Below are 72,089 nucleotides of genomic sequence, written 5' to 3'. Positions count from 1 at the left end.
CCTGTGTCATAAATAAAGAGCCGGCTGGCTTGACCATTAAAGGGTGCTGTAACCCCCAAAGTACACTCCAGTCCAAACCAAAAAAAAAATTATTTTCTGTGTTTGTGAATTGTGTGCGCAGTAGCCGCACGTGCATCAACAAAGTAGTGCCAAGCGTGCACCTGTGTCATAAGTAAAGGGCCATCTGGCTAGACCGTTAAAGGTTACTGTAACCCCCAAAGTACACTCCAGTCCAAACCAAAAAAAATTTTTTTTCTGTGTTTGTGAATTGTGTGCGCAGTAGCCGCACGTGCATCAACAAAGTAGTGCCAAGCGTGCGCCTGTGTCATAAGTAAAGGGCCGGCTGGCTTGACCGTTAAAGGGTGCTGTAACCCCCAAAGTACACTCCAGTCCAAACCAAAAAAAAGTTATTTTCTGTGTTTGTGAATTGTTTGCGCAGTAGCCGCACGTGCATCAACAAAGTAGTGCCAAGCTTGCGCCTGTGTCATAAGTAAAGGGCCGGCTGGCTTGACCGTTAAAGGGTGCTGTAACCCCCAAAGTGCACTCCAAACCAAAAAAATATATATTTTCTGTGTTTGTGAATTGTGTGCACAGTAGCCGCACGTGCATCAACAAAGTAGTGCCAAGCGTGCGCCTGTGTCATAAGTAAAGGGCTGGCTGGCTTGACCGTTAAAGGGTGCTGTAACCCCCATAGTACACTCCAAATCAAACCAAACAAAAAATTATTTTCAGTGTTTGTGAATTGTGTGCGCAGTAGCCGCACGTTCATCAACAAAGTAGTGCCAAGCGTGCGACCTGTGTCATAAGTAAAGAGCCAGCTGGCTTGACCGTTAAAGGGTGCTGTAACCCCCAAAGTACACTCCAGTCCAAACCAAAAAAAAAATATTTTCTGTGTTTGTGAATTGTGTGCGTAGTAGCCGCACGTGCATCAACAAAGTAGTGCCAAGCGTGCACCTGTGTGATAAGTAAAGGGCCGGCTGGCTTGACCGTTAAAGGGTGCTGTAACCCCTAAAGTGCACTCCAGTCCAAACCAAAAAAATTTTTTTTTCAGTGTTTGTGAATTGTGTGCGCAGTAGCCGCACGTGCATCAACAAAGTAGTGCCAAGCGTGCGCCTGTGTCATAAGTAAAGGGCCAGCTGGCTTGACCATTAAAGGGTGCTGTAACCCCCAAAGTACACTCCAGTCCAAACCAAAAAAAAAATTATTTTCTGTGTTTGTGAATTGTGTGCGCAGTAGCCGCACGTGCATCAACAAAGTAGTGCCAAGTGTGCGCCTGTGTCATCAGTAAAGGGCCGGCTGGCTTGACCGTTAAAGGGTGCTGTAACCCCCAAAGTACACTCCAGTCCAAACCAAAAAAAAAATTATTTTCTGTGTTTGTGAATTGTGTGCACAGTAGCCGCACGTGCATCAACAAAGTAGTGCCAAGCGTGCGCCTGTGTCATAAGTAAAGGGCCATCTGGCTTGACCGTTAAAGGGTGCTGTAACCCCAAAGTACACTCCAAACCAAAAAAATATATATTTTCTGTGTTTGTGAATTGTGTGCGCAGTAGCCGCACGTGCATCAACAAAGTAGTGCCAAACGTGCGCCTGTGTCATAAGTAAAGGGCCGGCTGGCTTGACCGTTAAAGGGTGCTGTAACCCCCAAAGTACACTCCAGTCCAAACCAAAAAAAAAATTATTTTCTGTGTTTGTGAATTGTGTGCGCAGTAGCCGCACGTGCATCAGCAAAGTAGTGCCAAGCGTGCGCCTGTGTCATAAGCAAAGGGCCGGCTGGCTTGACCGTTAAAGGGTGCTGTAACCCCCAAAGTAGACTCCAGTCCAAAGCAAAAAAAAAATTATTTTCTGTGTTTGTGAATTGTGTGCGCAGTAGCCGCACGTGCATCAACAAAGTAGTGCCAAGCGTGCTCCTGTGTCATAAGTAAAGGGCCGGCTGGCTTGACCGTTAAAGGGTGCTGTAACCCCCAAAGTACACTCCAGTCCAAACCAAAAAAATATTTTTTTGTGTGTTTGTGAATTGTGTGCGCAGTAGCCGCACGTGCATCAACAAAGTAGTGCCAAGCGTGCGCCTGTGTCATAAGTAAAGGGCCGGCTGGCTTGACCGTTAAAGGGTGCTATAACCCCCAAAGTACACTCCAAACCAAAAAAATATATATTTTCTGTGTTTGTGAATTGTGTGCGCAGTAGCCGCACGTGCATCAACAAAGTAGTGCCAAGCGTGCGCCTGTGTCATAAGTAAAGGGCCAGCTGGCTTGACCATTAAAGGGTGCTGTAACCCCCAAAGTACACTCCAAACCAAAAAAATATATATTTTCTGTGTTTGTGAATTGTGTGCGCAGTAGCCGCATGAGCATCAACAAAGTAGTGCCAAGCGTGCGCCTGTGTCATAAGTAAAGGGCCGGCTGGCTTGACCGTTAAAGGGTGCTGTAACCCCCAAGTACACTCCAAACCAAAAAAATATATATTTTCTGTGTTTGTGAATTGTGTGCGCAGTAGCCGCACGTGCATCAACAAAGTAGTGCCAAGCGTGCGCCTGTGTCATAAGTAAAGGGCCGGCTGGCTTGACCGTTAAAGAGTGCTGTAACCCCCAAAGTACACTCCAAACCAAAAAAATATATATTTTCTGTGTTTGTGAATTGTGTGCGCAGTAGCCGCACGTGCATCAACAAAGTAGTGCCAAGCGTGCGACTGTGTCATAAGTAAAGGGCCGGCTGGCTTGACCGTTAAAGGGTACTGTAACCCCCAAAGTACACTCCAAACCAAAAAAATATATATTTTCTGTGTTTGTGAATTGTGTGCGCAGTAGCCGCACGTGCATCAACAAAGTAGTGCCAAGCGTGCGCCTGTGTCATAAGTAAAGGGCCGGCTGGCTTGACCGTTAAAGGGTGCTGTAACCCCCAAAGTACACTCCAAACCCAAAAAATATATATTTTCTGTGTTTGTGAATTGTGTGCGCAGTAGCCGCACGTGCATCAGCAAAGTAGTGCCAAACGTGCACCTGTGTCATAAGTAAAGGGCCGGATGGCTTGACCGTTAATGGGTGCTGTAACCCCCAAAGTACACGCCAGTCCAAACCAAAAAAAAAATTATTTTCTGTGTTTGTGAATTGTGTGCGCAGTAGCTGCACGTGCATCAACAAAGTAGTGCCAAGCGTGCGCCTGTGTCATAAGTAAAGGGCTGGCTGGCTTGACCGTTAAAGGGTGCTGTAACCCCCAAAGTACACTCCAAACCAAAAAAATATATATTTTCTGTGTTTGTGAATTGTGTGCGCAGTAGCCGCACGTGCATCAACAAAGTAGTGCCAAGCGTGCACCTGTGTCATAAGTAAAGGGCCGGCTGGCTTGACCATTAAAGGGTGCTGTAACCCCCAAAGTACACTCCAAACCAAAAAAATATATATTTTCTGTGTTTGTGAATTGTGTGCGCAGTAGCCGCACGTGCATCAACAAAGTAGTGCCAAACGTGCGCCTGTGTCATAAGTAAAGGGCCGGCTGGATTGACCTTTAAAGGGTGCTGTAACCTCCAAAGTACACTCCAAACCAAACCAAAAAAAAAATTATTTTCTGTGTTTGTGAATTGTGTGCGCAGTAGCCGCACGTGCATCAACAAAGTAGTGCCAAGCGTGCACCTGTGTCATAAGTAAAGAGCCGGCTGGCTTGACCGTTAAAGGGTGCTGTAACCCCCAAAGTACACTCCAGTCCAAACCAAAAAAAAAATTATTTTCTGTGTTTGTGAATTGTGTGCGCAGTAGCCGCACGTGCATCAACAAAGTAGTGCCAAGCGTGCACCTGTGTCATAAGTAAAGGGCCATCTGGCTTGACCATTAAAGGGTACTGTAACCCCCAAAGTACACTCCAGTCCAAACCCAAAAAAAATTTTTTTCTGTGTTTGTGAATTGTGTGCGCAGTAGCCGCACGTGCATCAACAAAGTAGTGCCAAGCTTGCGCCTGTGTCATAAGTAAAGGGCCGGCTGGCTTGACCATTAAAGGGTGCTGTAACCCCCAAAGTGCACTCCAAACCAAAAAAATATATATTTTCTGTGTTTGTGAATTGTGTGCACAGTAGCAGCACGTGCATCAACAAAGTAGTGCCAAGCGTGCGCCTGTGTCATAAGTAAAGGGCTGGCTGGCTTGACCGTTAAAGGGTGCTGTAGCCCCCAAAGTACACTCCAAACCAAAAAAATATATATTTTCTGTGTTTGTGAATTGTGTGCGCAGTAGCCGCACGTGCATCAACAAAGTAGTGCCAAACGTGCGCCTGTGTCATAAGTAAAGGGCCGGCTGGCTTGACCGTTAAAGGGTGCTGTAACCCCAAAGTACACTCCAAACCAAAAAAATATATATTTTCTGTGTTTGTGAATTGTGTGCGCAGTAGCCGCACGTGCATCAACAAAGTAGTGCCAAACGTGCGCCTGTGTCATAAGTAAAGGGCCAGCTGGCTTGACCGTTAAAGGGTGCTGTAACCCCCAAAGTACACTCCAGTCCAAACCAAAAAAAAAATTATTTTCTGTGTTTGTGAATTGTGTGCGCAGTAGCCGCACGTGCATCAACAAAGTAGTGCCAAGCGTGCGCCTGTGTCATAAGCAAAGGGCCGGCTGGCTTGACCATTAAAGGGTGCTGTAACCCCCAAAGTGCACTCCAAACCAAAAAAATATATATTTTCTGTGTTTGTGAATTGTGTGCACAGTAGCAGCACGTGCATCAACAAAGTAGTGCCAAGCGTGCGCCTGTGTCATAAGTAAAGGGCTGGCTGGCTTGACCGTTAAAGGGTGCTGTAGCCCCCAAAGTACACTCCAAACCAAAAAAATATATATTTTCTGTGTTTGTGAATTGTGTGCGCAGTAGCCGCACGTGCATCAACAAAGTAGTGCCAAACGTGCGCCTGTGTCATAAGTAAAGGGCCGGCTGGCTTGACCGTTAAAGGGTGCTGTAACCCCAAAGTACACTCCAAACCAAAAAAATATATATTTTCTGTGTTTGTGAATTGTGTGCGCAGTAGCCGCACGTGCATCAACAAAGTAGTGCCAAGCGTGCGCCTGTGTCATAAGCAAAGGGCCGGCTGGCTTGACCATTAAAGGGTGCTGTAACCCCCAAAGTAGACTTCAGTCCAAACCAAAAAAAAAATTATTTTCTGTGTTTGTGAATTGTGTGCGCAGTAGCTGCACGTGCATCAACAAAGTAGTGCCAAGCGTGCACCTGTGTCATAAGTAAAGGGCCGGCTGTCTTGACCGTTAAAGGGTGCTGTAACCCCCAAAGTACACTCCAGTCCAAACCAAAAATATATATTTTTTTGTGTTTGTGAATTGTGTGCGCAGTAGCCGCACGTGCATCAACAAAGTAGTGCCAAGCGTGCGCCTGTGTCATAAGTAAAGGGCCGGCTGGCTTGACCGTTAAAGGGTGCTGTAACCCCCAAAGTATACTCCAGTCCAAACCAAAAAAGAAATTATTTTCTGTGTTTGTGAATTGTGTGCGCAGTAGCCGCACGTGCATCAACAAAGTAATGCCAAGCGTGCGCCTGTGTCATAAGTAAAGGGCCAGCTGGCTTGACCATTAAAGGGTGCTGTAACCCCCAAAGTACACTCCAAACCAAAAAAATATATATTTTCTGTGTTTGTGAATTGTGTGCGCAGTAGCCGCATGAGCATCAACAAAGTAGTGCCAAGTGTGCGCCTGTGTCATAAGTAAAGGGCCGGCTGGCTTGACCGTTAAAGGGTGCTGTAACCCCCAAAGTACACTCCAGTCCAAACCAAAAAAAAAATTATTTTCTGTGTTTGTGAATTGTGTGCGCAGTAGCCGCACGTGCATCAACAAAGTAGTGCCAAGCGTGCGCCTGTGTCATAAGCAACGGGCCGGCTGGCTTGACCATTAAAGGGTGCTGTAACCCCCAAAGTAGACTCCAGTCCAAACCCAAAAAAAAAATATTTTCTGTGTTTGTGAATTGCGTGCGCAGTAGCCGCACGTGCATCAACAAAGTAGTGCCAAGCGTGCACCTGTGTCATAAGTAAAGGGCCGGCTGGCTTGACCGTTAAAGGGTGCTGTAACCCCCAAAGTACACTCCAGTCCAAACCAAAAAAATATTTTTTTTTGTGTTTGTGAATTGTGTGCGCACTAGCCGCACGTGCATCAACAAAGTAGTGCCAAGCGTGCGCCTGTGTCATAAGTAAAGGGCCGGCTGGCTTGACCGTTAAAGGGTGCTGTAACCCCCAAAGTATACTCCAGTCCAAACCAAAAAAAAAATTATTTTCTGTGTTTGTGAATTGTGTGCGCAGTAGCCGCACGTGCATCAACAAAGTAGTGCCAAGCGTGCGCCTGTGTCATAAGTAAAGGGCCAGCTGGCTTGACTATTAAAGGGTGCTGTAACCCCCAAAGTACACTCCAAACCAAAAAAATATATATTTTCTGTGTTTGTGAATTGTGTGCGCAGTAGCCGCATGAGCATCAACAAAGTAGTGCCAAGCGTGCGCCTGTGTCATAAGTAAAGGGCCGGCTGGCTTGACCGTTAAAGGGTGCTGTAACCCCCAAGTTCACTCCAAACCAAAAAAATATATATTTTCAGTGTTTGTGAATTGTGTGCGCAGTAGCCGCACGTGCATCAACAAAGTAGTGCCAAGCGTGCGCCTGTGTCATAAGTAAAGGGCCGGCTGGCTTGACCATTAAAGGGTGCTGTAACCCCCAAAGTACACTCCAGTCCAAACCAAAAAAAAAATTATTTTCTGTGTTTGTGAATTGTGTGCGCAGTAGCCGCACGTGCATCAACAAAGTAGTGCCAAGTGTGCGCCTGTGTCATAAGTAAAGGGCCGGCTGGCTTGACCGTTAAAGGGTGCTGTAACCCCAAAGTACACTCCAAACCAAGAAAATATAAATTTTCTGTGTTTGTGAATTGTGTGCGCAGTAGCCGCACGTGCATCAACAATGTAGTGCCAAACGTGCGCCTGTGTCATAAGTAAAGGGCCGGCTGGCTTGACCGTTAAAGGGTGCTGTAACCCCCAAAGTACACTCCAGTCCAAACCAAAAAAAAATTATTTTCTGTGTTTGTGAATTGTGTGCGCAGTAGCCGCACGTGCATCAACAAAGTAGTGCCAAGCGTGCGCCTGTGTCATAAGCAAAGGGCCGGCTGGCTTGACCGTTAAAGGGTGCTGTAACCCCCAAAGTAGACTCCAGTCCAAACCAAAAAAAAAATTATTTTCTGTGTTTGTGAATTGTGTGCGCAGTAGCCGCACGTGCATCAACAAAGTAGTGCCAAGCGTGCACCTGTGTCATAAGTAAAGGGCCGGCTGGCTTGACCGTTAAAGGGTGCTGTAACCCCCAAAGTACACTCCAGTCCAAACCAAAAAAATATTTTTTTTTGTGTTTGTGAATTGTGTGCGCAGTAGCCGCACGTGCATCAACAAAGTAGTGCCAAGCGTGCGCCTGTGTCATAAGTAAAGGGCCGGCTGGCTTGATCGTTAAAGGGTGCTGTAACCCCCAAAGTATACTCCAGTCCAAACCAAAAAAAAAATTATTTTCTGTGTTTGTGAATTGTGTGCGCAGTAGCCGCACGTGCATCAACAAAGTAGTGCCAAGCGTGCGCCTGTGTCATAAGTAAAGGGCCAGCTGGCTTGACCATTAAAGGGTGCTGTAACCCCCAAAGTACACTCCAAACCAAAAAAATATATATTTTCTGTGTTTGTGAATTGTGTGCGCAGTAGCCGCATGAGCATCAACAAAGTAGTGCCAAGCGTGCGCCTGTGTCATAAGTAAAGGGCCGGCTGGCTTGACCGTTAAAGGGTGCTGTAACCCCCAAGTTCACTCCAAACCAAAAAAATATATATTTTCTGTGTTTGTGAATTGTGTACGCAGTAGCCGCACGTGCATCAACAAAGTAGTGCCAAGCGTGCGCCTGTGTCATAAGTAAAGGGCCGGCTGGCTTGACCGTTAAAGGGTGCTGTAACCCCCAAAGTACACTCCAAACCAAAAAAATATATATTTTCTGTGTTTGTGAATTGTGTGCGCAGTAGCCGCACGTGCATCAACAAAGTAGTGCCAAGCGTGCGCCTGTGTCATAAGTAAAGGGCCGGCTGGCTTGACCGTTAAAGGGTGCTGTAACCCCCAAAGTACACTCCAAACCCAAAAAATATATATTTTCTGTGTTTGTGAATTGTGTGCGCAGTAGCCGCACGTGCATCAACAAAGTAGTGCCAAGCGTGCGCCTGTGTCATAAGTAAAGGGCCGGCTGGCTTGACCGTTAAAGGGTGCTGTAACCCCCAAAGTACACTCCAAACCAAAAAAATATATATTTTCTGTGTTTGTGAATTGTGTGCGCAGTAGCCGCACGTGCATCAACAAAGTAGTGCCAAGCGTGCGCCTGTGTCATAAGTAAAGGGCCGGCTGGCTTGACCGTTAAAGGGTGCTGTAACCCTGAAAGTACACTCCAAACCAAAAAAAAAATATTTTCTGTGTTTGTGAATTGTGTGCGCAGTAGTCGCACGTGCATCAACAAAGTAGTGCCAAGCGTGCGCCTGTGTCATAAGTAAAGGGCCGGCTGGCTTGACCATAAAAGGGTGCTGTAACCCCCAAAGTACACTCCAAACCAAAAAAATATATATTTTCTGTGTTTGTGAATTGTGTGCGCAGTAGCCGCACGTGCATCAACAAAGTAGTGCCAAGCGTGCGCCTGTGTCCCATAAGTAAAGAGCCGGCTGGCTCATTTCTTAAAGGCTGGTGTAACCCACAAAGAGCACTACTCTCCAGCAAAAATAAAAAATATTTTCTGTGTTTGTGTGCGCCTTAGCCGCACGTATATATCAAATCGATATAACATAAATGGAGGACCAAACTTTCTCCGATAAAAATAAAATAGAGAAAGATCAAGAACCACTTCCTCCTAGTGCTGAAGCTGCTGCCACTAGTCATGACATAGACGATAACATGCCATCAACGTCGTCTGCCAAGGCCGATGCCCAATGTCATAATAGAGGGCACATACAATCCCAAATGACAAAGTTCAGGAAAATGACCTTGAATAAAACATTTAAATCAGCTGAAGAGAAACGTAATCTTGCCAATATGCCATTTACGACACGGAGTGGCAAGGAACGGCTAAGGTCGATCCCTAGTATGTTCATGACTAGTGGTTCAGCTTGACATGACGATGGAAGCCCTCCTCCCACTAAAAAAATCAAAAGAGTTAAGCTGGCAAAAGCACAGCGAAGAACTGTGCTTTCTAAGAAGATATCACAAATCCCCAAGGAGAGTCCAAGTGTGGTGGTGGTTGCGATGTCTGACCTTCCCAGCACTGGACGGGAAGAGGTGGCTCTTTCCACCATTTGCACGCCCCCTGCAAGTGCTGAAAGGAGCACCCACAGTCCACTTGCTGATATGCAAATTGAAGATGTCACTGTTGAAGTACAACAGGATGAGGATACTGGTGTAGCTGGCGCTGAGGTGGAAGTTGGCGAGGAGGATTCTGATGGTGATGTGGTTTGTTTAAATCAGGCTCCGGGGGAGACAGTTGTTGTCCGTGGGATGAAAAAGCCCATCACGGTCATGCCTGGGCAGAAGACCAAACATTCCACCTCTTTGGTCTGGCAATATTTCTATCCAAATCCAGACAACAACTGTCTTGCCATATGTACCATATGTAAAGGTGAAATAAGTAGGGGTAGGTACGTCAACCACCTAGGAACATCCTCCCTTATACGGCACCCAGCAGCAGCAACAGCAGCAGCAGTAGGCGTAGCAATGCAGGATCCTCCGGAGGAATCCCGGATAGGAGAGTCAGTCATGCCAGTGACATGGCCTGCAGGACTACTTCCGATCCTGACTAAGGAGGAAATTGACGAGGAGGGAGTTGACGGTGTGGTTTGCAGGCGCTTGGATACAACAGGACAACGGGATTTAGGTGTCCCTGGACTGCTTACGGTCTTAGCCAAAGTTTCTGAACTTGAAAGTAACTTTTTATGAACACGCTGCAGGTGCCGGTGGTGTAACCCACAAAGTGCACTAGTCTCCAACAAAAATAAAAAATTATTTTCTGCGTTTGTGTGCACCTTAGCCACATGTATATATCAATATAACATAAATGGAGGACCAAACTTTCTCCGATAAAAATAAAATAGGGAAAGATCAAGAACCACTTCCTCCTAGTGCTGTTGCTGCTGCTGGGAGTTGTTCATCATCCCAGAGAGGAAGTAGGAACACCACTACTTTTACTAAACAATTGACCCTCCAACAGTCCTTAGCGAGGAGGATGAAGTACGACAGCAGTCATCCTGAAGCAAAACGTATAACTGAGACCTTGACTGCTATGTTGGTGTTAGACGTGCGTCCGGTATCCACCATTAGTGCAGTGGGATTTAGACAATTGATGGAGGTAGTGTGTCCCCAGTTCCAATTCCCATCTAGATTCCACTTCACTAGGCAGGCGATACCGAGACTGTACAGAAACGTCAGAAAAAGTGTCCTCAGTGTCCTGAAAAATGCTGTTGTACACAATGTCCACTTAACCACGGACATGTGGACAAGTGGAACAGGGCAGACTAAGGACTATATGACTGTGACAGCCCACTGGGTAGATGTATCACCTTACGCAGCAACAGCAGCAGCGTCACCAGTAGCAGCATCTCAGAAACGCCAGCTCGTTCCAAGGCAGGCTACGCTGTGTATCACCGGTTTCAGTAAGAGGCACACCGCCGACAACCTCTTAGAGAAACTGAGGGAAATCATCGCCCAGTGGCTTACCCCACTTAGACTCTCCTGGGGATTTGTGATATCTGACAACGCCACCAATATTGTGCGGGCATTACATCTGGGCAAATTCCAGCATGTCCCATGTTTTGCTCACACAATAAACTTGGTGGTGCAGAATTTTCTGAAAAGCGACAGGGGCGTGCAGGAGACGCTTTGGGTGGCCCGAAAAATTTCTGGCCACTTTCGCCATTCAGCGACTGCGTGCCGAAGACTGGAGCACCAGCAAACACTCTTGAACCTGCCCCGCCATCACCTGAAGCAAGAGGTTGTGACGCGGTGGAACTCAACCCTCTATATGCTTCAGAGGATGGAGGAGCAGCAAAGGCCATACAAGCCTATACATCCACCTATGACATAGGCAAAGGAGGGGGTATGCACCTGACTCAAGCACAGTGGAGAATGATTTCCATGTTGTGCAAGGTTCTCCAGCCCTTCGAACTTGCCACACGTGAAGTCAGTTCAGACACTGCCAGCTTGAGTCAGGTCATTCCCCTCATCAGGCTTTTGCAGAAGCAGCTGGAGAAAGTGAAGGAGGAGCTAAGACGGAGCGATTCCGCTCGGCATGTGGGACTTGTGGATGAAGCCCTTCATTCGCTTTGCCAGGATTCCAGGGTGGTCAATCTGTTGAAATCAGACCACTACATTTTGGCCACCGTGCTCGATCCTAGGTTTAAAGCCTATGTGGTGTCTCTCTTTCCGGCCGACACAAGCCTGCAGAGGTGCAAAGACCTGCTGGTGAACACACTGTCAGCTGAAGCGGAACGTGACACGTCAACAGCTCCTTCTTCATTTTCTCCCACAACTGGGGCTGCCAGGAAAAAACTTAGGTATCCTAAGCAACCCGCTGGTGGTGATGCAGGGCAGGCAGGACCAAGTTTGGACATCTGGTCCGGACTGAAGGACCTGGCAACAATTTCTGACATGTCTACTGTCACTGCATATGATACTGTCACCATTGACAGAATGGTGGAGGATTACATCGGTGACAGCATCCAAGTAGGCATGTCAGACAGTCCATACCTGTACTGGCAGAAAAAAGAGGCAATTTGGAGGCCCCTGTACAAACTGGCTCTATTTTACCTGAGTTGCCCCCCCTCCAGTGTGTACTCCGAAAGAGTGTTTAGTGCAGCCGGGAACCTTGTCAGCGAAAGGCGTAGGAGGTTGCTTCCACAGAATGTGGAGAAGATGATGTTCATCAAAATGAATTATCAGCTCTTCCAGGGAGACCAGCCTCCAGAACGTACAGAGGGACCTGTGGTGGTGGATTCAAGTGGGGACGAGTTAATACTTTGTGAGGATGAGGATGTACACACTGAAGAGGGTGAGGAATCGGTGGATGAGGAGGATGAGGATGACATCTTGCCTCCGTAGAGCCAGTTTGTGCAGGGACACATTAATTGCCAGCTTGTTTTGTGGGGGCCCAAACGAACCAATCATTTCAGCCACAGTTGTGTGGCAGACCCTGGCGCTGAAATGATTGGTTTGTTAAAGTGTGCATGTCCTGTTTATACAACATAAGGGTGGGTGGGAGGGCCCAAGGACAATTCCATCTTGCACCTCTTTTTTTTCTTTGCATTATGTACAGTTTGGGGCCTAGTTTTTCAAACTGCCATCCTGTCTGCCACTGCAGTATCACGCCTAGATGGGTCACGTGTTTGTGCCGCCCACTCGTGTCGCTTAGCATAGTCATCCAGCTGCCTCGGTGCAACCTTTTGGACATAAAAACACTATTGTGAGGTGTGAGGTGTTCAGAATAGACTGGAAATGAGTGGAAATTAAGGTTATTGAGGTTAATAATAGTATAGGAGCAGAAAAACCTACAAATTCTGTGATTTTAGCTGTTTTTATGCTTTTTTTCAAAAAAATACAGATCCAAAACACAAAACCCAGAACCCAAAACACGGAAGGGTGGTTTTGGCAAAACCAATCCAGATCCAAAACACGAAGAAAGATCCAGATCCAAAACCAAAACACAAAACGTGGCTGGTGCACACCCCTAATCTATAGGTATCCCTCAGGATCCATCTGATGTTTCTATGCCCATTCTTTTTGATGGAGATATAACGCAGTAGTATTATGCCTTGGTGGATCATTTCATCGCTATTATGAAATCCTCACCATGGTCTGAAATCAAGCGACTAATGTAGTAAAATTTATAATTTCATCTTTCCGAGGTAAAGCTTGGGACTGGGTTGAGCCTATTTATGATTCAAAGGATCCGATGCTGTCAGATTTAGTAGCCTTTACTGCGGCAGTCATTAAAGAATTTGGTCCAACTTATCCTTACAGTTCTCTCGAGGATACTCATCTCAACAAAGTCTCAAGTTCTGGGGTACCACCCTCTGCTATTAAGCTCAGATGCATTTCTTTGAGTCCTTCTCAAAAAGATCCAGTACAAAAACAACCTGTCCAGAAGGATAAGACTCAAGGAGGCATAAGGATGATGAATTATAACACAGATTCTGACTAAGGGCCTGATTCAGAGCCGGACGCTCTGACCAGAGCGCTCGCTCTGAATCAGGGCCCTCCTCCATGAAAATGGAGCGGCCTCCTGGCCGCTCGCATAGCTGTGGCGACCACCCACAGCATATGCGAGCGGCCAAAAAGATGGTCGCGATGGTCTTGACCATCGGACTTGCAACGGAGACCCTGTGGTAGGGTCTCCCTGCCGCAAGCCCTGGAGTGATTTTGGCTCTATTAGTGGGGCCGGCTTCCCATGGGAACGCCTCCATCTGGCAGGCACGCCCCTGGCACGCCCACCAAAGTGGCATGCTGTCAATCAACATCGACAGCACGCCCACTTTGGTGTGAGACCCGGAGCGATGGGAAGACCGTCGCTCCCCAGGTCTCGTGCATGCGCACGACGGAGCTCCCTCCATCGTGCGCATGCACAGTGGGGAACATCGACCCACTTGTGAGCGTACTGCCACTCGCGAGTGGGTCTGAATGACCCCCTATGATCTTGAGTACAATGAAAAAACAATTTCGGTAGTTCCCATGAAAGACACTTTGCAACATAAGTCTTCTTCTTCTTCAAGTGGTTCGAAAAAGTCTCGGAAAAAGAAGAAGAATCGATGACTTCCTGGTGACCAACCTTTCTTGGACCAAGTTGACTATTTCTTCCAATTATTAGTCTCAGAATCCATCTGGTATTGGGAACCTTGGCCCTCATTCAGAGCCGTTCGCTATTTGCGGTCGTTCGTTCAAAAACAAGGGGTGGCTATTCAAATGATCCGTTCGCAAATTGCAGTCTGTTCACACCTCTAAGTCTGAACGAGCGTGCAAAACATACGCTCGTTTATTTGTTAAAAACGCCCCCTGGCCGCTCGCACCATACGTCATGTCTGCTATTTATTAGATTAATCGAGTACATCGACCAGCGTATGAACTGCTCGCTATTCTTGTGGTTGGTGTTTGCTACCACAAATTTGCGAGCAGTTCTGGCTATAAAATAACCCAGTGACGTGGTCAATGACGCTGCTGTATTAATTATGCACACCCATAATACGCCCGTTTTGACCTTTAAGCACGCCTGCGTTCGGATCTCCACTCCCCATTTTCAAGCACCTTCCCCTGTTACCACCCACATACGCCTCATTCTGTCACTCAAAATAGCAGGCACTCACTATATAGCGTACAAACGATTTTTGGCCGCACTGACTGGTTCGCGCATGCGTACTAAAAACCGTACGCATGCGCAGATGTGCAAACATCGCTCGGAACGAGCGTACTGCCGCTAACGAGCGGCTCTGAATGAGGGCCCTTGTTCTTCTAAATTTTCCAGTTCTTATTGTATCTTCAAGCAAGATTTTCCTCTTTTTTTCAAATATATTTTTTGTGTCTTTCTGAGGAGTTCCAGTTGAGCCTTTATGGGTGTTCGGTGCCCACCCTAAAAGGAGGGGGTACTGTCAGGGTTCAGCCTAAGGTCGGCCTCTCTCACCTCCTTGCCGGCTTCCCCTGACTTCCTTGCGGTCAGATGTCTGGTGCAGTGATGGATGTGGGGCTGAGTATTCTGCCTTAGGTGCTTTTTGTGAGCTTCCATGGTCAGCTGTATGTGCTGGGGATCGGAGTTCCCATCATGGGCGCCGCCATGACAGTTCCTCTCATGTGACAGTACTTCTAACCTATGGTAGCATGATTCAGTCAGCTGATGCTCCAGTAATCTGCTATCCTTGGGTATAAATCCGCCTCCAGAACTCCAGGAAGTTGCTGTTCAACTTCTTCTCTGTTCCAGTGATCCCAGCATTGCTCTGTGCTAATCTTTCAGAGAGTTACTTCAGCCTGTTCAGTTTTCCAGTTTCCAGTATTAGCTTCCAAGCTATTCTTAGTCTGAGAGTAGCTCTCTCCCAGTATCCAGACTGTTTTGTTTTCTATGTCTGTGTATCTTTGTATATGTGCTGCTAGTATTGCAGCTTCCTTGTGTCACTGAGGTGTCAGATTACCTGCTGGTATTAATTAGCTCACAGCTGGACTTCCCAGCACATATCTGTGTCAATCTGCCCTGTGTCTTGTCAGTGCAAATCTGCACTTGCATTTAGCACTCTCCTAGTGTATGCCTGACTTCTCTTTGTGTCTTGTCTCTGGTAATCAGCTCCAATCATTTCCAGCATTCCCATATATTCCCTGAGTCCACTCTGCTCTTGTCTGTGCAATCTCCAGTATATGTCTGTGTTCTTTGCTCAGTGTCTTGTCTCTGGTAATCAGCTCCAATCATTTCTAGCATTCCCATATATTCTCTGAGTCCACTCTGCTCTTGCTTTAGCTATCCCTAGTATATGTCTGTGTTTTTCTGCATACTTAACTGTTTCCAGTCCATGCCTGTGTTATAGCATTCAGTTCTATTTCCAGAGTTCATTCATTCAATTCACCTCCAGTGCTATTGCATTCTTTATAGTTTCTGGTCTTCTGCCATTCCCAGGTACCTGTCCAGAGGGCCACGACCTGCTTACTTGGTGCAGCTGAAAACCAAATCCCAATTGGAGGGGTCACTGAAGAAAACCACCAAGTGAGTTAGACTCCGTGCCTCTGGGCAGGTCTAGCCAAACCTGGGTTTGGCCGCAACTAGGAGACCTAGTCTAGTCACTCCCCTAGTCACCCGAACCCCTCGGCTCACCGTCCTCCACAGAGGAATTCTTGCACTGGATCGTGACATCTTCCATGCAAGCCATCCCATGTCCACCATATCCAGAGGCCAAAGGGAGCCCACTGGAGAGCCCTATGAACCGGAGGAACAAATGGCGGCTGTATGTGGAAAACTTTATGTGGAAAACTTTCTGAAAAAAGTCAGAATATCTGGAAAGAGCGCAATCTAATCTCTGGAAGAGAACAGACCAGGCTGAAACATGTACCTTCAAGGAAGGGAGCCGGGAGAGGCAGAATGTTAAAACCTGTGGCCAAACACCAATATAAGTATATCAGCCAAATGCGGAGATAAAGAGTAGCTGAAGAGGGCTTCTAGGCATTAAGCATGGTACAAATGGAAGGCTGCTGACAGTGCAGATGGAAACCGCTCTGCTCAGCGGAGAATGCAGATAACCTCCATCATGCCTCCTGAAAATCATGTGTCGCTCCCGGGCCCCAGAAAGGCAGGCAAGCCTCCCGCAGCCGCCTACCCCCCACTGGCCATGATAACATGATTTACGCTGAATCGCGTCATTGTGGCCCCGCTCCCTGCTTCACAATGCCGTTAATTTCAGCATTGTGAAGAGGGGGCGGGCCACATTGATGGTGTATTCTGGCTAGTGGCCGTGCTGAAGGTGTATTCTGGCTAGTGGCCATGCTGAATGACATGTACGGATCCGTCTTTGTACCAGGACTCCGAACCACTTTGTCCTCCTCAACTCACGCAATAATTTCCTGAAACTGCTCATACTTCGTCCAACATCTCAGAGTTTCTTTCCTCACTCTTTTCTTGCCCCTCACTTTAGTCCTGACCCATTTGATGTAGGTTTCCGGAGGATACGGGCCATCGCTAGGAAATACAAAATAAAATGGAGGAAGTATTGAATAAGAAGGATACAAGTAACATAAAACCCTGAAACAAAACTTCCATTCAAGAAATTACAAACAATCTCCCCCAATCTTATTTGGGTCGAGTCAATTTGATAAAGATGATTGTATCCTCTAAGTTATTACAGCCACTCCAGGTCTCGCCAATTTTATTTACCTCTGGGGCTATGGGTTTGCTGAACTGGGAATTCCATGTTTTATTTGACAGAACTAAGAGCAACATATAGCCCTGTTTAAGCTTTAGCAAAGTATGTCTGAGAGCGCTATACTTTTCTTAAACGTAAAGCTACAACTAATATCCCTCTCACACTGAGGCAAAGACCTGGGAAAATGATTCAACCCGGGTTATGTGACCCAGGTCTGCGACCGTGATTATGACCAGGGTTTTCCCGGCCCTAAGCCGGGAATGCTGTGGTAAGAAAGGGTGTATCCAGGTTTCCCTACTAAGCTCATTGGCGGATCAGAAATGCCCAGTGATGATGTTGTCTACAAGCTGCAGAAGAACAGAGATGGGGAGTTGGCAGAAGTCGGAAGTGAAAGCGCTTCTGTCTATTCCAGGGAAAGAAGAGATAAAAAGTTAGTTATAATGCTTTAGACATGAGCCGAGGCTATAACATGGCTCCAACCCGCGTTTTTGAACACGGCTTCAACCCGTGCCTCAGCTAGGGCTCCCCTTCCACACTAATGACTTTGATCAAGTATTGGTTCATCCCTTATGGGACAACAAGGCTATCTCCATTCACTGTAGACTTCTTAGGTGGGATTTGGATTTCTGGAAAGTCAGGGTGGGACTCTTTTGCTGGCTGAACATGTTCCCCAAATATAGTTGAAACTTTAGTTGAGCCATTGCAATACTCCTGTGCAATGTTTAAGGCACGTACATATACAGAAATGTTTCTGAATATATTTCACCGAGGGTATTTGTCTTTATATAATAGCAAGGGGTGAAGGTGCTCTGTGGGCCACAGATGGATGGGGGTCAACTGGTCATGTCAAATTTTAGCGCAACGTATATTTGTGGGGGGGTTTCACCCTTGGAACCCTTACAAAATCTTACTATGGCACCCGCAAATGTCTATTTACACGATACCATAGTGGGAAGAGGCATAGATTGTTGCGCCATTTATACATTATGTGTATGAGTCCCCTTTGCCATATAGAATAGTGCCAGCATCCTGAGTATCACATGACCTTACACAATACGGCAACTCACCCGCTCCCGGGAGTTCTCTCCATGTGTACCTTTCCTATCTCCTCGGGATCATTCGCTGATACGCTGCTCTTCCACATGGACCTAGCCTTGGGCCTCATTGCTGTTCCCGGCTGTAGAAATGGCACTGTCCTGCTCTCCTGGGCATCACTCCGTGATGCTCCACTCTCTCTCTTGAATTTATCCTTGGACATGGTCACAGTTCCGTGCTGGCGAAGCGGCAGCTGCTGCCCTGGTCCGCAGGTGATCAGTTTGTCCCCGGGATATAATAGTGCTGTTTATAGAGGCACAGACAATACGGATAGATTTACAGGCTGTGTTACAGTAGTACCTACATCTTACCATGCAGACAATCATATGGTTCCACGCTCACCTCCAGTGAGGCCTGATTAGTATAGTTCCATGCTCACCTCCAGTGAGGTCTGATTAGTATGGTTCCACGGTCACCTCCAGTGAGGTCTGATTAGTATGGTTCCATGGTCACCTCCAGTGAGGTCTGATTAAAATGGTTCCATGGTCACCTTCCAGTGAGGTCTGATTAGTACGGTTCCACGGTCACCTCCAGTGAGGTCTGATTAGTATGGTTCCATGGTCACCTCCAGTGAGGTCTGATTAAAATGGTTCCATGGTCACCTCCAGTGAGGTCTGATTAGTACGGTTCCATGCTCACCTCCAGTGAGGTCTGATTAGTATGGTTCCATACTCACCTCCAGTGAGGTCTGATTAGTATGGCTGCATGCTCACCTCCAGTGAGGTCTGATTAGTATGGTTCCACGCTCAACTCCAGTGAGGTCTGATTAGTATGGTTCCACGGTCACCTCCAGTGAAATCTGATTAGTATGGTTCCACGCTCACCACCAGTGAGGTCTGATTAGTATGGTTCCTCATTCACCTCCAGTGAGGTCTGATTAGAATGGTTCCACACTCACCTCCAGTGACGTCTGATTAGTATGGTTCCACGGTCACCTCCAGTGAGGTCTGATTAGTATGGTTCCACGGTCACCTCCAGTGAGGTCTGATTAGTATGGTCCCATGGTCACCTCCAGTGTGGTCCGATTAGTATGGTTCCACACTCACGTCCAATGAGGTCTGATTAGTATGATTCCACGCTCACCTCCAGGGAGGTCTGATTAGTATGGTACCACACTCACCTCCAGTGAGGTCTGATTATTATGATTGCACGCTCACCTCCAGTGAGGTCTGATTAGTATGATTCCATGCTCACCTCCAGTGAGGTCTGATTAGTATGGTTCCACACTCACCTCCAGTGAGGTCTGATTAGTATGGTTCCACACTCACCTCCAGTGAGGTCTGATTAGTATGGTTCCATGCTCACCACCAGTGAGGTCTGATTAGTATGATTCCCCTCTAACCTCCAGTGAGGTCTGATTAGCATGATTCCCCGCTCACCTCCAGTGAAGTCTGATTAGTATGATTCCCCTCTCACTTCCAGTGAGGTCTGATTAGCATGATTCCCCGCTCACCTCCAGTGAGGTCTGATTAGTATGGTTCCACACTCACCTCCAGTGAGCACTGATTAGTATGGTTCCACGCTCATCACCAGTGAAGTCTGATTAGTATGGTTCCATGCTCACCTCCAGTGAGGTCAGATTAGTATGGTTCCATGGTCACCTCCAGTGAGGTCTGATTAATACGGTTCCACGGTCACCTCCAGTGAGGTCTGATTAGTACGGTTCCACGCTCACCTCCAGTGAGGTCTGATTAGTATGGTTCCACGCTCTCCTCCAGTGAGGTCTGATTAGTATGGTTCCACGGTCACCTCCAGTGAAATCTGATTAGTATGGTTCCACACTCTCCTCCAGTGACGTCTGATTAGTATGGTTCCACGGTCACCTCCAGTGAGGTCTGATTAGTATGGTTCCACGGTCACCTCCAGTGAGGTCTGATTAGTATGGTCCCACGGTCACCTCCAGTGTGGTCTGATTAGTATGGTTCCACACTCATGTCCAATGAGGTCTGATTAGTATGATTCCACGCTCACCCCCAGTGAGGTCTGATTAGTATGGTACCACACTCACCTCCAGTGAGGTCTGATTAGTATGGTTCCGCACTCACCTCCAGTGAGGTCTGATTAGTATGATTTCACCCTCACCTCCAGTGAGGTCTGTTTAGTATGATTCAATGCTCACCCCCAGTGAGGTCTGATTAGTATGGTTACACACTCACCTCCAGTGAGATCTGATTAGTATGGTTCCACACTCACCACCAGTGAGGTCTGATTAGTATGATTCCCCTCTCACCTCCAGTGAGGTCTGATTAGCATGATTCCCCGCTCACCACCAGTGAAGTCTGATTAGTATGGTTCCGCGCTCACCTCCAGTGAGGTCTGATTAGTACGGTTCCACACTCACCTCCAGTGAGGTCTGATTATTAGATAGAGAAGAATTTCTACTTCTGAATTCTGAAAATCTGATCTAGAAACATTCCTATGTCTGCTAAGTGGTTCCTACTTGTGTTCCTGTGACTGCAATGAGGGGGGAATGAAATAACCAGCCCAGAGCCTGCACAGCATACAGGGGCCCCTAGGGCTGCTGGGATCTATTGCAGTTTGTGAAAATAATTTATTTGCTCTGGATAACACACGCTGTTATGTAATGGGTGGTGACTGGAGTACCGTGTAACCCTATAACATAACAGATGACCATGTATACTGGTGCACTTTCAAATTAATTTGAAAATATGAACAGTCTGGCTTTAACTCATAGTTAAATGGACTTGTAAAGTTATTTTTTGTCTCAATTTAATTATTTAAGTACATTGAGTGCTAGGTATGTTTGCATGGATAGTATAATATATTAGTATTTGATTAACTAAAATGGAAAAAGTGATTCCCTCCCATATTTACGTAGTACATTATATAGCTTTCCCAGTTATGTTACAAAATATAGTGTCCCTACTATATACATTTCATCCTCCCCCCAGCTCCAAACAGATCATCCCCTATAGAGCCACCTCTCACCCTTCCCTGTCTAAAGCGGTATCAGACCCTGGCACCAGGAATATCCCCAATTCAAGATGAACATCTCTAGAGCACAGATAATAAAATTGGTTCCTCACCTCGTTCCAGCAGCTTCTCAGTGAGAGGAACCTCATAGGCCTGGCACAGCCTCAGGATCTTGTAATACTGCTGTAGTTTCCAGAACTGTTCCACCAGCTCTGCTGTCTCCCCTCCCAGTGTAGAAGACATAGAATGGGCATCCATGGCAGCATTGCCGGTGTGCACCAAACGGCACTGCTCTAACCAGTCCAAAAGCCGAGTGTTACTCTGGGGAGGAATGGAGACAGTGTGAATACTGAATGATATATACCATGCTGTCACCAGGTTCCCTAAGCCTAACACTAAGGGCCTGATCCTGAATCGCGTACAGATTCGTAGGCGGCCGCATCTAGTGATTTTTCGAAGACCAGAAGAAATCCTGGGCAACCACCAGCACCCACAGCAAATTATTCCACATTGGACTTACTCCGAGTAGAACAATTGATCTCTACATTCCTGGATGAGAGAGCGGGATGCCGCCTATCTCATTCATACACATACAAACTCTGCCAACTGCATTTATTCTTAACAAGGGTCTCAATATAGTGCACCTAGTTTATATACCATCCACAGTGCATCACTGCCCCAACACATCAGTGGTACATTTGAATCGCATGATCATTGTTATTAACAATACAATTACAGTGGTTTGATGCATGTTTTTCATTATATGTTGAATGTGACAATTTTAAGCTCAGTAAAGACATTTGTTTTGTGAACATGAATATTTGCCATCATTAATGTTTTCATAATATTCCTCAGTAAAGACATGCAGCTGTAATCGATTGACACTTAGTAATTACTTCAAGATTATTTTGGAAGGTGTAGCGCTGTTATTATCTTGTATATTGGTTGTAACAGAAAGGGAAGGACACCCTTGTAAACAGCAGCTTACCACGAACATTAAACCATTAGCCCAGTACGCAATATTACTTCTTTTCACATTCAGCATAGTTTCATCTCGGATAATGTCATTGGAGCAGCTCCCGTGCGTTACATGCGCTGCAGCATAAAGACAGCGGTGGCATTGCGTATTTTTCAATTACAACATTTTGGCCCTGAGGTGATCGTGCTATTCAAGACATAATATCACACCCCTATGGCATTCCTAACAATAAATGGCTTTAATACTACATCACTTAGTCTACATAGGGGTACTCGTCAGGGCTGCCCCCTGTCCCCTTTATTATTTAATTTGGCTATAGACCCTCTTATTCGCACTTTTTTGTTATGTCAACAGTGGCAGGGAGTAAACGTCAGAGATGTCACATTGAAAGTCTCTGCATATGCAGACGACTTACTATTGTACTTTAGGAACCCACATTCTGCCATACCTAAACTTCTTCACATCTTGAAAAATTTCCACGTAATCTCCGGCTTTCTGATAAATTACAACAAAACGGAAGCCCTGGCCTTACATACAGATGCAACTAAAGATTGGAAGGATTCTTTTCCCTTTAAATGGGCTAGGACAAATTTGAAATACCTAGGTTTTAACATTCCGACACATCCCTCAAACCTGTATTCAGCCAATTTCCCTGCCCTGATACAACGCACACTTCTAGATTTTTAAAAATGGAAACACCTACCACTCTCATATCTCGGTAGATGTCAGTTAATCAAAATTATATCTTTTCCCGGGATTTTATATTTCTTCCTGATGCTTCCTCTGTTTCCCTTGGAATCTGATTTAAAATTGATTAACAGAGCGATCAGTAAGTTAATTTGAGCGGATAATAAACCCAGGATCTCAGTATTCAAACTTACTCAGCCACCCACTTTAGGAGGAACCAATCTTCCTTGCTTAAGATCCTATGCCATAGCGTCAAATTATCGCTAAGCATTGACTGGATCAAGGGAACAAATGGATTTGTTGACACTCAGGTGGAGCAATCTTTTAGCACTGATGTTCCATTAGTTAGACTATTACATTCACATCCCTCATCTTTCCCAACTCATGTAACACAAAACTTACTACTACATACTACTTGCATGGCTTGGCGACAAGCCAGAGTTCAAATGAAAGTCTCTCCTAGAGTCTCCCTATTCCTCCCCATTAGTCATAACCCGGGGTTTACTGCTGGGTTGTTAACGCAGGTTTTTTAATACCTGGAGCTTACAGTGACTTCGATATATATATATATCAATTAATAGATTTATCCACCATGAAGATTTATTCCCACAACCAATTACAGGAAAGATTCCCTCGTCTTCCAATCCCAATATTTATCTATTTCCAAGTACGTAGTTATATCACCGCTTTAATCCCTCGACTCCCCATTTCACCTGGGAAAAGCGATTTGGATGATGTGTTGTCTCACTGCCCTTCTATGTCATTCTCCACTTCCACACTATACACTTATATACGCCGGGAAATAAATTTGGAGGTGGAGACAGCTGGAGTTGCTAAATGGCGTTCTACATTTCCTTCCATATCTCTACCCACTATTTTTAAATCTTTTGTTAGACTTAATAAACAATTAATCTCGGCATCTTACGCTGAAATGCAATATAAGTTATTGCATCGCGCCTATTTCACCCCCAAATTAAGATTCCTTACAGGCGCTTCTACAGAATCTAACTGTTTCAAGTGCAAACAACCTGATCCAGATCTCATGCATTGTATGTGGTCATGTGCAGAGGTACAAAGGTTCTGCTCCCTAATACACACATACTGTATATATCCACCACGTTGGGAATTAGTTTCGTAGTAACACCTGAGTGGGCCATGTGGTATATTATGCCATCGTCTGGGTCATTCTGTCGTTCTAGAGGTGCCCATCTGCTACTAGCAAAAATTGCAGCAGCTGCAAAGAAAACCATATTATCCCAATGGATCTCTGCTGACACTCTAACACTCAATCTTCTACACCCTAGAATATTGTATCTATTCAATGTGGATTGGTTAGAATTATCTCTTAATAAAGAGCAGAGAAATTTTTTGACACCTGGCTACCGTATGTTCACACATTACTGCCTCAGGTCAAAGATACACTCCGTGCTGCAGTCCAACTTACAGCTTGGTGCAATGAAGAAACCCTGTCTACAGGTTCTACCCCCTTTTAGATTTTGTAACACTATGATCCTCATGGACTTAGATTGGTTTACTGCTGTGCACCTACTGATGTCTTGCTATTTATTGACCATTAAGTTGTAATGTTCATTGCAATCTTACAATAAAATATGTTTAAAAAAAAAAAAAAAGACAGCGGTGGCACAAGTTCTCCTACTTATTCTGCTATTTCCATGGATGACAGATCTCCGGAGCTTACACTAGGGCTGGTCCTGGAATGGAGAAATATGTAAGCGGCTGAACATGTCCAGGATCATTGTTTTAGCGGTTTTACTTCACAAACAAACATTAGACTGTAATTTGATCACAAACGCAAATTAGGTTCACAAAAAAAAAAATCACAAATTGCAACCACATACAAAGTGATGCTGATGACTATTTTAAGTGCAGGTCGGGGACAGGAACCTATGCGCCTAATTTACGCCAGGCACACGTCACAGACACTTACGTCTCACTTGCACCCATGTTATAGAACAAATTTTTAAAATGTAACAACTAAGGGCCTGATTCAGAGCTGTTCGCTATTTGCGGTAGTTCGTTCAAAAACAAGGGGTGGCTATTCAAATGATCCGTTCGCAAATTGCAGTCTGTTCACACCTCTAAGTCTGAACGAGCGAGCAAAATATACGCTCGTTTATTTGATAAAAACTCCCCCTGGCCGCACGCACCATACGTCATGTCCGCTATTTATTAGATTAATCGAGTACATCGTACAGCGTATGAACTGCTCGCTATTCTTGTGGTTGGTGTTTTCAACCGCTATTTTGTGAGCAGTTCTGAGTTAAAAAAACCAAGTGACGTGGTCAATGACGCTGATGTATTAATTATGCACTCCCTTAAAACGCCCGTTTTGACCTTTAAGCACGCCTGCGTTCGAATTCCACTCCCCCATTTTCAAGCACCTTCCCCTGTTACCACCCACATACGCCTCATTCTGTCACTCAAAAAAGCAGGCACTCGCTATATAGCGTACAAACGATTTTCAGCCGCACTGACTGGTTCGCGCATGCGTACTAAAAACCGTATGCATGCACAGATGTGCGAACATCGCTCGGAACGAGCGTACTGCCGCTAGCGAGCGGCTCTGAATGAGGGCCTAAATTCGCTATTACGCATCAATTAAATCCTGTCCATGACCGTTGCTACAGCATAGCCGCACGTGCACAGTGCTACTTTGATGCATGCGCAGTGGCAAAAAAAAATCATCCTACTGCGTCCAACATTAACATTGCGCGCAACTCTGGATTAAACCCAAGGAATTGTGTAACTGGCAGGTTATGCTGGAACTTGCAGTGCCACTACTGGCTGAGACCTGGACTAGATGGCAGATATAGACCACTCCTGAAAAAGACCTAATGAGAATAGACTCCAGCTGGACAGGATGGTACCATGCAGTAAGAAACCAGGGACAGATCCAGAAAATTGTACCCACTGTAAAAATCTGATATCAGGGCTGTCACACCTCATGCATTAGTGATGATATCAGGCTTCTATGCTATAATAACACAGGGCTAGGCAATGAGACGTACTCCAGGTCATGTGGTACTACACATCCCAGCATGCCCTGCCACAGGGTTATAAGGCTCTAAAACAGGGGTCTTCAATTTGGCCTTCCAGATTCTGTGGAACTACACATCCCAGCATGCACTGCCATAGTTTTAGAATGATGTTATATTAAAAAGGTAGCAGTGCATGCTGGGAGGTGTAGTTCCACAGCAGCTGGAGTGCCACACATTGCCTATCCCTGCTAAAAAACACTAGTGTATAAAATAAAGTACCCCTGGCATGAAGGAGCAGCTCCCCAGCAATACTATGTAGGTGCAGGGGGATGCAGGAGCCTTCCAGTACCTCTCACACATACCAGTGTTCTCACAGCCCTCCCTCCAGGCTTGTTGCTTTCAAGGTACCATGATGACGGCCCGACCCCAACTCTCTGATTGGCCTGGCTAAAACATGTCCCCAAATGTCAGACAGTGGTCTGGGGTTGTCTCCATTTTCTTGAAGACCGAAGCTGGTTGACGATAAGGATGTGGGCTTAAGGAAAATGTCTCCTGTACTGGAGACAAGTTAAGTAATTAAAATAATAATAAAACAAATGTCAGAAATCAGAATTCTGTGTTGCTACCAGTGAGTGTTTGGCTCTCTGCTGCCAGTAATATGCCTCACAAGCTAGCATCTGATTTCCTGTGGAAGCAGCAGAGCAAGTTTGTGTCAGAAGTTCCCTGGTGTGTACCCCAAATGGATGATACTACGTGCTCTCTCTCCAAAAACAAAGAATTCCGAGTTTGCATGGAATGATTTTTTTTTATTACTGTACTGTAGGTGTAGGGGTGTGTGTATAGAAAAAGTAGGATATAAGGAGATTGTTGGGTGATTTGAGGGTACTTTAAAAAAAAAAGATAAAAATGTATTATTTTTCAATAAAAAAATACTGTAATTACATTTGGGGTGATTAAACTAACAAGTTGATTTTGGGGTAATTTGAGGCCATTATTTAACCCCCAAAAATGACATGTAATTAGTGGACTAATTAAGCTCATTGGAAACTTCCAATTGCTTAATTAGTCATTAGGGAGGGGGGCAAGGGCTTCTGCAGGTTGTTCCAACATTGTATCCTTAAAATAAAGCTTTTCCCTACCACAGGTGGTATTCAATTAGTTTCATGTCCGCGATAAAGTTTTGCCTGCCCGACTTTCCACCTACATCGCGTGTTTTGGATGCGGAAACTTATAGTGCGCTCCCCCACTATTCACCCTATTTTTTCCAAATCACATGAAAACGGCAAGCCACGAAGTCGGAACAGGCGGAAAGTGCTGTCAGAAAAGGGGAAATCAGCCTGAACCCCCCAAAAAGATGCACTAACATTGGTGATCAATATAGATGTGCCTGAATAGCCCTAATAAATCTATTTGGGGTACTTAAGTTGTGTTAATAGCTTCTTATTAGCGTCTTTGCACAAGTGGTGAAGAATGGCATAAAGCAGTATTTTGGGGTGAAAATAAGTAGTCTTGACAAATTTCGGGTACCTGAAAATGGGTGCTAGCATATTTTAAAGTCTCTAAAGTGAAGGATTAAAAATCGTGAAAACCCTGCAATCCTATAAACACCTGACCTATCCTTGTAGACCTCAAAAAAGTCTATTTCACTAGTTTTTATGCTTGTCCCCCCACTTCTTACTTTTTTCATCCCCAAAAGGAATGTACTTTTTGGGGGTGTTTTTTTTTTTTTTTGGAATTTTTTGACACAGTTGTACTTTGGGGAGCTGTCCCAAGGGTTCTGAGTGGTTTCCCCACCTTTGCACCCCAAAATAAATAATTTGCACTTATTTTCTCCTACATTCAGAGGCGAATCTTTTTTGCCTATTACATTGCAGTGACTTTCCGTGTACGCGAAAAGCGGCTGGAATTGAATACGGAGATTAGTTTCCGCCGTGTGAAAAGCTGAGATCGGCGATACTTTTCCGTGGATCTCGGCTTTTCGCGTCTAATTGAATGCGGCCCCATGTCTCACCCTCAGGGAGGTGCGGATGGGAAAATTTGAGTTTACTCTGACTGGCTCAGTGCGATTTTCTAATTGGATTGCAACATGAATTTGGAATGTGAATTTGCAGAGAAAACGTCAACTTGCACCTCACAATTTGCACCTAATTGGATTCGTCCATGTCAGTAAGTGGTGTGTATTGCAGTGTCTGTGTCAGTAAGCAGTGTGAGTCATTGTCCGTGTCAGTAAGCGGTGTTTGGCTGTGTCCATGTCAGTAAGCAGTGACAGCATCAGTAAAGAGGGACACAGGAGGGACGTGGGCATAAAACAGGTTAGACAGGAATATATATGAAGTCACTGCTTTTGCTTTAGATAACTTGTTTTGTTTTCTTACATTACAGCCTCCAGCCTCAGAGAGTCCGTCTGGACCACAGCCGTATAGCGGTGAGGTCACACATCAGATGTAGCAGCAGCATCCTGCCTGCAGCACCACCTGAGATCCAACTTATCTGGACAAGTCAGTCAGAACCAGAGACTGCTCTGGTCACACAGGGGGCATGTGATAGAAATGGTAGCGGCAGGGGATGGCATGTGAGAACCTCGGGTTTGCAGTTGGTGACATGTGAAGGCCATGGGTAGGGCATGGGGCTCGCTGGAAGGATGAGGGTTACATTGGAGTGTTGTGTGTAGGGCACAGGGCACACTGGAAAGCTGTGGGTGTAGTGTGGGGCACTCTGTAGGACATGGGGCACACTGGAGTTTTGTTCATGGAGCAGATAGAAACAAACTTCAGCTTCCCATCAGAAGCACATAATTTCCCTTCTAGCCCCAACGGACAGCAGCAGCCGCACTGAGGAGAGGTCAGGGGGTGCGGTGTATATATGCGGCATAGCTAACCTGCGTCTCCTAACTCTATGGTGCGGATTCTGTACTACTACAGAGCAAACAAGCATTTGCTTTTGGGGAAGCAAAAAAAATAAACCCTATTGCTTTCATACTGTGCCTTTCTGGAAAAGTTTTTTTGTGGTACGCTGCCATTTTACTCATTTTATTTACTTTGTTTTGTATATGAAAATAAATTTACTGTACTTCACTATGGGAGTTCTCTTATTGTGATTTACTTGGAGGTGCAGCTGACACTGAAGGGGTCATTTATACTGGTGTGTTGAAGAAGATCTTTTACCATCCTGATTATTTACGTTGGAGAATGTATATTAAGAAGATTATTCCATCTAAAGAATCTATTAACTTTACTAACTTTTTAAAGATACTTTTCTAACTAATTTTAAATCACTGTGCACTATATTTCCATTAGTGTGAGAATTGACCTCAGAGGAGGAGTGCTCAAGTTTACTTTCCTGTTTTTGTAAGCATCTGCTCCAGGCCCAGGGTGCAGCCTTTTAGGGCGCACAAGAGATGCAGCCGGGTCATTGCTGCACCTTGCCAATTTAATAAGAAAAAGATTGGACCACTGACCTGGCTCCAGTTTTCCCGTGGGACCCTCCCCCTGCTGAGCCAACCTGTTTGCCACCTCGGAAGTCAGCAAATCTGGTACACAGGCTTATTGCAGAGTATGATGTGAATGTGCATTAATAGTGTACATGGGGCTACACTAAGTGGTAGTAACTTTAGGAAGAAAACTTTAAGTCCATGGACTTCCCCTGATTTATCTTTGCTTATTATTGCAGGGAGCTCACTATTGCCCCAGAATGACTCTCTTGAGAGAACTAATGACCCGGGCAGCAGGTACATGTGCGCAGAGAAATATGGGGCCCAGTACAGAGGAATTAGGCTGTGTTTCTGGCCACAGCGGGCCCCCAGGCAGTCCGGCCTCTGATGAAGCCCCTGCATGTGCATGATGGAGACCCTGCGTCAGATATCTGACCTATCATGGTTATGCAAATCAGTGATGTCACAGTGGCCAGTGATGTCATAACACAGGACAGCCAGTGAGGCTCACCCTCAGCAGAGACTTGCATTATAGTTACAGAATCCTAGCAAGTTGCATCGTTTTTATTATAAAGCGCATTTTTCTCTAATTCTACTACTGGAGAAGCATCTGGGAGGCTGTAAGACTAAATGTGAGGCGTAATGGCCTCGTCTAGGTAAGTGACTGGTTGTGTTGTGTTTTTAAAATTAGAGATTTCCTTGTTACAAATGTAATATTTATGATCAGATTTACAATTATGTGGAACACCATTTATAGCTAATTTATTTCACCAAGTACATAATACTGTGACTAATTACACAAACATTGATAGCATCCAAAATTGATTAACTTATAATTGTGCTTCAAATTCTTTGAAACAGAAACCGAGATACTTTAATGTTTCTCTGTTTGTTTGTTATTGTGGGGATTGTTATTATTATTATTTTTTTTAATAGTTTTTTTATTGAAACACCATAGAAAATTACAATTACAAAATTTGTTTAAAAAATAGAATATCACATCAATCCGTTTCATAATAGCATATAATAGAATTGTTTTTATTTTTATTTTCATATGAAACCACTTGAATTCTTTAAATATTACTAAACAAGCGTTCTCATCCTCTACACCCGGCCTGGACAACCTGTTGCTCCCCAGCTGCTGAGAAACTACAAGTCCCAGCATGCCCTGCAACAGTTTCACTATTAGGGAATGCTAAAACTGAACCAGGGCATGCTGGGACTTGTAGTTTCACAACAGCTGTAGAGCCACAGGTTGGCTCTACACAAACTTCTTTAATGTAGTTGTCTTTAAGATAAGTCTGGAAACGCAGCCCTCATCCTCCTCATTATATACCGTCCAATCCGCTTATAAAGATAAATTCAAAATGATCCAACGAAACAATTTCTTCTGTTTTGTTGTTGTCATTTTTGAATATTAGGAACAGTTTTATGCTCTATCAAAATTCTGTTCTTAGGGGCCAATGTAATTGTGCTCATTCTAGCACCCTGCACCTGTCACAGCCCGTGCAGTTCCTCTTTTCTGCCTGGGGTGTCGCTCTCTGCTCTGGTACTTCTAGCACACTCAACTGATGCAACACACTGCCGAGATACAGACCAGAGTGTGCTAGAATGAAGACTAATGTAATCTGACCTGCAGAAGTATATGCCTTATTACTGCAAACCCATTACCAATATCACTGTAATAATGCATATAGATAATAACAGAGTAGCATTACTGTAGTATTGGTATAAACAGGCTCGACGCATTCAGCCAATTGGACTCTGCTGCCGCCCGTTAAGGGGTGACACTGTGCGCTGACTGCAGACAGCATGGGGTGACGCTGTGCTCTGACTGCAGACGGCATGGGGTGATGCTGTGCACTGACTGCAGATGGCATGGGGTGACGCTGTGCTCTGACTGCAGATGGCATGGGGTGACTCTGTGTGCTGACTGCAGACGGCATGGGGTAGCGCTGACTGCAGACAGCATGGGGTGACGCTGTGCTCTGACTGCAGGTGGCATGGGGTGATGCTGTCCACTGACTGCAGACAGCATGGGGTGACACTGTGCGCTGACTGCAGATGGCATGGGGTGATGCTGTGCACTGACTGCAGATGGTATGGGGTGACGCTGTGCACTGACTGCAGACGGTATGGGGTTATGCTGTGTGCTGACTGTAGACGGCATGGGGTGATGCTATGCTCTGACTGCAGATGGCATGGGGTGACGCTGTGCTCTGACTGCAGACGGCATGGGGTGATGCTGTGCTTTGACTGCAGACGGCATGGGGTGATGCTGTGCTCTGACTGCAGACGGCATGGGGTGATGCTGTGTATTAACTGCAGACAGCATGGGGTGATGCAGTGCGCTGACTGCAGACGGCATGGGGTGATGCTTGTCACTCGGTTGACATTGGGCTCAGCTGCAGGGCCGCGGGCAGGGGAGGGACTTGTTTCCCCTTCATATATAACTGACTGAACTCAGTACCGCCGCGTTCCAGCTCACTTTAGCCCCTGCTTATCTGGTCCCATAAAGGTAATTTTTAGGGGTGTGCACCGGGTACTTTTCGTGTTTTGTGTTTTGGTTTTGGATCTGGATCTTTCTTCGTGTTTTGGATCTGTATTGGTTTTGCCAAAACCACCCTTCCATGTTTTGGGTTCTGGGTTTTGTGTTTTGGATCTGTATTTTTTTTAAAAAAAGTATAAAAACAGCTAAAATCACAGAATTTGTGGGTTTTTCTGCTCCTATGCTATTATTAACCTCAATAACCTTAATTTCCACTCATTTCCAGTCTATTCTGAACACCTCACACCTCACAATAGTGTTTTTATGTCCAAAAGGTTGCACCGAGGTAGTTGGATGACTATGCTAAGCGACACGAGTGGGCGGCACAAACACGTGGTCCATCTAGGAGTGACACTGCAGTGGCAGACAGGATGGCAGTTTGAAAAACTAGGCCCCAAACAGTACATAATGCAAAGAAAAAAAAGAGGTGTAAGATGGAATTGTCCTTGGGCCCTCCCACCCACCCTTATGTTGTATAAACAGGACATGCACACTTTAAAAAACCAATCATTTCAGCGCCAGGGTCTGCCACACAACTTTTTTTATTGTTTGTGGAGTGCACTTTGAGGGTTACACCACCCTTTAACAGACAGATGCACGCTTGTCGCTGCTGCTTTGAGGATGCAGGTGCAGCTACAGCCCACACAATTCATAAAGACAGAAAAAAAAAGAAGAATTTTTTTATTGTTTGTGGAGCGCACTTTGAGGATTACACCACCCTTTAACAGACAGATGCACGCTTGTCGCTGCTGCTTTAAGGATGCAGGTGTGGCTACAGCCCACACATTTCACAAAGACAGAAAAAAAGAATTTTTTATTTTGTTTGGAGTGCACTTTGGGGGTTACAGCACCCTTTAACGGACAAGCCAGCCGGCCCTTTACTTATGACACAGGCGCACGCAGTCGCTGAATGGCAAAAGTGGGCAGAAATTTTTCGGGCCACCCAAAGCATCTCCTGCACACGCCTGTCGCTTTTCAGACAATTCTGCACCACCAGGTTTATTGTGTGAGCAAAACATGGGATGTGCTGGAATTTGCCCAGATGTAATACCCGCACAATATTGGTGGCGTTGTCAGATATCACAAATCCCCAGGAGAGTCTAAGTGGGGTAAGCCACTTGGCGATGATTTCCCTCAGTTTCTCTAAAAGGTTGTCAGCGGTGTGCCTCATACTGAAACTGGTGATACACAGCGTAGCCTGCATTGGAACGAGCTGGCGTTTCTGAGATGCTGCTACTGGTGACGCTGCTGTTGTTGCTGCATAAGGTGATACATTTACCCATTTGGCTGTCACAGTCATATAGTCCTTAGTCTGCCCTGTTCCACTTGTCCACATGTCCGTGGTTAAGTGGACATTGGGTACAACTGCATTTTTCAGGACACTGAGGAAACTTTTTCTGACGCTTCTGTACAGTCTCGGTATCGCCTGCCTAGTGAAGTGGAATCTAGATGGGATTTGGAACTGGGGACACACTACCTCCATCAATTGTCTAAATCCCACTGCACTAATGGCGGATACCGGACGCACGTCTAACACCAACATAGCAGTCAAGGCATCAGTTATACGTTTTGCTTCAGGATGACTGCTGTCGTACTTCATCCTCCTCGCTAAGGACTGTTGGAGGGTCAACTGTTTAGTAAAAGTAGTGGTGTTCCTACTTCCTCTCTGGCATGATGAACAACTCCCAGCAGCAGCAACAGCACTAGGAGGAAGTGGTTCTTGATCTTTCCCTATTTTATTTTTATCGGAGAAAGTTTGGTCCTCCATTTATGTTATATTGATATATACGTGTGGCTAAGGTGCACACAAACACAGAAAATAATTTTTTATTTTTGTTGGAGACTAGTGCACTTTGTGGGTTACACCACCCTTTAAGAAATGAGCCAGCCGGCCCTTTACTTATGGGACACAGGCACACGCTTGGCGCTGCTCCTTTGTTGGTGCATGTGCAGCCACAGTGCACACAATTCACAAACACAGAAAATATTTTTTTATTTGGTTTGGAGTGCACTTTGGGGGTTACAGCACCCTTTAATGGTCAAGCCAGCCGGCCCTTTACTTATGACACAGGCGCACACTTGGCGCTACTTTGTTGATGCACGTGCAGCTACTGCGCACACAATTCACAAACACAAAAATATATATTTTTTTATTATTTTTGGAGTGCAATTTGGGGGTTACAGCACTCTTTAATGGACAAGCCAGCCGGCCCTTTACTTATTGGACACAGGCGCACGCTTGGCGCTGCTCCTTTGTTGATGCACGTGCAGCCACGGTGCACACAATTCACAAACACAGAAAATATTTTTTTATTTGGTTTGGAGTGCACTTTGGGGGTTACAGCACCCTTTAACAGTCAAGCCAGCCTGCCCTTTACTTATGACACAGGCGCACGCTTGGCGCTACTTTGTTGATGCACGTGCGGCTACTGCGCACACAATTCACAAACACAAAAATATATATTTTTTATTTTTTTTGGAGTGCAATTTGGGGTTTATAGCACCCTTTAACGGACAAGCCAGCCGGCCCTTTACTTATGGGACACAGGCGCACGCTTGGCGCTGCTCCTTTGTTGATGCACGTGCAGCCACAGTGCACACAATTCACAAACAGAAATTTTTTTCTTATTTGCTTTGGAGTGCACTTTGGGGGTTACAGCACCCTTTAACGGTCAAGCCAGCCGGCCCTTTACTTATGACACAGGCGCACGCTTGGCGCTACTTTGTTGATGCATGTGCGGCTACTGCGCACACAATTCACAAACACAGAAAAAAATATTTATTTTTTTTGCCCTTGGGGGGAGCACCCCTGTTGGACAGAGCACCCCCATGACAACATTACAGTACCCCTTTAGGACTGGGACACTGCACAGGACTTTGGAGTGGACACAGCCCCTATGGACAACTGACTGCACAGCACAACACAGCCAGCCCCTATGGACTTTGGAGGAGTGGACACAGCCCCTATGGACAACAGCAGCACAGCACAGCACAGCACAGCACAACACTACAGTGCACTACACAGCTCAACCAGCCCTAACTCCCACCCTCCCTCTTCACTGAACATAGCCGAGTGAGAAAATGGCGCCGACGTGGGTACCTTATATAGAATCTAAAACCTGCAAGACCCGGAAGGCGGGATGATGACGTTTTGCCTCGATTTCAGATCCGAGTCAGGCGGGAAAAGTCGAGCCAGACTCGGATCGGCCTCGGATCGGGGGGGCTCGGGGGGGTCGGATTTCAGAAATCCGAACCCGCTCACCCCTAGTAATTTTATACAGCAGCAGCACCTTGAGATCCACTTCTACTAAAGCACCAGCTCACAGAATACATTACATATGACATATACATAAAGGAGGATTATTATTTGCACTTATAATTTACAATTTTGTTTTTGCATCTCTATCTTTAGTAAGAGAAAGCGGAAGACGAATAGAGATTCGGCATCGAGCTCATCTCTAGAAGCCGATCCAGGTAAGACAGGAGCCAGAAGTCTTTATACACCTTCAGTAATATATCTGTAATTTTGACATAGAGTAAAGCTGGGTACACACCTGGTCGAGCATCGCTCTCTCTACCCTCTGTCTCACAACTACATTCCCTCACCTATCTTGCATGTACTTGTTCTGGTTTAATGTGTGATTTGTGTTTTGTATGAAGAACACACCATACATAATGTCTTGCCTTGCTTCCACAGCATGCATTTTCTGTGGTCGTGCAGAGAATGACGTGCCCAAGTATGGAGAGCTGCTGCGTAACGCCAAGGAGAAGCTGACCGTCCACCACTACTGCCTGGTAAGTATGGAAAGTGATGATGCATCAGTTATAGCAGCTGAAATCAGCCTGTTACACAGTAAGGTGCAGATTTAGCACAATCTGCCATATTTATGCAAATGTGATAATCATTTTGTCCTATGGGCCTGTTTCAGCTTGGAACGCAAGTCTGCGGACACACACGCACCCTGCTGTTGTTTGCGTTCTGCACATGCGTATGCATCGCAGTGCGTGAACTGGCCGCTTTGATCGGGAAGCGATCGCAGTGAGCACACAGTCCCATTGCACAGTGATTAACAAGAAGTAACCGTTTTTGGTGGGGGTGGAGAGAGGGGGGTGGTCAAAGGAACGCAGGCGTGCCAGTGCATTTGAACGCCGTTACAGGGGCCTGCATAATAAAGCCCCTGCGACGGCATACGCAGCCTGAGCTCTAGATACCAACAGGAAGTTTAGCAATTTCTGAGTCAGGTCAGCTCTACCACAACTGTGCGTCTGGGTCCGATGTTACTCTATGTTACTGATGTTTTCTCAGACTACTATAGGTATTGCGGATGTAAGTATTGGGAGGTGGGCGGCTTACTGAAGTGGGCGGCGTCTGAGTATAGTGCTGCGATCGCATTACGAATGCATTCATTAGCATATTTTCGTGACGGCCGGATGTGTGCGATTGCAGACTTGCGGTCCATCCTGAATCAGGCCCTATATTCGCAAGGTGATAATGTAAATGTTTACTCAAATGTATCAATCTCCTCTTCCCGGGAGGCCAGTGCCGATAAGAGCTCAGTCACGGTAAGCCTTTGAAGCAGAGAGATAGCTTGTGGGTGTTTTGGGCAGGGGTGTAGAGAATTGGGCCATGGGGAAAGGGTGTGGCCTAATTGTGGGAGGTGTGATAATGCCCCCTTAGGAGGGTGGTGCTGTGAGCCACTCAGCCTAGCGCAAAGCCACGGGAGGGTGCGATCAGTGTGATAGCTCCCCCCAAAGGCAACAAATTGTTCTACCAAATTAAACCATATATTTTCTGTTAATTAAAATGGTGGGAAAAAAAAACAAAAAACATTTTGTTTTGATTTTTAACTTTAGGCATTAAATATTATTGGAGTCCTCTCCTAAGGATATGTAGTTATCTGTGCAGTTTCATTAACATGCTAACATTATAAAACTGTATTGGAGCATATGTTAGAGATACAAGTGTTCCTAATTGTTATCTCCCCTCTTTCCTATCCAGTTACTATCCAGCGGTGTGCTGCAGAGGGGCAGTGACAGGCAAGGCTTCTATGGCTTCCTGTACCCAGACGTGCGGAAGGCAGCCAGCCATGCAGCAGAGCAGGTGAGGAGCTGATCATGCTGATACTTTCTCATGTCATGTGACCGGCGCTAAGGAAGTCACCGGAGAACTTAATGACATTGAGCCTAATTTGGAGTTTATTCTATTCCCTGATAATCCACAGAGAATAAAATAAACAGCTTTCTGACGCCACAGTGAGAACGGCTCCGTCTGGAGCCGCGGTGCAGAATGACTGTGGAACTGCAGTGACCAGGAAGGTCAGAATCCACTCAGCCAATCAGAAGTGTTTTCCCAAGGTGGCCGACAGATTCTGGGGAGTCTTATTTATATAACATGTTTGGGTCTATGGACCTAGGGCCTGATTCAGAGCCGAACGCTCTGACCAGAGCGCTCGCTCCGAATCAGGGCCCTCCTCCATGAAAATGGAGCGGCTTCCTGGCCGCTCGTATAGCTGTGGGTGACCACCCACAGCATATGCGAGTGGCCAAAAAGATGGTCGCGATGGTCTTGACCATCACGACCATCGGACTTGTGACGGAGACCCTGCGGTAGGGTCTGCCACAAGCTCTATCAGAGCCAAAATCACTCCCACTGACATCACTAGTGATGTCAGTGGGGCCGGCTTCAGACGGTAGGCATTCCCATGGGAATGCCTCCGTCTGGCAGGCACGCCCCCGGCACGCCCACCAAAGGGGGTGTGCTGTCAATCAACATCGACAGCACACCCCCTTTGGTGCAAGACCCAGAGTGATGGAAAGCCCGTCGCTCCCCGGGCCTCGCACATGCGCACGACGGAGCTCCCTCCGTCATGCACATGCGCAGTGGGGAACATCGATCCGCTTGTGAGCGTCCTGACGCTCACGAGCGGGTCTGAATGACCCCCCTAATTCAGAGGTGGATGCATTGCAGGTGTTGGCGCAGTTGGCCATTGTGTTTTTTTTACTGTTCATGTGTCCTGATGGTTTACCGACTGTGGTCGTAGTGAGTATTTGGATGCTGAGCAGACAGTGGGTGCTTGTGGAAAGAAACGGGGGAGGAGGTGGGGGTTGTAGCTAGTCTAACACAATTCCCCAAATAGTCTTTGGGAGTAGATAAGCGATGCCGCCTGTCAGCGGTAATGCAGATCTTTCTGCTTCCCCGTGCCAGTGTGCTGCTAAATTCACATGTGTGATCCAGCTTGTCGGTTCCTGCATGCACAGAGGACTGGAAGCTCAGCACTTGCACTTCACTAAAAGAAAAAAAAAAGAAAGAAAAAAGATTAAAGTCCCATAGGTCTCTCTGTAGGACGGCCGATCGGCCGCAGCAGCTATGATTGGAAGCCTTAGGGGAACTATTTTCTATCTCTTCCACTAAGGTGGTTAGCAGAGGACCTGGCTATACTTGAGTGTTATATACAGTGACTGTTCTATTATTAGGAAGTAAAGGAGTCTAGAACAAAGGTTATTTATAGTGGGGAACCTATTTACACATTTATGTCCATGTTTTGCTCAGTATTGTAATTAGTTAATCACGTTTTGCAGCCCTGCACAGTGTGCAAGAGGACGGGCGCCTCCATACGCTGCAGTAGGAAGGGCTGCGCTGAGACCGTGCACTTCCCCTGTGGCCAGGAAAAGGAATTTATATTCCAGTACTTCAAGGAGTTTCCGTGAGTAATCCATTTGCTTCTAGGTATATAGGGCTCGATTCAGACTCGCTAGCTAGATGCGTTTGCATGCAGCTGACGTATGCAAATCCGGCATAGGCATAGCGATCGCACGGCAAGGCATTAGCACCCCCAATATGTCTTGGTGTGCGATCGCGCTGTGTATGTATGTACCATTACAATGGGGTTTTTTGTTTGAACTTCTCACAATTTATTCTGTAATATTTGTTTCCCTGCAGATCATTTTGCCCAAGGCATCGGCCTGTTCAGAAGGCTGCGGTACAGGATGGAGTAAGTGCATGTACCATCTGCCTGGAGGATCTGACCCCCGCCCCTGCATATGATGTGATTAAGAGCCCCTGCTGCAAAAACACCTGGTTCCACAGGACTTGCCTGCAGGTGAGCTATGGCTTTACTATTTACTCCTCACTATCGAAGCCACCGGGAGGAGGACAACCAGGAGAGGGCCGAGGCATGACAGCCAATGGAGTGGAGGGTTTGAAGCTGATCCCGGTGTCCGCTCTCTGTATATGAAGGATTATGGCGAATGCAGCCTGACGTTAGCTGGTTGGCTTGTCCTTGCTCGTCAGCTCTTGTGCAGGATGTTTGCTTTATGACTGTAGACATATATTTGGTATTTCATGGGAACTTCTTACATTACAGATGCAGGCATTAAACGCAGGGAAGTATTTCCTGAAGTGCCCCATATGCCAGAACATGGAGAGTTTCCAGCAGGAGATGCTGCGAATGGGAATTTACATTCCCCACAGGTATATGTAACTATTGTATTTATCTATAACATAGAATCCAGCTCCATCACAGAGGCTTTGCCGGATCTCTCACTCGGTCGCATAGCTATATGCATGTGCCAACCAGGGGGCATTTTAAGACTGGAGGGGGCCCATGTGAGGATTTCTGTGAGCCCCCTCCCCCTGAAAAAAAGAAAATGGCACTGGCGCATGCGCAGAACATCACCAACAATCTGGAGTTTACCCAGAATCCCCTGTGCATGCACAGTAATCTGGCATTATATCCGTACATATGGTGCAGCTGCCATGTTTCTGGGGATTGCTTCTGAAAGATGGCGCTGGCTGCATTTTTGAAAGCTATCAACGGAATAATGGGGTGAACGGCATCAGTACGGCTCTGAGACAAGTCTGTTTCATCCGTCACTGTAACTACCAAAGTGCCTTCTCTTTGGAAGCTTACACACCATGCTCCAGCTTGCACACTTCTATCATAGCTGAAAGTCTTCTGGCTTCTTCCTACAGCCATAATTAATAGCCAGCCAGGTGTGCAATGGCCGTGAGGTTTTTATATAATCACAGTGCTGGACACTCTATGCCAGGCCCAGTTTCCTTGGCCAGGTCTGTAGATTTGGTGCCCGGGACACATTGAGAAAAATTTATGTGCAGAGGATACCAAGGACCTGGCACAATATCCAGATATAATGTGTTTTCTGGCATCTGTATTAGTCGGGGAGGCCCATGTAGATGCCAGTTTTTGCCTGATAATATTGCTGTGAGTCTGGCAAGGCTTGGAAAGGACTACATCAGTGGTTCCCAAATGTTCTTGGTTCAGAGCACCCTTTCTATCTCAGTATTATTTTTTGGCACCCCTAGGCCAAGGAATAGATTCAATTAGCACTGAGGTTCTTTTGGAAATTCTATTGCTAATGTAATAGTACCAAAAGCAAGTTAGGTTATGTCACAATAATAACCTCTTATGTGTGCATAAGACATACAGACATACATATATACATACTGGCAGGGTCACGCATAGACACATACATTATATACAGATAGGCGGGGTCATATATAGAGACATACATACATACATACAGACAGGCAGGGTCATATATAGAGACATACATTACATACAGACAGGCAGGGTCACATATAGACACATACATTACATACAGACAGGCAGGGTCATATATAGAGACATTCATTACATAAAGGCAGGCAGGGAGGGTCACGCGTAGACACATACATTACATACAGACAGGGAGGGTCACACTGAGGTACCTCTCACCTTGATGTGGAGCCATTAGCTCCTTCCTCCATGCTACCAGGACATGCCGCTGTAGTCGCGCCCTCTGCTGGGGTCAGAGAAGCATGTGCTGGGCTCCACCAATCACGGCTCAGCACAGGCTCCTCTGACCCCGGAGCCTCACCACAGAGCAGCAGGAACGAAGGACCAGAGCTGCTGCTTTGTATCTCCCACCACCATCTGGCCTTTCCCTAATGCGGTTCTCCCAAAATCAGGAGTACCACATGGTCCCAGGGACTAGCTGGGGAGAACGCCCTGCGGTAGGCAGGTCCGGGCCTGTGTGGCACTCCTGTAAGTGCACTGCATCTCATCAGGGAGCCATGGTACACAGTTTGGGAAATGCTGGACTAGATGAAACAGACAGAATAAAGCGTTGTAATTAATTACATCAGCGATATTAACTCACATTAACCTTTCAGAGATGCATCCTGGGAACTGGAGAACAACGCCTTTGGAGAATTGCTGCAGGTCCACCAACAGTGTGACATGGATCCCTGCCACTGTGAGCATGGAAGAACTCACAGCGAGAGCGGCAGGTAAAACTTTTTGCATTTTATTTAGTAGGGGCTGCCAGTGAGCTATGGACCAGCAGCAGCCCCTGGGAATGTTCACCTGCTCATTCCGCATGACACTTGATAAATAGGCCCCTATGTTTATTAGCTAAGGATCTACTGGGTGTTTGCGTAATATATTTGACGGTGTATTTACTAAGACGCTGATATCTTTCACATTTACTGTGTGCTTACTAAGAGGCCGACACTAAGAAACTGGCTACTATATATGTTATGGGATGGGTACAGGATGCGCCAGGATACTGAACGTATCCCATATTTTATTTGTGTTGTGAATCTATAGTGTATTCAATAAATTGTATCATTGGAATCTTTATCAGAGAGTTCCCAGTACCTTAGGTTTTCTTGACAGCGCTGCCCACTTTGTTATTGGTTTCACCCCACACTTACCTGCTTCTCCACCTCTATCTTCTTCCTCTGCCCTATAATTCCTTTCTTCTCTTTATCGTGCTTCACTGTGCTGGTTGGGCGGCTCGGAGGCTTCTCTTCCCGGCTGCTCTTCTATTTGGCACCAGAGACACATTATGATATCCCATGCCCACAATATAAAACAATGAGGGGAGCAGGGTGACATTTTATCTATTGTGCCGGGTGGCGTATCAACCATTGTGCCGGGTGGCGTATCAATCATTGTGCCGGGTGGCGTTTCAACCATTGTGCCAGGTGGTGTATCAACCATTGTGTGGGTGGTGTATCAGCCGTTACAGTGTCGCAGCCACTGGCACTGTAACATAGCATTTTGCATACGGATACACCCGCAGTCACACACAGAATATAGGCATGCCGCAAATCATTTTATTCAGCAGAAGCTTCTTGTGCATCCTACTCCCATCACTGTTTGATTAAGATGCATTTGAAGGTAAAAAAAATGCATGAAAATATGCTCAGCACTACAGAGTCGTGTCATGGCATGGTGCGACAAGAGGGGCATGCAAGGAGGCTAGATGTATTTGGACACAACTATATAATATAACTCCCCTACAAATTGGGAAATGTTTGCTGTAGAATTGCTGAAATGTATACATTCTTATAAGCTGCCAAATTGTTTAATCCTCTCTAGAGTACAATAAAACATTTAGTATCTTAGGGGCTATTTCTCCCTGTAGCGAAATGCTCCATCGCTGAGATTTATAGCTCCAGCTGTAGGGAAGAGATATATCCTCTGTGTTTCCTCTTTCAGTGAATGGTATATAATTCGATGTCACTGCTGTGGGTCAGCGGGAACCCACCTCGCCTGCTCAGCCCTGAGATCTGCTGAGAGCACATGGACCTGTGCAGAGTGTGCCTCCATTCTGGAGAAGCCGGAGGATGTTGATGGTAAGTACTTTCCCTGGTCATTTGTCACGTATTACTAGGTAGTACAGTATCTAACATCATAACTTATATTTCACTTACATAGTAGAATGAGACATTAGTGAAAACTATCATTAAGTTACCAATCTTGGGTTATTGCCACTGTAGTGTAATTGATGTGTGGCCCTTTTCATGTTACAGTAGCGTTAGCCAACCTGCGACTTGAAGGACACAGAGTATGTCCATCCACATAAACTTATCACTAACAATGTTGGATCTCTTTCTGATTGCAGAGTCATTGGCAGAGGCATCTGTGGTAATACCATCAACGAGCAGAGCAAATCCACCGCCTGCAGTAACACCAGGAGAGACCTGTGTCCGGACAAGGGGTCATCCTTTAGTAACATCTGGAGAGACTTGCGCCCGGGTGAGGGGGCATCATTCAGTAACACCAAGAGAGACTTGCGCCCGGGTGAGGGGTTACAAAATGATAACATCCAGGAGGACGAGAAAAACACCATTGTAGGGTGCTAAACCCAGAACCTGGGGGCCCACGTGGAGACAATAAGCCTCATGATCCACTCCCTGCCTGTCGTACACATCCTGCAGGAACAGAGAACTGTGTGGATCCGTGCAGTGTCTCTCACTCTCATCCCCATATACACATCCGTGGAATTAGAGCAATTAAATAACTTTTGCTTTCCAAACCAAGTAAAGAGAAAATTCATCTTTATATAATATTTTAGCAGGGGATTACATTCACATAGCTTCAGTGCATAACGGTGGGTTTTGTTCTGATCGAAGTGAATGGTTATACCACATAACCAATTGAGTGAGTACAAATTAACACACTTTAAGTACAAGTAACAAACATACAAAGTATACAATATACTTTTGTCTATGTGTTCAGATGACACCGGTGATTCATTATCTTCAACATAAGATCTAGTTCATGTTAATCTGGGGAGCCCTTGTTTCACAATACCCTGGTCTTTCAATATACATTGCAGACACTCTACTGCAGTCTCAGGTCCATGTACGAGCCGAAGAGCCTTTGTCTAGGTCTTGATATATAAACCATTGTTTATAAACAATGATGTAAGAAGAGGATGTAAGAAGGTCTGTCTTCCTAAAACAGTCATTAAGAGCCCTGTGTTCTGTTTGGAGACAGTGATCAAAGGAATGGATGGACCAGGGAGATACTCTGTTTAAGGAGGTGTGAATCTCCTCACCTAGTCACTGGGCATATTTATTGACCCAGGCCTGTTCCCAAACTTCAAATAGAGCTGCATGTGTAATCAAAGAACCCCTGCTCAGGTGGCCAGGAAACCCTGAGCTTCAGCCAGCTAAACAATCCACTTTGAGCTTAAAAGGGTAACATCATCCCCAGGGAGGGGGTGAGGGGGGTGCCTGGAAAAAGCAGGCATAAATATGTGAGTCAACCCTGACCCAATGGTTCATCCTGCACAAGGCTATCAAAGGATACAGATGATCCAGAGTTCTTCACTGGGAAGGCATCGTCCCAGAACCATTTAATCCTCTGTGACCCAAATAGTTTGTTTCCCCATCTTTTATTTTATTTTCTGGAAAGTGTGAGTAACTGTGATTTTTTTTTTTTAACATTATTATATTCTTTGTAAACTTTTGTACATAAGCTTTGAAAACATTCTTCAATTAAACATTAATTCTAATTCTGGATCTGTGTTTTTATGACCCAAGTCCTCATATGGCTCATGTTACCTATTTTTCCAAGTATTGATAAATGTGTGTGCAGGTAAGAGCAGAAGCTTACCTTATGCTTTAGAATTATATTCTGCTGGTTGCAGTTACCAAGTTTAGTTAACCACACGTGCTGAGGTAACCTGTAAAAGTCACAGGTGGTGATTCTCAGATTGGCATATCTGGAGGGTTGGCCCGCAGGACCGTGACAGATAGTGTAATATTATAGTTGAAAATCCTTTGATAATATGCGTACCAAGCATAACTGCAGGAGTTTAACTTTGCAGGTTTGGTACTCCTTGCAGAAGAGAATACTTCACTTATGAGAAGCCTCATATATCAATAAAAGATTTCTCCATAGTATAGTATGTACGTTTAAATAACAGGAACAATACATACAGCATACAAGCTATATCATACAGAATAAAATAGCTTATCTGTGAATGAAGATGTGAGGGCATGGATGTCTCCTTTTCAGAAGCAAAAGTTCAGAAGACGAGGTAGATTCTAAAAACAAGGTATATTCAGCCTGTCATCCCACCATTTATCACAATCTGAAATATCAATACTCACTAAAGAATTGATGTTTGCCCCCACACAGAAACAAAATAAATTTAAAATATTTATCGATTTGAACACATATGTCAGGAAATTAACACTCCTAAGGCATTGGGCAAAGAAGTAAATAGCCGTAATAACTCTAAATCAGGATACTCAGGCACTGGCCCCGATACTCCAAGAAAACGGGGCTGATGCCCTAACGTGCGTACCATGGCAATCTGGCAGCAGCTTAGGGGGCACTTAGCTTAAACTACTGGTACGAGATCTGTACATGCATAGTTTGTAACATGGACGTGTGTAGATCTCGCTCCATAGGAGTTGTACATAAACCCAATGAATTGGGTCCATAATATTCTATACAAGTTTGTCAGAAATATTTAATTTTTCTAGCAGTTTCTTCTGTTTACATAAAAAAAAATATTTATAGGATGTTTGTCTCCAGCTGTTCAGTTCTAAGTCACATTGTTCAGTATGGTAATAAATGTAATTAATTAAAGTAAGATAATCTTGCTCTACTCAGTTCTTCAAAAAAAAAAAAACCCCATACATCCATGCTATACTTATGTCTTAGAAAGAGCACTGTAATATGAATGTTCTGTCCTGACCTTGATATCAATCTCCCAGATAACAAGGTCAGTGATAGATGTATTAGCATGTTTCCTGCTGGACATTTGCACAGTGGTCCGTGTTTACCTACTAAAGCATGGCAGTAATATTAAAATGTATGGAATACTTCTGGATTTGTTTTTAAATATAAGGTGCAGCTTTGTGGAATTGCATTATCCAGAAAAAGGAGATTTATGTTCTTATCTGTTAAATCCTTTTCTTTGACTCCATAGGGGCCACAGGGATTACTCTAGCTATAGCCTGGAGAGAGGAGAGTCTGGGCACCAAATAGTTAACATTTATTTCCCAGCAGCCCAGGCTCCCTTTCCTTTGTACCCCGGCCTCAGCCACCGGTAGCCAGTTAAGTTAGCAGGCCTTGGCAAGGAACGAGGAGAAGGAAGACAGGCTGACACTCTGAATCACACACATAGGCAAGGTGAACAGAACCGATACTCAAGCAACTAAACCCCGTCAGCCAGGTGCGTCAGTGTGGGCGTCCAGTGCCCCCTATGGAGTCGAAGGAAAGGATTTAACTGGTAAGAATACAAAATCTCCTTTCTTCCTCCACTATGGGGCACAAGGATCACTCTAGGACGTTCCAAAGCTTGTCTACATATGGGAGGGGATGCTCCTGGGCTTTGTATGAAGGCTGCATCTGAAGTTGCAAAAGGTGTCATACATAGAAGCAAACAAAAGTTTGGGCGGGAGACCATGGAGCAGCCTTACAAAACTGTTCTGCAGAAGTGCTACATTGAGCCATCCAAGAGGCTCCCATGGGTGGAATGGGCAGTCACCATGGCAGGGGCAGGATGATCCGCCAAAGAGTAGGCCTGGCAGATAGTCAAATGGAGCCACCTAGCCAAGGACTGCTTAGGAGCGGCCAGTACTGCTTGTGAAATCATACAGGACAAACAGATCCCATTGTGCGGGTATCTCTGGTCCTGTTCATGTAAATCCGGAGAGCCTGCATAACATCCAAAGAGGTTTCCTCCTGCGAAGAACCTGCAATTCTGAAAAGTGGGACCACGATCTTCTGGTTATGTGAAAGCAAGACAACCCTGGCAAGGTAACCCAAGCGAGTCCGCAGAATGGACGGATCCGAGTGGAATACCAGAACGGTAATGAGGTGATCAACTCAGACATTTTTTGGGGGCTGATGCGTAGGCAAGCAGAAAATAGTCTTCCATGCAAGCCATTCCATGCCCACCATATCCAGAGCCCACTGGAGAGCCCTATGAACCAAGATAGGGTCAATGGAGCCACCGGAGGAACAAATGACAGCTGTATGTGGAAAACTTTCTGAAAAAAGTCAGAACATCTGGAAAGAGCGCAATCTACCCTCTGGAAGAGAACAGACCAGGCTGAAACCTGTACCTTCAAGGAAGGGAGACGGGAGAGGCAGAATGTTAAAAGCCTGTGGCCAAACACCAATATAAGTATGTCTGCCAAATGCAGAGATAAAGAGTAGCTGAAGAGGGCTTCTAGGCATTAAGCATGGAAAACTCCTTTCGTTGCATGACTGATGTCGTAAGAGCCACTCCATCAAATCAAGACAGTCCAGATCTGAATGGAAGCAGGGGCCCTGATACAGAAGATCCCATCACAGAGGAAGACGCAGCAGGTCGTCGAGGGAGAGGCCCAGAAGATCCACATATCATGCCTGCTGTGGCCACACTGGAGTCTCAAGGATCACTGTGCCTCCCTCCAGCCTTAACCTGCGAAAGACCTGCGGGATCTTTGAGATTGGAGAAAAGATGTATATTAGCAGAAACATCCATGGTACCTCCAGAGTGTCCACCAGGAGAGCTGCGGGCTTCCTAGTGTGGGAACTGCATCACTGCAACTGATGATTGTGTTGAGATGCCATCATATCTATATCTGGTAGGTCCCAACGGTGGACTTGTAGAGTCTTGATGTAGAGTCTACTCACACAAGTGAAAATGCTGGAGGCTTAGGGAGTCCGCATCCCAATTCTGGACTCCGGGGAGGAAGGCTGCTGACAGTGCAGATGAATACCGCTCTGCTCAGTGGAGAATGCAGCTGACTCCATCATGGCTTTGCAACTGTTAGTGCCACCCTGGTGGTTTATATAGGTTACATCGGTTGACCAGATGACCCAGGAGGAGAGACTGTGTTTGGCAAAATGCACTGTATACTGCGTGGAACTCCAGGACATTGATGGACAGTCTGCTATAATGAGTCGTCCATCGAGCCTGGAAGGTCTGAAAACACATCATCATCCCCCACCCCCAAAGACCTGCGTCGGTGGTGAGTAGGACCCAGTCCGGGATCTGAACAGGATGGTCCCTGTCCATGTGGGGCTGGTGGCTCAGAAATTTGCAAATCCTGGACTCCTGGGCTAAAATTTTGTCTGCAGGATGGAAGACCTGTCGAACCCTGGAATCCAGTAAAGACCCTAAGTGTAGCATCTACTGAGAAGGTGTCCAAATGGATTTCCTCCAATTGACTATCCACCCGAGTGACTGCAGAAGATTCACCATCAGACGGATGTGGTCCCTCAGGACATCAGATGACTCTGGCCTGGAGAAGGTCATACAAATAAGGTAGGATTCTGTGGCCTCTGTGAAGAAGGTGCACTGCTATGACCGCAATGACCTTTGTGAAAACACATGAAGCCATGGATGGTCGAAATGTGGAAACCTGAAACTTGTAGTGATCATCCTTCACCACAAACCTGAGGAAGCACTGGTGACTGACTCAGATGGGAATATGCCAAAAAATCCCCTGGTTCCATAGCTAGAATAATGGAGTGAAGAGACTCTATGTGGAATCTGGGTACCCGAAGGAACCTGTTCAGCACCTCAGAGTGAGGATGGTCCGAAAATAGCTTTTGGACCAGGAAGAAGGTGACGTAGAAACCCAAACCCCTCTGGAAAGGGGGGACCAGGATGATGACCCTGGAAGCCAGAAAGAACTGAATGGACCCGCCAAGAAAGCTTTTAGTTGATGTGCTGGATGTCCGATGGAAAAGAACCTGGCTGGAGGAAGCCTCTGAAAGGTCAGAGCATAGCCCTAATAAATTACACCTCTGGCCCAGGCGACTGTTGTGGTCTCCCTCCAAATGCAGGAAATAGCGGAAGCCTGCCTCCCATGCTGAGGTTCCCCAGGTGGAGGCCCGCCCCATGATGTGGCAGACTTGTCTGCGGACTTGGCTGCAGGTCATCTGGTGGAAAAAGGATGCTCACATCGGGACCTAGAGCCCTTGGAGGAAAAATTTGGATTTTGGAAAAGACTGACCCCTGGCCCCTCCCTGCGGTGAAAGGAACAGAAACTAGAGGCCCAAATGTAATATGGTCTGAGTTTTGTAAATGAGCGAGTATATCGCTATACATTTTTAGAACTCACCCTATTTAATAGGGTGTGAGAACATGCAAATTTGCATGTTTTCACACTCCTGCAACTCACACTGCCGAAACTCACATCCAGATGTTTTCCCATGGAAAGTATACAACTCGCCCATTTAATAGAGTGCCAGTTTTTAACTTGCACAATATTACTTAAAACTCTCAAAGAAACAGACCTGCTTCAGGCAAGTGAGTATAGCCTCAGCAGGTGCGAGTTACACAGAAGTAGGCAGGTGAGATCCGTGCATGCTCGTGTGAAAATACCTATAAACGTGTACAAAAAAAAAAAAAAAAATTGTGGGATTCCCCTCTAAAAGCACAACCAGCACTGGGCTTATCTGAGTCGATCCTGGTTGTAAAAATGCAGGGGGAAAAGACATAGGGGTCCCCGTATTTTCATCAACCAGCATCAGGCTCAGTGAGCTGGTCCTGCTTGTTGAAATATGGGGAACAAATTGAATAGGGGTCCCCTGTAGTAGCCACAACCAGCACTGGACTCTTTCTAGCATGGGTGTAATGCCACAGCTATGGGACCTGCTTCACGGGGGAACCTGGCAAGGATGGGATTCACTTGGGGTTCCCCCTCTCCAGGGCACCCCAGGCCTGGGCCATGGGTGCCAGGTTGATTGTGTAAAAATTGATAGAATAATATTGTCCTTTAGAGGATAACTAGAGGTCCCAGCAAGCCTCCCCTGCAAGCTGATACTTGGAGAAACAAAAGTACCAGCATGTGGGGCATTCAGGGTCCGCTGGTACATTTAGCTCACCTGCAAGAGAAATATAAAAAAAAAACACAGGACACAGACAACGGAAGCTTTAATATTTTACTCATCTATTCACTCACACTCACCTGCACCAGGGCCGGATTAAGGTCTGTGGGGGCCCCTGGGCAACAAACATGTGGGGGCCCCATATATATATATATATATATATATATACATATATATATATATATATATATATATATACACACACATTTATATATATATATATATATATATAGACACACACACATTCATAGTAGAACATAGTTACTGTGCTGGCTGCTGCTCCTGCACTTGTGCTGTCTCCCAGTCCCTTCTCTACATCCTCTCTGGCTGGGAGGTCAGAGGGTCACGTTGGGAACAAGCAGGGACAGTGTACAAATTACTTGCCACTATACAAGTGTAATCAACAGTGTCTGAAAACACTTGTAAACTGGCAAATGTTTTGCAGACTGTCCCTGCCTGTTCCCAGCGTCAAGATCTCTCAGGCAGGGAGAGAGCTGAAGAGAGGAGCAGAAGCTCAGCCATCCACCCCAGCGGCTTAGCCTCCTTCAGTTCAGGCTGATCGGTTTGTTAATCAGCCCCCCTGCCTCTAGCGCTCCCCCACCCCTATCCCCCATCATCTATGAAGAGCTCAGCAGTAGACTGCCGCTGCCTGTCTCAGTGTGACAGATGCAGCGGCAGCTGACAGAAGCAAGAACTGCAGGGAGAGAGCCTCTCCAGCCTGGCGTCTCCCTGCAGTGCAGGACTTGCAGAGCGGGTTGCGCCAGCCCTGGGGGCCGGAGACAGTGTGTGGGGGCCCCCTACGTGAGGGGGCCCCAGGACGATCGCCCCTATTGCCCTCCCTATAATCCGGCCCTGACCTGCACTCACACTACATACTTACATTGTCCCTGGTGCCGGTCTGTGTGTCTTGTCGAGTAGAATCCTGATAAGGACCTGTAAAAATAAAAACATATTCACCAACCCCTTGGTTCTGTCCTCTACGTTCCATGCAGGCATTCTTGGTCTTCTTAAAATAAAAGAATTGAAAAACCCAGACCCATGGACATGATACCGTCCTCTAAGGATGGTACTTCGCGAATGACGGCTTAACCTAGGGGGGGGGGAGGGGGGCTGGTGGGGGGTGGATGAGCAGCACTCAATTCAGTAGGTTTTATTCTACTACAATTTACAAAGTCTCACTTACTGTTCCAAAAATGACAGAGAAATTACACTCCTCAGTTCTGAGTGGCAGCTCCTAAAGTCTCCAGAAGAGGACTATTACTACATAGGTCCAAATATAAAGACTGTTCAGCAATTGTGAGGCATCAGCGCCATCTAGTGTACTGAGTCCAAAAGACCACCTGTGTTTTCTTCCAATATTAAGTTTCTTTCATTTAAAGCTCCAGAATTTTTTTTTCACAGCCATAAAAGTAAACAAAGAAATAAAGTGCATTAGTTGTGTACCAAAAAAATCTCTTTTTTTACATGCAATAACCGCCACCTCTGTAGGTGTAAACTCAATATTCGTTTTGTATGAGAATTGCTGAGCCCCTCATACACAATATAGATTATACCAATGCAAAAAAACACAGCAAAGTAAATAAAGTGCACAGTGTTATGTCACGCCCCCTACAAATATCTGAAAAACCAGTATGCATGGTACAGTCAGATCTAGGGGAGTGGGAGCGATCAGTACGATTCCTTCCCCACACACACCATGCAGGTGAAAGAGCCTCCACAGCCCAGCACACTACAGCTGGGCTGGGGAGAGAGGCTACTGCCAAAAACAGTTAAGCAGTGTTATGGGGGGAACCAGACCTCCAACAAGCCCAGGCCTGGGTAATTAATAACCCCCTCTCTCTGCACCCCTGGAAACATTCTCTTCTGCCTAAACAGCTGCTGTAATGTCTGTACACAGATTGCAGGTCTACATACTGCAGCAGAATATTTCAGTCGGAAAGGGATATTTGTAAAACAGGAAAATGTGTCTCCCTTTCTACGTCGGATCTATTTGTGCACATTTGCTCAATTTATTTGGTTTAAAGTAGGGGTGTGCACCGGCCACTTTTCATGTTTTGTGTTTTGGATCTGGATCTTTCTTCGTGTTTTGGATCTAGATTGGTTTTGCCAAAACCACCCTTCGGGTCCGGTTCCCTGAGAACCGGACCCACCCGAATTTCGGGGATCCAGGGTGATCTGAGCGCAACTCAGATCTCCCTGCCTGCCCCGGATCCCTGACCCAAGGCAAAACCTCGCAACCCCTCTGTCGAGCTGTGAGGTTTTGTTTTGAGCGGGCTTAACGCTGTTTGGCTGAGAGAGCCATCTGTCTCGGCTCTCAGCCAATCAGCGTTAAGCCCATTGAAAACACTACAAGAGAGGGAAAAAAGATGGTGCCCGCCATGCCCCACCTCTTGACACTGCCGGAACCCCCACTGGCAGCATCCCCAACTGCCGACACCACCGCTGCCAACACTCCTGCACTGCTGCCCAACGTACTGAGGACACTGTCAGTGACCCCCCAGACTGCCGACACTCCCACAGTGAGGACACCACCAGCACCCCTGCACTGCCAACACAGGCAGCAAACCAGCACTGAGGACATCGCTGGCACCCCCGCTCCGCTGACACCCTGCATTGAGAACACCCCTGCACTGCCGACACAGTCAGCAAACCTGCACTGAGGACATCGCTGGCAACCCTGCTCTGCCGACACCGCCGACACCCTGCATTGAGAACACCCCTGCACTGCCAACACAGTAAGCAAACCTGCAATGAGGATACCGCTGGCACCCCCGCACTGCCGACACAGCCAGCAAACCTGCACTAAAGACACCGCTGCCACCCCGCACTGCCAACACAGCCAGCAAACCTGCACTAAGGCACCACTGGCACCCCCACACTGCTGACACAGCCAGCAAACCTGCACTAAAGACACCACCGGCACCCCTGCACTGTCGACACAGCCAGCAAACCTGCACTAAAGACACCACTGGCACCCCTGCACTGCCGACACAGCCAGCAAACCTGCACTAAAGATACCACTGGCACCCCCGCACTGCCGACACAGCCAGCAAACCTGCACTAAAGACACCACTGCCACCTCCGCACTGCCAACACAGCCAGCAAACCTGCACTAAGACACCTCTGGCACCCCCGCACTGCCGACACAGCCAGCAAACCTGCACTATAGACACCGCTGGCACCCCCGCACTGCTGACATCACCGATACCCTTCACTGAGGACACTGCCAGTACTGCAGCACTGCCATTCCATGTACTGAGGACACCATCAGTAACCCCGCTCTGCCGATACTGCTGTCACAGTAAGTGCACTATTGGTGTATCCAATCCACACTGTATAACACACTGTTTCTGTGTTGGAAATTAGAAACTGAACTGACACATGTTAGTGCCGCCCACTGTGTCACTTAGCTTAGTCAGCCAGCTAGCTGGATGCAACCTTTTGGCCTTAACTAGATTAAGCAAATAATATTGTGAGGTGGTCAAAATTGATTGGAAATTACTGGAAATAAATGTTATTGAGGTTAATTATACTGTAGGAACAAAAACAGGCCCATTTTATGTGATTTTAGCTGTTTTTATGATTTTTTAAGAAAAAATCCAGATCCAAAAACAAAACACGAAAACAAAACACCAAGGCAAAAAATCCAAAACCATATTCAGATCCAAAACCAGGGGAGATCCAGATCCAAAACCGAAGCCAAAACACGAGGGTCGGCGCACATCTCTAATAGAAATCTAGAAACCCAGATGATTTGCGACATCTTGTTCCCCTCCTAGCCCTTTTCTATAGGCGCATGCACCCCAGAGTACCGTTCGCATGGCATTCTGGTGCGCCAGTGATGACGCGGTCTCTGATCGTTGCATCACTGCAGGGGGGTATGGGGAGTCAGAGGAGATCTGTTCTGCAGCTGTGCAGAACGGATCTCCTTTGCAGAAGCCCGGGGTATAGAGTGGCTGTTGGCATGCTCGCATGTGATGTGACCATGCCAGATGAAGCACTTCTGGCTCCAGTCGCATCACATGCGACCACGCTAGTTAAGTGGTTAAAGCTCAATCACATGGCACATAACAAATAGCTATTGTGCGTAAATCAAAAATTCTATAGATTATCTGGTTGGTTGATCCTATTCCCCACTCCAAAGGGCAATCTTTGGACTCCAATTTATGCATCCCTCTTGTTCTCCACAATTCAAAATATGAGATGTCAGGTCCTAAAAGGAGACCCTTCCCACCAAATGCACCCAAGAAACATGGCCCAAGGCCATTCATTGTGTAGTAAATCACCAGTTTAATACAGACATTAAAAACAACTCAAATACTCTTACATTAAAATTACATTTTGTACACTGATCACCAGACATTAGCGTATATGGGGAATCTACTTTGAAATAGGGGATTCCCTAGCTTTGTATGGGGGAGATATGAAACCTCCAGCCCTAATCACCCCATCCCCTGCATTATAGAATTTTTATTTCCTGTAGCCTAGTAGAGCATCCATTATGCTCATTGATGTGACGTGCGTTGGTGCAACAATGTCACCATTCTGCAGCCTCCTCAGTAAGTATTTTTCTTAACTTACACAATGAGTCGGACTTATCCTCTGCACATACATCAAAACTGCAGAGAATGAGTCCCATCATCACAACATCCTGCGTTCTTTGGCACATTAAGACACTGCAGTTTTCTATTCACACTGCAGAAACTCTGGGTAATATATTTTAAATATATTTTTAGATTTTTTATGGTACCGTATTTCTGTGGCTATTAAATTAATTATGGCATTGAGAATTTTGGCCTATAATTCCACACAAACAAGCTTAAAACATTTTCACTATTTCATTTGGAAGATTGTTTTGCTTTAATAGGATTGTGGGCTGCCCGTCTGACTAACTCAGTATCTTAATCACCCACAACTTATTGTAAGTGCTGCTCACTATTTTATTAATACTTCAACTTTAGCATGATCTGCAACTTTATTTGAAATAGTATTATAACAATGCTGGGTAATATAAGTATTGATGCTCGCTAATATAAGTATTTTTATTATTGAGTATAAAGAATATTTGTGTTTTTTAATGTTATATTACTATTGCAAGTTTATTAAATGTCTATGCTATAGTATTGAAGCCTCCTTGTTATCAATCTCAAGAAGTGAATCAATTTTTTTTTCCACATATATCAAATTATATATTTCTTATATCAACATAGTGATCAGAACTTTGATGTAATTTTTTTACATATTTTTTTTTCCAATTAGTTTGGTCTACTTCCTCAAAATGTTTACTGAGTCTCACTTTCCAAATACAGACACACCACTGTCTCTTAATGCAGAAACAACACTCTCTCCTGACTAATTATAGATATAAAACATTTTTTTTTATTGTTCTAGTAATATAGTCAATGAACCAACAAATATGAGGCTCAAATATTTTGGTGTAAACCTGGTCCCCATGGCTGTTCCTTGAATCTGTAGATAAAATTTCTCATACAATGTAAAATATATTTGATTGAGAATAAACATTATACTTTCAATGATAAAATCCTGTAAATATAATATGTCTGTTGTGCAGATGTGGCACTCTCTTGATTTAAACTCCCTAAGTACTTGTATTACTTGCATTGAGTCACTTAATTATTGAGACTCAGCACCAGTGTTTAGTATTTGTTATGTCTCCTTTGCCTTCTCCCTTGCTAATGTGTAGTCCTAGTCTTACAATATGTTTGCCTAATACATTGATCTTATTCCTTTGCTTTATCCTGACTATTGCTTCTCACCAGGGGGGAGATGCACTACGCCTTGGAGAGTGATAAAGTGGAGAGTAATAAAGTACAACCAATCGGCTCCTGTCATTTTTCAACGCAGACTGTAAACTGACTGTTAGGAACTAAATATAAAAATGTGAGCTCCCAACTGTCACTTCACAGGCTATGGGTCATATTCAATTAACTGCGAAAACTGAGGGGTTTTATTCGCTGTAGGCGAAAACTGACTTTTTCGCAAAAAAACCCTGCAAAATTTTCAACAAAAAACTGTTGAAAATGGCAACTTTATAAGGCGCTGCACAACACTTGTGGCGCCATATAAATAAATGATCCGACCCAGCTCATCTCTACTGAATACGGTCATTGTGAATGTTATTAAAATGATAAAAACATTTTGATAAAAGAAACGGCTAACACGCACACACCAAAAAAATGTTTTTATATTCACGCTGGTGTACACACAAATTTTTTTTTTTTTTTTTCACTGGTGGTGTGGCAGGCTAACACGCACACACCAAAAAAATGTTTTTATTTTCATACTGGTGGTGTGACTAATATGCAATTACGCACACACAAAAAATTGTCTTTATTTTTTCACTGGTGTGACTAGCATGCACACACAAATTTTTTTAGTTTTTTAACACTGGGGGTGAAGAAGAGCACCCCTGATAGACAGAGCATCCCCTGGACAAAACAGCAAAAAAAAGCTAACCAGCCCCTATGGACAGGACAACAGCTAGCCCCTATGGACTACAGCCAGCCAGCCCCTATGGCCAAGACAACCTCAAAACAGCCAGCCAGCCCCTACAAACAGGACAACAGCCAGCAACAGCTAGCCTCTATGGATAACAGCCAGCCAGCCCCTATGGATAGGACAACCTCAAAACAGCCAGCCCCTATGGACTACAGCCATCCAGCCCCTATGGACAGGACAACAGCCAGCAACAGCCAGCCAGCCCCTATGGATAATGTCAGGGCTCAGCCGGGGATCAGCGCCCGCTTACCACACCGCCGGCTTCCCCTTTCTTCCTGGGTGGTCGGTCGGCCTGCGCGACGGCGGGGGAGAAGCTGAGGATTCTCCCCGCTTGCTGTGGCTTCCTGGAGGGCTGGTGTCGGCATCTCTAACCCGGACATGGGCGCCGCCTTGACAGTCGGCCCATGTGACTGGATCCTCCCTCCTGATTGGTTCATTTCCAGCTGATGCTGTGCACCTGTCTAAGGGTTCCCCTGGGTATAAAACTGTCCCACAGGCTATGGGAAATTGCCTGAACAACGGTTGTCTCCTAGCGTGCCTTAGTGAGTTCCCGGTCCAGGTTCCTATTCATCGTACAGCAGCAGTGTTACTACCTTACCTGTGTGCCTTAACATCTCCGGTGAATACCCGTGCAGCAGTGATACCACCTTTTCCTGTGTGCCTTTACGTCTCTGGTGAATACCCATGCAGCAGTGATACCACCTTTACCTGTGTGCCTTAACATCTCCGGTGAATACCCGTGCAGCAGTGATACCACCTTTTCCTGTGTGCCTTTACATCTCTGGTGAATACCCGTGCAGCAGTGATACCACCTTTACCTGTGTGCCTTAACATCGCTGGTGAATACCCATGCAGCAGCGTGATCATCCCCACCTGTGTGCCTCACGTCTCCCGTGGACATCCGTGCTACAACATTTACCACCTCTACCCGTGTGCCTTCTATCTCTGGTGACGTCTCAAGTAACCGTGAGTCGCTTCCCACCTTAAAAGCCTTACTGACGTATTTGATCCTCGTGTCAAGTTGTTGTCTATACAGTATTTTTCAGGGACTGTGTTGTGCCTAACAGGCATATCTTCGCTGGGCCACGGGTGTAGTGTCTCTATCCCTGCAGGGCTTGGGTACCTGGTCAAAGGACCGCGACCTGCTCACGGGGTGCAGCTAAGCCCATATCCCAATTGGGGGGGTCACTGGCGAAAACCATCCTGTGGGTTAGACTCCGCACCTTTGCCCAGGTCTCGCCAACACTCAAGACCTGTGGATGAGGAGAACGTACATCCAGGCCCCTCATCTCCGTTTCTTTCCCCAACTGAGGCCCACCACGTCCTCTTCTCCAGTTTCAGTCGTGACAGATAACAGCCAGCCAACGCCCCTATGGACAGGACAACCTCAAAACAGCCAGCCCCTATGGACAACAGCCAGCCAGTCCCTGTGGACTACAGCCAGCCAGCCCCTATGGACAGGACAACAGCCAGCAATAACCAGCCAGCCCCTATGGACAGGACAACCTCAATTATGCAGCACAGCTCCCAGCACAACCTAGTAGTAGTCACATGTCACAATGCACAACAGCAGCCACACAGCAGTGCAGCACAGCTCCCAGCTCCCTCCCTCTTCACTCTCCACAGCCAGAATGAAATATGGCGGCGATCATGGGACCTTTATAGAATTGAAAACCCACGATAATCCGACAGCGGGATGATGACGTTTTGCCTCATTTTCAGATCCAAGTCAGGCGGAAAAACCTGAGCCGACTCGGATCTGATCCGGATCCCCTAAGTTCGGGTGGGTCGGATCTATTATCTACTGAATACGGTCATTGTGAATGGTATTAAAATGATAACAACTTATTTTGATAAAAGAAATGTGACTATGGGCCTCATTGAGAGATGTATTTATTATTTTTATTATCCTTTATTTATGTGGTGCCACAAGTGTTCTGCAGCACCTTACAGAGTACATAAACTAATACGTGAACAAGAAACGAGTAGCTTACAGTACATTACAGTGCAGGATGAGACATGGTTTATATACATTTCTGCAATAGCGAAACACTCACATTAAGTAGCAGAGAGTTAGTAGTCAAGGGTTAGGTGCTCTTGTGGGGAGTAAGGAGCAGAAGAAAGTGTAAGGAGAAGCACATGAGGGAAGAGGTCTCTGTACGTGAGAGCTTACATTCTAAAGGGGTGGAGCAGACAGACAGGCGTGACACAGAAGGGGAAGATAGGGAGGAAAGAGCATGAAGTGGGTTAGGATGAGAGCTGGAAGGCCTTGATGTAGTAGTAGTAGTGAGTCTTGAGAGCCCATTTGAAGATTTGTAGAGAGGTGTAGAGTATGATAGAGAGAGGGAGAGAGTTCCAAAAGTAGGGAGCAGCACGGGCAAAATCTTGGAGGCAGGAGTGGGAGGAAGTAATCAGTTGGCAAGAGAGGCAGCATGCATTTGTTGAGTGAAGTGGACAGGCAGGAGTGTGAAGGGAGATGAGGTTAGAGATGTAAGTGGGAGAGGGCTTTGTAGGCGGGTGTAAGAACCTTGATTTGGCATATGAAGGGGAAGGGGAGCATGTGTAGGGCTTGAAGAAGAGAGAAGCAGATGTAGAATGTTTGGATAGGAAGATGAGCCGAGCACTAGCATTGAGGACTGATTGTATTGGAGAGAGGTGGGAGTCTGGGAGGCCAGCTAGGAGAAGGTTACAGTAGTCCAATCTGGAGATGACCAGAGAGTGGATGAGGGTATTAGTAGTATCTATGATGAGGACAGTTATAATCCTGGAAATATATTTGAGATGGAAACGACAGGACTGCAAGAAGTGCTGAATGTGTGCTTTAAAGGAGAGGGAGGAGTCTAGAATAACTCCAAGACAGCGCACTTTGGGGCTAAAGGAGATAGTTGTGCCATCAATAGATAATGAAATTGTGGGAAGTGATCAGCTCAGTCAGACATGTTATGTTAAGTTTAAGAAAGTGCTGGGACATCCAGGAAGAGATAGCAGACAGACAGTTGGAGAAACGGGTGAGGAGAGAGGGGGAGAGGTCAGGTGGAAAGTAGATATGAGTATCATCAGCATAGAGATGATATTGAAGGTCAAAAGAGTTGATGAGTTCACCTAAAGAGGACATATATAGGGTGAATAGGAGAGGTTCAAGAACAGAACCTTGGGGAATGCCTACTGTTAGTGGAAGTGGGGGGGGGGGGAAGAAGTCATGAGAGGAGACAGAGAAGGAATGATCAGAGAGGTAGGAGGACAGCCAGGAAAGGGTAGTGCCACGTAGATCAAGACAGTGAAGGATTTTCAGGAGGAGAGGGTGATCTACAGTGTCAAATGCAGCAGAGAGGTCAAGGAGTATGAGCAGAGAGTAGTGGCCCTTGGATTTGGCAGCAAGGAGATCATTGCATACTTTCGTGAGGGCAGTTTTAGTGGAGTGGAGAGAATGGAAGCCAGATAGAAATGAGTCAAGGAGGGAGTGGGAGAAAAGAACAGTGATAAGGCAGTTGTAAACAATATGGTCAAGGAGTTTGGAAGCATAAGGGAGGAGAGAGATGGGTTGGTAGTTGGAGAGTATGTTAGGATCAAGGGTAGATTTTTTAAGAATAGGGGAGACAAGGGCATGTTTGAATGCAGAAGGGACAGTGCCAGAAGAGATTGAGGAGGTGGGCAAGATGGGAACAGGCAGAAGGATAGGGTCAAGGGGAGAGGTGGAAGGAGGGGAGGACCAGAAGAGGGCCATGACTTCCTCTCCAGAAATGGGAGAAGGATGTCAGAGTTGGTGAGACATGGGGAGGGGTGGTCAGGGAAAGGAGGGGCAGGAGTGCTGAGGGACTGATGGGATATGATGTCCTCACGTATGGAGTAAATTTTAGATATAAAGTAGGTGGCAAAGTCAAGGGCAGAGAGCGAGGAGGGGAAGGGCAGAAGAGGGATTTGAAAGTGGCAAAAAGACGCTGGGGGTTTGAGGACTGGGCGGAGATGAGGTTCTTGAAATATGATTGTTTGGAGAGGGACAGGGCAGCAGTGAAGGATGAGAGATTAACTATGAAATGGAGGAAGTCTGCCTTAGAGCATGATTTCTTCCACTGATGCTCAGCAATTCGTGAACACTTTTGCAGGTATCTGGTGCATTTGGAATGCCAAGGTTGTGGTGTGGATCTGCGAGGGTGAGTATTCATTGCCGGAGCAACAGAGTCAAGAGCAGAAGTAAGGGAGGCATTGTACAGGGAAGTAGCTTGTTCAAGACAGGAGAGATAAAGGATGAGAGAAAGAAGAGAGTCCAGCAGGGAGGAAAAAGCAACAGTGTCAATAGCCTCAATGTTGCGCTTAGTAATGGTAGCCTTAGGAGGTAGAGGAAGGGAAGGAGAGAGGGATAAGTTAAAAGAGAGAAGGTGATGGTTAGAGAGGGGGAATGGGGAATTGGAGTAATCAGAAATATCACAATAGTGAGTAAAGACCAGATCAAGTTAGTGCCCACTCACATGGGAGGGAGAAGAGGTCCATTGAGAGAGACCACATGAAGTGATGAGGATAAGGAGTTTAGAAGCAGAGGATTCTTTGGGAATGTCAATTGGAATATTAAAATCACCTAGGATAATGGAGGGAAGATCTGAGGAGAGAAAGTGAGGGAGCCAAGAAGCAAAGTTATTAAAGAATTTGGTGGGAGGGCCAGGGGGACGGTAAATGTTAGATACTCTAAGGTGTACTGGTTGGAAGAGGTGTATAGCATGAACCACAAATGTTAGGAATGTAAGGGATGGTTCAGAGGGTATTAGCTAGTAGGAATAACTGGCGGATACAAGGACCCCAAAACTACCACCCTGGCGACCCCCAGGCCGGAGGGTGTGGGAGAAGGTGAGGGCCCAAAAGAGAGAGCACCAGGAGAAGTGGTGCCAGAGGGTGAAATCCAGGTTTCAGTAATGGCTAGGAGATGTAGGGAGTTGGAGATGAAAAGGTCATGGGTGGTGACCAGTTTATTACAGACTGACCTGGCATTCCAGAGGGCACAGGATGGGGGAGATGTGAATAAGATTATCAGGGGTACTGTAGCATGGAGGTGATATTAATTTGGGGGACCGATATAAATAGAGTGTAGCGATGGTGTGGGCACCTAAGCTAGAAAGGGAACCTTTAGGAGGTGGGCAGGGAGGGAGATGTGGATGGCAGTGGGGTGAAGTGATAGTTAGAGGAGTGTAGGAGGAGGGATTAGCGATGGGGTAGTAGGACAGAGGGGGTAGAACAGGATGAAAGTGGAGTAATGGGAGAGGAGGGTAAAGTAGGCAGACAGAGGAGGGGGGGAAAGGGGAAGGGGAGGTGGAGGAGAAAAGGGGGAAAGGATAAAGGTGGAAGCAGGTGGCAGAGCAAAGGATTAGGTAGAGACTGAGTGAAGGAGGGAGTTGCAGAAAACCTTGTCATGGTGTTGATAGGTAAATTAGAGGGACAAAAATATGAATACAAGAGAAAGTGCAAGAGATTTGCAGAAATGCAAGTGAAAGAACAGTGGCCCTGATTCAGAGCCGGACGCTCTGACAGAGCGCTCACTCTGAATCAGGGCTGGCCTTCTTGTTTTTTAGAGCGGCCTCCTGGCCAGTCGCATAGCTGTGGGTGTCCACCCACAGTTATAGCGAGCTGCCAGGAAGATGGTCGCGATGGTCAAGACCATCGCGACCATCGGGCTTGCGACGAGACCCTTGTGGTAGGGTCTCGTTGCCGCAAGCCCCAGAGAGATTTCGGCTCTCACAGAGCCGAAATCTCTCCCATTGACATCACTCGTAATGTCAGTGGGGCCACCCCCAAACGGAGGCGTTCACATGGGAACGCCTCAGTTTGGGCAGCCACTCCCCCAACCCACCCACCAAAGGGGGCGTGCTGTCATTCAATATCGACAGCATGCCCCCTTTGGTACGAGACCCGGAGCGACGGTTTGCCCGTCGCTATACGGGTCTCGCGCATGTGCACGACGGAGCCGGCTCCAGCTAAGGTTCCCCTTCCACACTAATGACTTGGATCAAGTATTGGTTCATCCCTTATGGGACAACAGGGCTATCTCCACTCACTGTAGACTTCTTAGGTGGGATTTTGATTTCTGGAAAGTTAGGGTGGGACTCTTGCGCTGGCAGGACATGTTCCCCAAATGTCATACTGTAGTTGAAACTTTAATTGGAACATTGCCATACTCCTGTGCTGTGCTTAAGACATGTACTTATACAGAAATGTTTCTGAATATATTTCACCGAGGGTATTTGTCTCTATATAATAGCAGGGGGTGGAGGTGCTCTGTGGCCCTCAGATGCATGAGAGTCATCTGGTCATGTCAAATCTTAGCGTGACGTATATTTGTGGGGGCATTTCACCCTTGGTTTGCCCATGGGGCCCCTTACAAAATCTTACTATGGCACTCACAATTGTCTATTTACAAGATACCATAGTGGGAAGAGGTATAGATTGTTGCGTCATTTATACATTATGTGTATGTGTTCCCTTTGCCAAAGAGCATAGTGCCAGCATCCTGAGTATCACATGACCAGACACAGTACGGCAACTCACCTGCTCCCGGGAGATCTCTCCGTGTGCACCTTCCCTGTCCCCTGGGGATCATTCGCTGATACGCTGCTCTTCCTCATGGACCTATCCTTTGGGCCTCATTGCTATTCATGGCTGTCGAAGTGGCACTGTCCCACTCTCCTGGGCATCACTCCCTGATGCTCCGCTCTTCCTCTTAAATTTATCCTTGGACATGGTTACTGTTCCAGGCTGGCGAAGCGGCAGCTGCTGCCCTGGTCCGCAGGTGATCAGTTTGTCCCTGGGATATAATAATGCTGTTTATAGAGGCACAGATAATATGGAGAGATTTACAGGCTGTGTTAACCTACATCTTACCATGCAGACACAATCTTATGGTTCCACGCTCACCTCCAGTGAGGTCTGATTAGTATGGTTCCACGCTCACCTCCAGAGAGGTCTGATTAGTATGGATCCATGCTCAACTCCAGTGAGGTCTGATTAGTATGGATCCACGCTCATCTCCAGTGAGGTCTAATTAGTATGATTCCACAGTCACCTCTAGTGAGGTCTGATTAGTAGAATTCCATGCTCACCTCCAGTGAGGTCTGATAAGTAGATACAGAAGAGTTTCTACTTCTGAAAATCTGATCTAAAAACATTCCTATGTCCACTAACTGGGATCATACTTGTGTTCCTGTGACTGCAATGAGGGCTGCTGGGATCTATTGGAGTTTGTAAAAGTAACTTATTTGCTCACGATAACACACGCTGTTATGTAATGGGTGGTGACTGGATTACAGTGTTACCCTATAACATACAGATGACCATGTATACTGGTGCACTTTCAAATTAATTTGCAAATATGAAAAGTCTGGCTTTAAATCATAGTTAAATGGACTTGTAAAGTTATTTTTTGTCTCAATTTAATTATTTCAGTACATTGAGTGCTAGGTATGTTTGCATGGATACTATAATATTTTAGTATTTGATTGACTAAAATGGAAAAAGTGATTCCCTCCAATATTTACGTAGTACATTATATAGCTTTCCCAGTTATGTTACAGGATATAGTGTCCCTACTATATACATTTCATCCTCCCCTCATCTCCAATCAGATCATCCCCTATTTAGCCACCTCTCACCCTTCCCTGTCTAAAGCGGAATCGGACGCTGGCTCCAGGAATATCCCCAATTCAAGATGAACGTCTCTAGAGCACAGATAATAAAAGTGATTCCTCATCTCGTTCCAGCAGCTTCTCAGTGAGAGGAACCTCATAGGCCTGGCACAGCCTCAGGATCTTGGCACAGCCTCAGGATCTTGTAATACTGCTGTAGTCTCCGGAACTGTTCCACCAGCTCTGCTGTCTCCCCTCCCAGTGTAGAAGGCAGGGAATGGGCATCCACGGCAGCATTGCCGGTGCACACCAAATGGCACTGCTCTAACCAGTCCAAAAGCCGAGTGTTACTCTGAGGAGGAATGGAAGACAGTGTGAATACCGAATGCTTATACCGTGCTGTCGCCAGATTCCATAAGCCTGACACTAAGGGCCTGATCCTGAATCGCGCATAGATTCGTAGGCGGCCGCATCTAGTGATTTTTCACAGACTGCGCATGCGTTACGGGCTGTACATGCATCTATGCGAATATACGCACTATTCAGAGTGTTACGCCATTTTGTGTATGGATATTAAATGGGTGGCAACAATATGGACGTGTGTTTTGGGGGTGTGTCATTGGCTTGCTGTGTTGCATTTTATTATGAGTTGTGTGAATGCACAGTAGAAGTCAATTTCAGACGCATCTCCTGCACCCGGTAGAGGGTAGGGGTAAGTGACGGCTACTCCTGTACAAAGTATAACTCTCTGGCAAAGGATGCTGAGTCTTGTAGTTCAGTTACAACGGAAGTGGTGGCCATGCCTACGTATTTCCATCTTTGGTGTCCTCACCTTTACTCTGCGCTTCCTCTCTCTGTAGTTCTTCCCAATGTTGTCCATGTCCTCATAGCTGAGGGGTCTTCTTTCCTCCAAACTGATCGGGGGCACCTGCAGAAACTGTGACCCACTCCCCCCACTTTGCACACTGTGGACTGGCCGAGATTCCATTCCTAACGCTTCCTAGGCCATCCAGCATCCCAGAGTGGGTCACCACAGGCTGGTAATTGCCTCCCTCAGTGTTGTGGTCGCTGGGAGGCTGGAAATACCTCACTGCGGCTGCAAGGACAGAGGAAACTTATGTTTAACATGATAATGGCCAACGGAGACACAAGACATGCAGCATCGCAGCTGACATTACACCCAAACAAAAACAGTACTTATGCTTTTTTGTCGAGAAGGAGCAATCTGTTCTCTGTACCCACAAAGGATGATGTTACCACCAGGCATAACGGTCCGTGCCATGGACAGTGTAAGTATGGTCACACCATGTCTTCTACCATTTTATCACTATCCACTCATTTCATTGGAGACTTCTTATGTAACACCACCCAAAAACGAACAGCCGTGATGAGTCCACCTGCTGGATGTATGACGTAACTACCACACTCATCATACTCTCAGCTTTGTCTCTCATTTGTTAGCTAGAAAAACAATATTTGGTCAGTAATAAGACCATGGGCAACTATTCTGCACAGGAAGGATCCCTGAGGTGAGGGTGTGTAGGAGATGACCGTGTTAGTCTACCTGGGCTGACAGTTTCACCATTCTTATGGTCTTCCATGTTCTTCTTCCTCCAGGAATAACGTCCCACTGACAGCTCCTTGTAGTTGATTTGATTTGGCTGCTTATTGCTGAGTGAGATCACCAGGTCATCAAACTGCAAGTCACTGATGGGAATATTAGCCTAGGAAAGAGCAGGGCTTGCGTTACAGTCCAGCGGTCAGTTCAATAAACATCTCAACTATCCAAGGTTGAATGCAGGAACTGAGGAGCCTATTACATGAGGGCCAGAACCACTGGATGCACTAGTATAGTATGTATTTATCTACAAGTAATAAATAAGAAAAAATGAGAACTTAGGAAAGAGTTATCCTTTCACCAAACAACCCAACCACCATTCTTAAATCTTCACCTCTTTTCTCACAGTCTTCAGGTCGTGGCTGGAGATTTGCTTCCTCTTGCTCTTGTCTGTCTGGTTATAGAGGTCTAACAGGTGCAGCCGGCGCTGATTCAGGTAACCTTCCAGGATAGCCAGGGCTTCCGGGTTAGGCTGCTGGATGGTGGGTGTGATCACACGGGACTGCGAGCTCCTCATAATGCTGCGACCGCCTGCCTCAGTTTTATATGCCTTGAAGCACAATACTATAGTTATCTGGTAACAGGGATCATCTAGTTGAGGTATATCAGATATCACAAGTATCTAGGAATAGTGAAAAGATGTTTCAAACCAGAGCAGATGCATTCTTAGTCCAGCCAGCGCAAGTTCCCTGAAAACTCTTAATTATTTAAGCAGAGATTTAATCAGTAAACTGAAATGCTGCCCCTTCTAGGTGTGTGTGTGAGTATGAGGGGGGTGCCAAAAATAATTTCTGGAGGGAATGCTAATCCTTGTATTGTCATACTGGAGGATGCTGGGGTGCCACCAGGTGAGTTAGCGTTCAATTTAGAAACACATGAATATATGACCCAAAGTGGTGCTAATATTATGAAGTATAGGAGCTAATAAGTTGGTACTTTATCTCCATCTGAGGCTTAGTACATAGACCCCAATTTAACAACAATGATGCCAGGAGAAGATGAAGCAGTTTAAAATGGAACTCTAATGCACAGACACAGATATAGTGTTGTTCAGAAATGTATTCAGAAGTTGCTTACTGCCCTTTACCATATTGAAAGTATGCCCCACATTTTTAATGACTGATTTGGGTCAATAAATAAACATATGTTTTACCATCTTCTACCTGTTTACACCTCCTATTAATAAATAAGAATATTGTCCTTCTGCATAGGCAAACACAGGGGGGGGTTTCCATCTGCCTGGAAACCCCCCTCCCCAGCCCACACCATGACCACAATAGAAATAGTAATATAACAGATTGTTACTTGAGCTGCATGTTCTTCTCAGTATCACAAATGAAATAATTAGCACCACCTGTGGATCTTTTAACATGTATCAGCCAGTAATAAATAACCTGTGCACCAACTAGAAGATCTGGAAAACATGCACTGCTATAGAGCCCAATATGTACATATCTGTCCAGGGAAGTGCTAGCTTCTTCTGCTGCTCCTTCGGTCTCCTGGACTTGCTCCAATAGTCTGGAATGGTGCTCACATCTAAAATAAATACGTTCAGCTCACTCAGCATGGCCTACTGACGCATCTAATGGTTTACTGTGAACACTGGTCCTGTATATGCTGGAATTATTACACACAATACACTTTGTATGACGCTTATTAAAGCTGGTTAAGTACCAATTCTGCCCTCTTCATTGACAGGCCACACTCGCTCTCAAATTAAGACTTTAGAAACCCCCCTCTGGAAATCCTGCGTTTGCCACTGTTCTGTAACAATAACATGGTCTTAGCTCTCAAAACACACTTAGGAAAGCCAACATGGCAGCTCCCACTGAGTGGTGGAGAAGATTCATATAAGTCAGTATAAAATACCCTATAAAGGTTTGAATGGGCAGTTGCTGAGAGTATAAGGATAAGTGTTTCACATTTCTGGTTATGTCCCACCTTAAGCTGCACCGGTGCTGAAGGATAAGTTTGCCCTTTGGCTGTCGATAGAAATCACAATTTTCAGCAACTTTAGTCCTAAGTGCTGAACCCACCGTTTCTTCAGTGGTTTCTAGGGACATTCGGCTTTTGAGACTTCTCTCATCCATCCTATCCTGTACCTTGGTTTCTAGGTCTGTCAGGTCCGGTTTTCCACGCAGCCATTTGTCTATGTCCCCCATACTGTCCAACTGGGTCCTGAACTTCTGTCTTTCCAGTAACCAGTCTGAAATACTCTGACTGGAGTTACTAGTCTCTCTGATCTCAGCCATCCTTTCAGATCCCGACTTAATGATGCTGCTAGAAGCCACAAGCGATGGTTCTGAAACCTCTATTGACCCAGATTGCAGTTTTTCCATGGGGGGAGCAATGATGCGTCATGTCCTTGACTTTGGAGGCCCAATCGTCCTGCAGGCCACCTTGAAGAAACAAGTCTGGGACAGATCTCTCTGCTTGTACCCCGTCAAGTGATTATCCATTGGTGGATGAATGTCCTGGAACGAGACTTCTGTAGCCATTGTCACATTCAGCATAGTTTCATCTCGGATAATGTCATTGGAGTAGCTCCTGTGCGTTACATGCGCTGCAGCATAAAGACAGCGGTGCCACAAGTTCTCCTACTCATTCTGCTATTTACATGGGCGACAGATCTCCGGATCTTACACTAGAGCTGGTCCTGGAATGGAGAAATATGTAATCGTCTGAACATATCCAGGATCATAGTTTAAGAGGTTCTACTTCACAAAAAAACAGCGTTAGACTCTAATTCGATCGCAAACGCAAATTACTTACACAAAAAAAAAAATCACAAATTGCAACTACATACAAAGCGACGCCAATGACTATTTTAAGTGCGGGTCGGGGACAGGAGCCTATGCGCCTGATTTACGCCAGGCACACGTCACAGACACTTACGTCTCACTTGCACCCATGTTATAAACCAATTTTTTAAAATGTAACAACCATATTCACTATTACGCATCAATTAAACTTAAATCCTGTCCACGACCGTTGCTACAGCATAGCCGCACGTGCACAGTGCGACTTTGATGCATGCGCAGTGGCGAAAAAAAAATCCTCATACTGCGTCCAACATTGACATTGCGTGCAACTCTGGATTAAACCCAAGGAATTGGGTAACTGGCAGGTTATGCTGGAACTTGCAGTGCCACTACCGGCTGAGACCTGGACTAGATGGCAGACATAGACCACTCCTGAAAATGACCAAATAATAATAGATAACAGGGCCGAAACTAGGATTTTTGTCACCAGGGGCAAGACAGTAATTTGGCGCCCCCCATGTAATTCCCCCTGCAGTAGTGCCCATATTGTAATGCCCCCATAGTAATGCCCATATGTTAATACCCCCATAGTAGTGCCCACCATACAGTAATGCCCCTGTAGTGCCCATGCTCCCATATTAATGCCCCTGTAGTGCCCATGCTTTCATAGTAATGCCCCTGTAGTGCCCATGCTCTCATAGTAATGCCCCTGTATTGCCCATGCCCCCATAGTAATATCCCTGTAGTGCCCTTACAGTAATGCCCCTGTAGTGCTCATGCCCCCACAGTAATGCCCCTGTGGTAATGCCCCTGTAGTGCCCATGCCCCAATAGTAATGCCCCTGTAGTGCTCATGCCCCATTAGTAATGCCCCTTATTGCCTATGCCCCCATAGTAATGCCCCTGTGGTAATGCCCCTGCCCCCATAATAATGCCCCTGTAGTGCAGCTTATTAAAAAAAAAAATACTTACCTTGAACCCCACTCCTGCATCCAGCGTCGCGTCCGGTCCGCCGGCTGCTCCTTGGAACTATGGGGGAGATGTCATGACGTCTCCCCCATAGTGCCCGTGGGGAGAGCCGGAAGCTGGAGTTCGGGAGAGAACTCCAGCCTCCGGCTCCGGCTACACCGCGTCGCTGCAGAGAAGGAGCCGGGCGCCCGCTGGTAATAAATATTACCAGCGGACATCCGGCTTGGAGCCTCTCTGCAGTGCCGGGCTGGAGGTCACTGGCACCAGGTACAGCGGCTCACCCGGTGCACGTGCACCTCCAGTCCCCCCCTAGTTGCAGCCCTGTAGATAATGAGAATAGCCTCCGGCTGGACGGGATGGTACCGTGCAGTAAGAAACCAGGGACAGATCCAGAAAATTGTACCCACTGTAAAAATCTGATATCAGGGCTGTCACACCCCATGCATTAGTGATGATATCAGGCTTCTATGCTATAATAACACAGGGCTAGGCAACGTGACACACTCCAGCTCATGTGGTACTACACTTCCCAGCATGCCCTTCCACATGTGGTACTTCACATCCCAGCATGCTCTAACAGCAATGCTGTGGCAGGGCATGCTGGGAGGTGTAGTTCAGCATCTGGAGTGCTACACATTGCCTAACCCTGCTAAAAAAAAATAATAAAAAAATAAAATAAACAAATAGTATATAAAATAAAGTACCCCTGACATGAAGGAGCAGCTCCCCAGCAATGCTCTGTAGGTGCAGGGGGATGCAGGAGCATTCCAGTCCCTCTCATATCCTTCCCTCCAGGGTAGAAACTATTTCCAATTCAGATTTTGTACCTCCCTCCAGGCTTGTTGCTTTCAAGGTACCATGGCGACGGCCCGACCCCACTCTCTGATTGGACTGGCTAAAACATGTCCCCAAATGTCTGACAGTGGCCTGGCGTCGTCTCCATTTTCTTGAAGACCGAAGCTGGTTGACAATAAGGATGTGGGCTCAAGGAAAATGTCTCCTGTACTGGGTCCAAGTTTCATTAATAAAAATAAAATAATAATAAAACAAATGTCAGAAATCAGAATTGTGCTTTGCTGCCAGTGAGTGTTTGGCTCTCTGCTGCTGGTAATATGCCTCACAAGCTAACATCTGATTTCCTGTGGAAACAGCAGAGCAAGTTTGTGCCAGAACTGTGGTATGTACCCCAAATGGACGAGTAAGTTGTGTTCTGTCCACTTTCTGAGGCAAAAGATATGCTATTTGACATTGTGTTAAGGCCCCCATACATCAGCAATTGATTGCAGCAATTGTGCAATTTGCAATCGATTGTGTATAAAAATCTTTCCCTTTTCAATCGATTGTGGCAATTCTGCAATCGATTGAAAAAGGGAAAGGTTTTTATACACAATCGATTGCAAATTGCACGATTGCTGCAATCAATTGCTGATATATGGGAGCCTTAAGTCCTGGTGGGATGATACTACATGCTCTCTCTCCAAAAACAAAGAATTCTGAGTTTGCATGGAATTACATTTTTGTTATTATTGTACTGTAGGTGTAGGGGTGTATGTATAAAAAAGTAGGATATAAGAGATTTTGGGGTGTTTAGAGGATACTTAAAAAAAAAAATGATAAAAATGTACTATTTTTCAATAAAAAAATACTGTAATTACATTTGGGCCATTTTTTAACCCCAAACATGACATGTAATTATTGGACTAATTAAGCTCTTTGGAAACTTCCAATTGCCTAATTAGTCATTAGGGAGGTGGGTGGCCAAGGGGTTCTGCAGGTTGTCCCAACATTGTAATAAAGAATTTCCATACCACGGGCGGTATTCAATCAGTCTCTCATCCGCGATAATGTTTCGCCTGCCCGACTTTCTGCCTACATCGCGTGTTTTGGACGCGGAACTTATCATGTGAGCCCCCACTATTTGCCCTATTCAATTCCGAACCACACGAAAACGGCGAGCCGTGAAGTCGGATCTGGTGGAAAGTGCTGTCAGAAGTGGGGAAATCAGCCTGAACCTCCCCAAAAAGATGCACTAACATTGGGGATCAGTGTAGATGTGTCTGAATAGACCTAATAAATCTATTTGGGGTACTTAAGTTGTTTCAATAGCTTCTTATTAGCGTCTTTGCACAAGTGGTGAAGAATGGCATAAAGCAGTACTTTTTGGTGAAAATAAGTAGTCCTGTCAAATTTGGGGTACCTGAAAATGGGTGCTAGCATATTTTAAAGTCTCTAAAGTGAAGTTTTAAAAATCGTGAAAAACGCACTTGTTGCATGCACCTGCAATCCTAAAAACACCTGACCCATCCTTGAAGACCCCAAAAAGTCTATTTCGCTAGTTTTTATGCTTGTCCCTCCACTTTTTCGCCCCCAAAATGAAAGTACTTTTTTGGGGTGTTCTTAAGTTTTTTATTCCGGAATTTTTTGACACAGTTGTCCTTTGGGGGGCTGTCCCAAGGGTTCAGAGTGGGTTTTCTCACCTTTGCACCCCAAAATAAAATTCCAGCTGCAAAAAGCAGCTGGAATTGAATACGGAGATTAGTTTCTACCATGTGAAAAGCCGAGATCGGCGATACTTTTCCATGGATCTCGGCTTTTCGCGTCTAATTGAATGCGGCCCCATGTCTCACCCTCAGGGAGGTGTGGATGGAAAAATTTGAGTTTACTCTGACTGGCTCAGTGCGATTTGCTAATTGGATTGCAACATGAATTTGGAATGTGAATTCGCAGAGAAAACGGCAACTCACACCTCACAATTCACACTGAATTGGATTCGTCCATGTCAGTAAGCGGTGTGTATTGCAGTGTCTGTGCCAGTAAGCAGTGTGAGTCATTGTCCGTGTCAGTAAGCGGTTTGTGGCTGTTTCAGTAAGCAGTGACAGCGTCAGTAAGGAGGGACGCAGGAGGGGTGTGGGCATATAATAGGTTAGACAGGAATATATATGAAGTCACTACTTTTGCTTTAGATAACTTGTTTTGTTTTCTTACATTACAGCCTCCAGCCTCAGAGAGTCCGTCTGGACCACAGCCGTATAGCGGTGAGGTCACACAGCAGATGTAGCAGCAGCATCCTGCCTGCAGCACCCCCTGAGATCCAACTTATCTGGACAAGTAAGTCAGAACCAGAGACTGCTCTGGTCACACAGGGGGCATGTGATAGAAATGCTAGCGGGCAGGGGATGGCATGTGAGAACCTCTGGTTTGCAGTTGGTGATATGTGAAAGCCATGGGTAGGGCATGGGGCTCGCTGTAAGGGTGAGGGTTACATTGGAGTGTTGTGTGTAGGGCGCAGGGCACACTGGAAAGCTGTGGGTGTGGTGTGGGGCACTCTGTAGGACATGGGGCACACTGGAGTTCTGTTCTTGGAGCAGATAGAAACAAACTTCAGCTTCCCATCAGAAGCACATAATTTCCCTTCTAGCCCCAATGGA

At 46.0% G+C, this 72,089-nt stretch overlaps 1 pseudogene; it reads right to left on the bottom strand.

Annotated features, from left to right (window-relative positions):
• Window positions 1-16,565: 16,565 nt before the first annotated feature.
• LOC148477339 (EF-hand calcium-binding domain-containing protein 12-like) lies at window positions 16,566-67,429 on the bottom strand (annotated as a pseudogene).
• Window positions 67,430-72,089: the final 4,660 nt, after the last annotated feature.

Source organism: Taudactylus pleione, unplaced genomic scaffold (assembly GCF_031769625.1).
Source record: "Taudactylus pleione unplaced genomic scaffold, aTauple2 ptg000726l, whole genome shotgun sequence".
Taxonomy (NCBI): Eukaryota; Metazoa; Chordata; class Amphibia; order Anura; family Myobatrachidae; genus Taudactylus; species Taudactylus pleione.
The sequence above is the reverse complement of the archived record's forward strand: the minus strand, read 5'-3'. Positions and strand labels throughout refer to the sequence as shown.